We start from the raw sequence: 72,089 nt of genomic DNA on the forward strand, positions 1-72,089 counted from the left end.
ATGAACAACAAAGAGCTAGAATTTTATGAAGAGATCAAAGGACTTGAAAATGGAGAAGTTTATGCCTCGGAGGAGGGGCCTACGGGAAAGGCCCCAAATCACCCAGTGGTGATTATTTCAAGGCCAACGAGTACAGGATCTGGAATACAACTGGCGCCGAGGGTCATAATCCAAAAACCTGTAGCTTTTCCTTACAAGGATAGCAAAAAGGTTCCTTGGAATTACGACTGCAATGTGATGATCACGGGAGAGGAGAACCCGATAAATGCTTCAGAAGAGGGTAATGACGCAGGCTTCTATACGCGTAGTGGAAAACGTTACGACCTGGGAAATACAAAAAGGGAGCCTATAAAAGGAAAAGCCTTGGCGGTTGAACAAGATAAAACGAAGACGACCAGAATTGAACCGCATATTAACACACCGGTGACTGAAAATGAGGCTAGAGAATTCCTAAAATTCTTGAAGCATAGCGAGTATAGCGTGGTGGAACAATTGCATAAGCAACCCGCTCGCATTTCAGTGCTCGAGTTACTTCTAAGTTCAGAGATACATCGTAATGCGTTGGTAAAAGTGCTAAATGAGACTTATGTCGCTAAAGATATCTCAGTGAACAAATTGGATCGCCTGGTTAACAATATAAATGCCGATAACTTCATCTTCTTCAACGATGATGAGATCCCGCCAGGCGGTATGGGATCTACCAAGGCCTTGCACATCACTGCCCGTTGCAAAGGGTGTATACTACCGGCGGTACTTGTTGACAATGGATCAGCCCTGAATGTTTTACCCCTGTCCACATTAAACAAGCTACCTGTGGATAGTTCTCACATGAAATCATGCCAAAATATAGTGAGAGCATTTGATGGCACTGAGAGAAAAGTGATGGGAAGAATCGAGATACCTCTATTGATTGGTCCAAATACATACGAAGTGGACTTTTTGGTAATGGATATTAAACCATCTTACAATTGCCTATTAGGGAGGCCTTGGATCCATTCTGCAGGAGCTGTACCATCGTCACTTCACCAAAAGTTAAAATTGGTGATAGAGGGTCGATTGGTGACCATAGGTGCAGAAGAAGACATCATTGCATCAGTCACCGATGATATGCCATACATAGAGGCTGATAGTGAAGCGATAGAATGTTCATTCCGATCATTGGAATTCGTAAATGCCACATTTGTCATCGAGATGAGCAAAATCCCAGAGCCTAAGATATCCAAAGCTACGTCAATGAGCTTACAGCTAACGATGGGAAAGGGAGCATTGCCTGGAAGAGGATTGGGAAAATACCTCCAGGGAAGGGTTGGAGTACCGATCCTAGTTAACAAACAGGACCGTTATGGTTTGGGATATAAGCCTAATGCGAGGGAAAAGAGGAAAGAGATGGAGAAAAAGCAAGAAAAGAGAAGAGCACATTTGGGCGGGATAGAAGTCAAGTGGGGACCGATAACCTTTCCCCATATATCTAAGACTTTTGTTTCAAGGGGAATTGTCCACCCTGAAGAGAAGGATGAGGTTACAGAAGGAAGGATTGAGAGGTTGGACATCAATGCCATATCCGCGGAAGAAAGGGTGGAAAGGAATTTATCGGGCATTCGTCCTTACGAACCTGGAAGTGTTTTGAATAACTGGACTGCAGAAGAGATCCCTGTAACATTTAGAACTAATTCAGAGTAATATTCAGAACACTTGTTGCCCTAAGCCTGGGGGTGATAAGAATCTTTTGTAAAAGGCACATGTCCAAAATCTAATTTCAGTGAAAACTTATCATTCAGTTTCATCTTGAGCAAATATTCTTTCATTCTTTTCATTCCCTTTATAATCATAGTATGCATACAAGTATTCTTAGATTCTTTTATTTGGGCCTCCATTTGTTCCAATAACAGGTCTTCAGATATCAACGAGATGAGCGATTCTGTTACTAATTCAGAGTCTCTATTTGAGCAAGACATGAGTATAGATAATCCTCAAGATTTTGAAGGTGACCAAGACAGCGTTTTATCTCCGGATTTGTTAAGAATGATGGAAGAAGAAGAAAAAAAATTCTACCCTATAAGGAATCAGTAGAAGTTGTGATCTTAGAAGAAGGCAGAAAGGTAAAAGTTGGCGCTTGCATTGCCAAGGAAACAAGGCGAGACCTTGTTGAGTTGCTTCAAGAGTTTAAAGATGTCTTCGCATGGTCCTACCAAGATATGCCAGGTTTAAGTACTGATATCGTGGTACACCGATTGCCTATAAAGGAAGAATGCAAACCAGTCCAACAAAAGCTTCGAAGGATGAGGCCTGATGTCTTGCTAAAAATAAAGGAAGAAGTCAAGAAGCAATTTGATGCTGGTTTCTTACAGGTGGTCAAGTACTCAGAATGGGTAGCCAATATAGTCCCTGTTCCTAAGAAAGATGGGAAGGTGCGAATGTGTGTGGACTACAGAGACTTGAACAAAGCCAGCCCAAAAGATAATTTCCCACTGCCTCATATCGATACCTTGGTAGACAACACGGCCGGATACTCACTGTTCTCTTTCATGGATGGTTTCTCCGGGTACAACCAAATTAAGATGCTTTCTGAAGACAGGGAGAAGACCACATTCATAACGATGTGGGGGACGTTTTGTTATAAAGTGATGCCTTTTGGATTGAAAAATGCGGGAGCAACGTATCAGAGAGCCATGGTAGCATTATTCCATGATATGATGCATAAAGAGATAGAAGTTTATGTTGATGACATGATCGCAAAATCCAGAACAGAAAGGGAACACGTGCAAGTTCTGAGAAAACTGTTTCTGAGGTTAAGGAAGTTCCAGCTAAAACTTAACCCAGCCAAGTGTACTTTCGGGGCTAGATCAGGAAAACTGCTAGGATTCTTAGTCAGCGAAAAGGGAATTGAAATTGACCCAGACAAAGTTAAGGCCATACAAGAATTACCTCCGCCAAGTACTCAAAAAGAAGTTCGGGGTTTCCTAGGAAGACTAAATTACATCGCTCGATTCATTTCACAATTAACTGAGAAATGTGACCCCATATTCCGTCTTCTTAGGAAACACAATCCAGGTGTATGGGATGAGAAGTGCCAGGAAACTTTCGAAAGAGTTAAACATTACTTGTCCAACGCCCCAGTACTGATGCCACCTTGCCCTGACAAACCACTGATACTATACTTGGCAGTATTTGAGAATTCCATGGGGTGCGTGCTCGGCCAACATGATGAGTCAGGACGAAAAGAAAGAGCGATCTATTATCTCAGTAAGAAGTTCACTGAATGCGAAACGAGATATTCGCCAATTGAAAAATTATGTTGCGCATTGGTTTGGACTACTCGGAGATTGAGACAATACATGTTGTACCATACGACTTGGTTAATCTCAAAGTTAGACCCTCTGAAATACATGATGGAGTCAACTGCTCTAAATGGAAGGATGGCCCGATGGTAAATTCTACTATCTGAATTTGACATAACCTATGTGAATCAAAAGGCTGTAAAAGGGAGCGCGATAGCAGATTTTCTAGCAAGTAGAGCCCTGGACGATTATGAGCCTTTGAACTTTGACTTCCCAAATGAGGATCTGATGTATGTGGCAACTACCGAAGCGAGCACACAAGAAGGCAATACTTGGAAATTAAATTTTGACGGAGCCTCAAATGCCATGGGCAACGGGATTGGGGCAGTCTTGGTATCTCCAAACGGTAATCATTATCCTTTCACCAGTAAACTAGATTTTGATTGCACAAATAACATGGCGGAATATGAAGCATGTATCATGGGAATCCGCGCGGCTATGGAACGCAAAATCAAGGTACTTGAGGTATATGGGGATTCGGCATTGGTAATTTATCAGCTCAAAGGCGAATGGGAAACAAGAGACCCTAAATTGATTAGTTACCGAAAGATAGTCCTAGAATTGATTGAGGAGTTTGACGACATCACTTTTTGTTATCTCCCACGAGACGAGAATCAGATGGCCGACGCTTTAGCTACATTGGCTTCCATGATCAAAGTAAATAGACCAGAGGATGTGAAGCCTATCCAAATGAGCATTTATGATGCTCCAGCCCACTGTTGTAATATTGACGAGGAAGAAGAAAAGGACGACAACCCTTGGTATCAGGACATATTGCGATACGTGAAAAATTGTGAATACCCAAACCAAGCAACTGAGAATGACAAGAGAATGTTGAGGAGGCTGGCCAGTGGTTACGTCTTAGATGGAGAAATCCTGTACAAAAGAGGAAAAGATCAGGTGCTGTTAAGATGTGTAGACGCTGTGGAGGCCAAGCAGATCTTGGAAGAAGTCCATGATGGTGTTTGTGGAACACACGCTAACGGTTTCACAATGGCCAGACAGATCATGAGATTTGGATATTATTGGTCTACCATGGAAGGAGACTGCATCAAGTATGCTAAGAAGTGCCATAAATGCCAGATTTACAGAGACAAAATTCATGTGCCTCCATCACCTCTTCACGTCATGACTTCCCCATGGCCTTTCTCCATGTGGGGCATGGACGTCATTGGGCCGATATCGCCAAAGGCTTCAAACGGACATCGTTTCATTTTTGTAGTGATTGACTACTTTACTAAGTGGGTAGAGGCTACTTCTTACGCCAACGTCACAAAGACAGCTGTCAGCAAGTTTTTAAAGAAGGAAATCATATGTCGGTATGGAATGCCTGAAAGGATCATATCAGACAACGCATTAAATTTGAATAATAGCACGATAGCAGAGGTTTGTAATCAATTCAAGATCAAGCACCACAACTCATCGCCATATCGTCCGAAGATGAATGGTGCGGTGGAGGCAGCCAATAAAAATATTAAGAAGATTGTGGGGAAAATGACTGAGACCTATAGAGATTGGCACGAGAAGTTGCCATTCGCCCTCTATGCTTATCGAACGTCCGTCAGGACTTCTACCGGGGCAACACCATTCTCTTTGGTTTATGGAATGGAGGCAGTGCTACCAATTGAGGTTGAAATTCCCTCTCTCCGAGTTTTTTCAGAACTAAAGTTAGACGAAGCAGAATGGGTCCAAGCCCGATATGATCAGCTGAACTTGATTGAAGAAAGGAGGTTAAGAGCTATCCGTCATGGTCAAATGTACCAGAAACGAATGATGCGAGCTTACAATAAGAAAGTTCGTCCTAGAAACTTCCATGAAGGGGACTTGGTACTGAAGAAGATCCTTCCCATACAAAAGGACTTCAGAGGAAAGTGGATGCCAAACTGGGAAGGACCTTATGTAGTAAAAAAGGCCTTTTCAGGAGGGGCATTAATTTTAACTGGGATGGATGGCAAAAGCTTGCCCAATCCTGTGAATTCGGATTCAGTGAAGAGGTACTTTGCCTAAAAAAAAAAAAAAGGGGAGAGGCCAAGGCGAAAACCCGCAAAGGGCACCTTGAGACCAAATGGGCTTTGAATTGAAAACCCAGGAATGGGCAATTCGAATTTTCGATCAAAGTTGAGGCATAGAGTAGTTTTGTCTTCTCCGAATTAACAAGAAGGAGAGATGCTACATCTTGGGGCATCAACAAAGTCTTTTAGGATTTCTAAACACAGAGTTTGTGCAGAGAAGCTCATGCTGCGATATCTGGGGCACCTTTTTTTTATCTTATTTACATCTTAGCAAAATTTGCTATTTGTTCATTTAGAGCTCTGCTCTCAATAAAATTCCATCTTATTCATTGTGATAATCTTTTTCATCATATCTCAGCAAAGTTTGCTATCTTGATTGATTTATTCATTTCGAGCTTTGCTCTCAGCAAAATTTTATTTCGTCCATTTTGATAATCTTTCAAGCATTTTTCTTTGAAATAACGATTAATGGATTGACAATACACATGCAGAAGGAGTTCTGCATATTACTCTGAAAGTTTCTAAATAACACGAGGACCTGAAACAGGACTATTGTTTAGAGCTGACCAAACTTAAGGGTTAGAAGCATTGGAGGAAGAATAGTCTAAATTGCATCTATTTCTTTAGGTTTTCTGTCAAAGGTACTGGCTGAACAAGAAGGCATCAGTGATAGAACCTTGATGAACAATGAGGAATGACAACCTAAGCATTAAAAATGGATCATTCTCATGACATTCTACAAATATAATACATACACATCTAGTTAGGAGCATTTGATTCATTCTGATCATGTCATCCTAAACACTAGGCGTAAATAGGTCCTATCTTCCTATATTGGTAGGAAGTGGATCAAAGATGCAGATCTTGTCTTCCCATATTGGTGGCGAAGTAGATCGCAGAAAGCAGATCTTGTCTTCATGTATTGGCGTGAAGTAGATCGAAGGTAGCAGATCCTATCTTCCTATATTGGTAGGAAGTGGATCGAAGATGTAGATCTTGTCTTCCTATATTGGTGGCGAAGTAGATCGCAGAAAGTAGATCTTGTCTTCATGTATTGGCGTGAAGTAGATTGAAGGTAGTAGATCCTATCTTCCTATATTGGTAGGAAGTGGATCGACGATGCAGATCTTGTCTTCCCATACTGGTGGCGAAGTAGATCGAAGAAAGCAGATCTTATCTTCATGTATTGGCGTGAAGTAGATCGAAGATTGTAGATCTTGCCTTCCTGTAGTTGGCAGCGAAGCAGATCGAAGATGGCAGATTTTACCTCCCTGACTACAGTGGAGTACATTGAAGCCGATAACTCTATCTCCCTGTATTTGGCAGTGGAATAGATTGAAGATCAAAGATGGCAGATTTTACCTCCCTGTGACTACAGTGGAGTACATTGAAGCTGATAACTCTATCTCCCTGTATTTGACAGTGGAATAGATCGGAGATTACAATCTTATCTCCCTAAATAGTAGTGGAGCAGACTAAAAACACAAATCTCATCCCCATGGAGTCGTAGCAGAGTAGATTGAAGCTACAAGGCGTATCCGAAGTTGCAGTAGAGCAGATCGAAGAATCATAAGACGCAGTGGACTAGAATGAGGTTACTTGAAGAAAGGAAGCACCAAAAGAAGTCAAAACTCGGCGAGCCCGGGCAAAATTGGCCTTTCTTAGTCTTTGCTCTGTTCTCGTTACACGATAACAAGCAAAGAGGGGCAGCTGTAAGGCCCAATTTTATGCCCAGGCCCGAATATTAAAACAAGATAAACAATAGTCCAATTACAAAGGAAAATAACAAGCCCAATGTAGCCCATGGCCCGAAACAAAAATTAAAGACCCAGCCCATACAACATTAACATTTTCGGCAGAAAGATGCCCCAAACCCTAGCGCCGCATGCCTCGCGTGGCCTCCTCGTCTGCCACGCCCAGCTCTCCATGCCACCATGTCGGCCACCTGCTCCTCTGTACCACCATGCCTCTGTCACCTCCATTGTGCCCATCCCATGCAAAGGGACAGAACAGAAACAATAAGAAATAGGATGAAAAGGGGTTATAAAAACCCGAATAAAAAATTGTATCAAGAGGGATTTTTGATTTTTTTGGGATTTTTTTCCTTTCATTTTCGATTGTAACATTACTTAAAAATACGAGAGTAGAAGCAGATTCAAGCAAGAAAAACACCCGAAAACAGAAAAGGCAGTCAGATCTAAGGTTTCTTTTATTTTTTTTATTATTCAAAAACTCATCTATCATATATCTTTACATAGCATAAGTTTATAAAAAAGGAGTCAACAAAAAAAATAAAATTTTTTTACCTTTCCGGCCACCGCGTGCGGTGGCCGGCGCCGGCGCCGGCGAGCCTCCGGTGGCCGTCCGGTGACCCCCCTTGGCCGGAAATCGCTCCGTGCCCTCCCTCTCCCTCTTTCTTTCTTTTTTTTCCCTCACCTGGTCTCAAATGAATTTTTCAAAAAAAACTTAGCTTTTATAGGGGACCAAAACGCACCGTTTTGGTCCCCCCTGTTTAATGATAAAACGACGTCGTTTCGGACGTGGGGCGGGTCGACCCGACCCGCACCAGGGCAGGATCCGCGTGTTTTTGAGCGGAAGGGCTATTTGCGCAATTGGCCCTTCCGCATTTTTATATTTCACAATCAAGTTATTCGTTGTTTATAAATTGACCCTGAAATCCATTACACTTTGCGATTTAGTCCCCCTTCCAACGGTGTCGTTTCAAGTGTTTGGATAAATTACTTATTCGATCCCCCATAGTTTAACGCGCGTTCTGATAAGTCCATTCTCCTTTAATTTCTTTCAAAATTCGCCCCAAAGATTTGGTTTTAATCCAATCTCATCCCTTTTTCATCTTTTTTTTTCCTTAAATTTCATAATATTTTTGCTGTTTAATTCAATTTTAAATATTAATTGTTATATATAATATTATTATCATTGTTGTTTTATTATTATTGTATTATATTTAACTATATATATATTTTGTTTCGTTTCTACTATTATATACATATATTATATATTCTTTAATATTAATATTTGTTCACATATTTCATTACGTATATATATATAGGTATTTTTGTGTATAGGGTATTATTTTCATGTATTCATTTATTTATATCATTTTTTTAAATAATTATATTAAGTATACACTTGTAAATATCGTGCTATTTGTATATTTCCCATTATCTCGTACAAATATCTTTGCATTATTCGTCATATATTTCTTTCATTTTTATGTATATGTTTTTAGATATCACAACATTTATATATTTTCGCATTATGTTACGTATACATTTTTATCTTTACTATTGTGATTATTAGTATATGTTTTTGTATTTATGAATATATCTTTAATACATATAAGTATATATTTATTATTAATAGATGTTTTCAACACTATTATTATGTATATTATGTGAATATTTTAACATTATATTATATATGTATTTATATATATTACGCATATATATATACCCCTTTTTTAATATTATATTTTTTACATATATATGTAGATATACGTACTTATACCTACTTAAATATATTTTTTCACATTTCATAATTCTTATATACTTACATATATCTATGCATATTTTACATCATATACATACTTATATATTTTATACTCTTAAAAATGTTTTTTGTATATTTCACATATTTTATAATTCACATACATATATTTTATATTATCACGATTTGTAAATATATAAATACACATTTACATTTTTTATAATATTTACCGATTTTATATATATGTACATACTTATCTATGTTTTCATATTCTGTAATTTATATATATTTCTTATTTTATGGTTTTAAATTATACATGCATATATATGTACATTTTTTTTTATAATTGTATTTATTGTCATCATTGTTATTTGGTGTTTGTTTATTTATCCATGTACACTTGTGCTTTTTTCTAAAATGTTAGTTCTATTTATTTATTTGTATGCTTTGTTTATGTAATCGCCTCGTCATTTCATTTTGCCTATTGCATTGTTGTTACTCATTTTACTTTGCTCACCTTGTCGCATTCGTTATTGTTTTGTCAAGCATTGACACTAAACACCAAAAGGAAAATTTTTCTAAATAAGGCAATATTTCGCGTTTGGAAACTCGAGAAAACGTGCCCTAACGTGCTGGGTTTCGATTTCTCGTTTGACTAAATAGCCAAATATCCTCTTAAAGCTTCAAAGTATGGTTTCATTAAACTATAAGGTGATCTTGGTTTCGATGGTTTAGAGTATCGTGTCCTAACGTGCTGGATGTGATATTCCTTCGGAACAAGAGAATCTTATGTTTCAATTCACGATATCATATTTTCTTTTAAGGATCGCATTTTTTAAAAACTCTTCAAATTTTCAATTTTCGACACTAAAACACTAACTAATCAACTAGGTACCAATTTTGGGCGTATCGAGGGTGCTAATCCTTCCTCGTGCGTAACCGGCTCCCGCACTCATTTTTCTGAATTTCGTAGACCAAAATCGTTGTTTTAATAAAATTAAATCATTTATTAAAAACAACCACTTTTTGAGGTGACTCGATCACACCTCGTCAAAAAAAGGATTGGTGGCGACTCCCATTTTCATTCTTTTTTTAAATCCAAGTCGACCCCGTTTCCATCCAAAAAATGGTGTCAACATAGGATTTTTACTTTTTGATTTGTTTTTTTCCAGTTTCTCCCCTAATTTTTTTTCTCTTTAACTCTATTAGAAAATTAAGTACAATTATAAATTTAGCCTCTCAACTTTTACAATTTTTGTCAACTTATGAAAAACTATTTTAATACCTTGAAAATGACTTTAACACTATTTTCGAACAATCTCATACCTTCTAGTGGCTAAGCAAAATAATAAGTTATTAATGAAAAACTATGAAATTCTTCCTACTAGTTTTGCTTTAGTCCCTGAAGTAAATGTAGCAGTACATAACAATTAAGAAAAATGAAAATATAGAGATCATGATTGTTGTTGTAATTGAGGATGTAATTGGAGACTGATCATAACAACATGAATAGATAGATTTTGATTTGAAATTCGCGCATGTTTTGCGATGGTGATTATGAAATAAAGAATCAATGGAGGCCTTTAGAAGTCTATCCAACTAGATTTATTGCATTCTCTGAAGTGAATGCAAACATAAAAAAGAAGAAGATATAATTATGAACCACTAAAAGTGAGAATATAGTAATAAATAAGAGAATCATGAGAATTCTGAAGATAACTCTTCAAAGGGTAAAAAAAACTTATGTTATCAATGTGATATGAAAGATTATTGGCCACATATGTCGCATATACCTAAATATTTTATTTCTCTTAATATTCTTTGAGGAATGATGTGAGAATGTAGTAATAAATTCTATCATTATAGATAGAAAGTATTTATCTTATTTGGTACTAAAACAAACAAATATTATTTCAATATTTGACAGTACAAAATTAGTCGAAAGCTATAGAAGAGCTAAAATTTTAATATCTAGTGATGGTTAATCCATTGGTTTTAAAAGATATTTATAATGGATCTTATATTAAGATTGTGAATGGAAAAAATATTGTATTTCATATGAATCACTATTGCTATAAATATCTATTTTGAAAGGATGAAAAAGAGAGGATTGAGTTATTAATTTATATTTATTTTATAATATTTTTGATATTCTTTTGTCATCATCCTCATTAAGGGGTTGGAAGCAAAATATTTGATTGTAAAAGATCTATTTATGAGTAATAAAATATGATAATTATATCTAAAGCTTGTTATGGTTGGATGCACCTGATGTAAAAAATTTTTTTAGGTATTTGAAGATTTTGGCATATTCCCTGAAGCGAATATTGCATATAATTGTTTAGAAATTATATTTATTGACTTAGTCGCATTATAGACTTCACATTGATTTAGACATTTCCAATAGTAAATGTTACAATAGTACTTATATGTGAATACAAATAAAAAGGAATGATAATAAAATTATCAATTTATTACAATTTAGTACAATTGAAACACATGTTAAAGTAAACTAGAAGTTTACTAATACAAATGCAGTTACTACTTGGCGTGACCAGTTAGACCATCCTGGATCATATATAATGCGAAAATTAATTGAGAATTCATATGGACATTCATTAAAGAACTAGAAGATTCTTTAATTTAAAGAATTCTCATTTGTTCCTTGTTCTCAATGAAAATTGATTCTTAGAAACTCATTAGCTAAAGTTGGTAGATGCGTCTACAAAATAATCACATATGTGTTATCAACTTGCAACCTATACGTTTGCAAGATTACTTATTTAAATAATTAATTTCAGATCATGCAATTAAGATAATTCATCTTGCTAATACTGATGAGTTTATATCTCAATCTTTTACTGATTGAGTTTGAAAAACTTTTGTAAAAGTTTGTTATTTATGCGTATAATAGTTTAGAGAAATTATTGATTGAACACCTCCTATTAATGTCTAAACTATTACTTATGAGAACTAAACTTTCTATTTCAACATGAGATTATGTTGATTTACGTGTTGTACGCATCAAGTCAATAATTATAAATACTCCACATTACAATTGGTTTTTGATCAAGAGATAAATATTTCTCATCTTTAAATTTTTGTATGTGTGTATATATTCCAATTGCTCCACCACAACACACAAAGATGAGTGAATCCTTAAAGAAAGTAGGGAATATATATTAATTACAAGTTTATTTATATTATTAGATGTTTTAAATATATACGAGATTCAATTATGACATGATTTGTGATTACAATTTTGATTTGATAGTTTTCCCAACATTAGGAGGAGAGAAATAATGATTTGTAATGAGTTAGGGGGAGAGTAATTTGAACCAAAAGTTCAATAAGGATAACTCGTTACAAGTTAACTGTTAGATGTATTTACTAACTTAATGGGAATAACCAAGTGTTATATACCATCTAATATTTTAATTTGAATCAAAGTCCTAGTAGGGCAATCAGTTAGAATAAATAACAGATTGATTGGTTCCAAAGATAAAAATTCTTCTAGATGGTTATATAGTGGAGGCAGGTGCTCTAGAAGAGACCCAAGACATAACTAATAAATAAAACTTCAGAAGAGATTCAGATACCTGAAATTGAATTTTAAAATAATGAAAATAAGATATCTCGATAAGTTATGTCAATTCAATAAAATGTGGAACCGAATAATAAAAGTGGTCGACAATGACTTTGCATGCAATATTATTATTGAAATAATGAAATAAAAGGAAGATCTTGAACAAATCTGTTGAGAAATATAGATATGGAATAAATTGATCAAAATAGAAAGACGCAACTCAAGTAAAATTAAATTTGTGGAGTTTTTGGACCAATAGTCCAAATATCTAAAGGTATAAAGCCAGTGAGGGTGCAATCGAAGTAGTTTTGCAAAAGCAGAATAAAAATATGAAGTTTTTCACTAAGTCCAGGCATTGATTATTAAAAGATATAATATTATTTTGTGGTGAATGCAATAACCTTTAGATATATTATTAAATTGATAATTCATAAAAGATTTAACTTGCGTCTAATGGTTATTGTTACAACCTTTTATGATTCACTATATAGTAAAGTTTATATTAAAATTCTTGAAGGATTTAGGATGCTAGAAACATATTGAAATTCTTGAGAAATTGTTCATTTATATGGATTGAAATAATTTGAACATATGTGGTAAATTTGACTTAGTGAATAGTAGTTTAAGGAGGATTATAAAACGATCCAAAATACCTATTTGTGTTTTTATAAGAATCATGATTAAAGTTTGTTATGATTATTTTTGAAGCTACTGAGGAGATCAAAATATATTTCCCCAAATTTCCCTCACTAATGACTTTTAAAAGAATGGTAATATAAATGCTTAGCAAATACATTCAAATAGTCATTTGAAAAACTAGTATTCAATATTGAATACGTAAAATATGAGAAAATATGTGATGTTTAAATGAGGGGGAGTAAATACGCGTTGCACTCTTTTTCCCTTAATCGAGGTTTTGTCCCATTGGGTTTTCCTGGTAAGGTTTTTAATGAGACAGCATATTATGCATATTATAGATTGTGTACTCTTTTTCCTTTATTAGATTTTTATCCCATAGAGTTTTTCCTAATAAAGTTTTAACGAGGCACATTATCTACCAATGGAAATCCAAGGGGGGTGCTATGAATATCTTATTAAATGGATGTCCATCATGATCAATATAAAGTTTTAATGTCCTTTAAATTCTAATAGTTATTAGAATTAGATCTCTACTTGTTTAATACTTCTTATGCCTATAAATAGAGACTCTGATGAAGCATTGTAATTACACTTTTTTTTATCAATAAAGTACATCCTCTATTTCTTTCATATTTTCTTTGTTCTTTATTCTCTCCATCTCTCTTTATTTTATAACAATTAATAATTTATAATTTAGTGGTGATTAATATTAAGTGTCAATGTTTTCTTTTATCATTTGTTGACACATTAAAATTTTTTTATAAAATGTTTAATTAGTCAATAATTTTAGGGTGAGTACTATTTGATACACTGGCAGTTTACTTTTTTTTTTGCGCCATAATTAGAGTTATAAATTTGTCTCATGTCTTATTTCTTTTATATATTTATTTCTTTTAAAATTTCCATTATACTTGTAAACGTTATTTTTTACTATTAGGGTCATTTTGACAGAGCATGCAAATATTAGTGGCCAAATTTATCATTAAGCCTTGAAAAAACTAAAATCTAAAATATTTGACCATCTTGAGAGTTTGGAAAATCTATTACTGGAAAATTTATGAGTAGAGCCGAAGAACGTGAACTGTGCAAGTTACCAATTAAATGAAGGAATGAGCTCCAGTGTATAGAGAAAATCTCACCGTTTAAGAAGTAACGATAGAAACGATGGAACCCACTATTTATTTATCCATATCTATTTACTCCTTTATTTTAGTTAATATGCTTTTTTTTATACCTAGTATCAATACAATTTCTTATTTCAGAGCGAAATGAAATGCTTAGAAAAAAGGAAAAATCATGGTCGGGATGGTTAGAGTAGCAAAAGCCATTGGAATTTTTATTTTATATATTGGAAGAATCAATTTTGTTATTAATAGACTAGAAAAGAATTAGTTATTCATCAAAATTTCTTTTATTCAATGACCAAAATTAAGCGGGGATATATAGCTCGTAGATGTTGAACAAAAATTAGTTTATTTACATCAAGCTTTCGAGGGGCCCATTCAAGACTTACTCGAACTATTACTTAATAAAGAATAAGAGCTTTGGTCTCAGTTCATCGGGATAGAGATAGGAAAAAAAAGGGATTTTCGTCGTTTGTGGATCACTTGAATAAATGCAGTAATTAGCGGAGTGGGGGTATCCTATAGTTATAGTAGATTAATACATAATATGTACAAGAAACAGTTGGTTCTGAATCGTAAAATACTTGCACAAATAGCTATCTCAAATAGAAAGTATCTTTATATGATTTTCAACGAGATTAGAAAATAAAGAGTAATGAATCCAACGAAATTGTTTAAATGAAATGGGATTCCCTCGAGAATGAACTCGAGTAAGGTAGAGTAGAAATTAATATGATAAAAAATTCTAATTCTGATAAGGTAACTTACACTAAATCAATTAATTGCTTGTAACGAATACGAATACTTAAACCACCAGATCGATGGTAAATGTCCTTAGATTAGGTAAAAGTTAAGGGACCAATTTTGATATTAACCTTAAATCTTATATAAAGGTAGGGAAATGTTGACATTTAACACTAAATTTTCGCATATCCAGCCGCTTCTACAAAGCAAAGACTTTTCTTTTTCTTTCTTCTACAAAGCCGATCCTGTGTGCCCTCCTCTATTCTCAAGTCTCCAAAGTTTGCTGCGAAGGCAGACATAACAAAACAAAAGCGAAAAACTCTCTGGTTCCTATCGCCTGCCGTCGGACCGGTCTGTAGTTTTCTTATCTTATGGCGATGTGTGTCGAAGACAGGATCAGTAGTTTTCCGGATCCTATTCTTTGTCATATTTTGTCATTCCTTCCCATTAAAGAAGCAGTTCGAACCTCTATTATTTCAACCAAGTGGAGATACCTCTTTGCTTCAATTTCTACCATTAAATTTGATGGTTATTCAATGAGTGGTTTGACTGACAGAAATATTGACAACTTCAAGAACTTTGTTGATAGGTTATTGAAATCCCCCGATCAGGTAAGATTAGATTGCTTTAGGCTAAGTCATGAGATTTGTTCATGGAATGATGGAGATCATGATTTTGATATCTCTGGTTGGATATGTGCTGCATTGTGCCGTGGTGTTAAGGAAATTGATTTGCAGTTAAGTTATCTTGAGGATATTTTACCAGCTGTTTTATTCACTTGCGGCTCACTGGTGACACTGAAATTGGATGCAGTAGGTCATAAGTTTAAGTTCCCATCTGACGTTTGTTTAGGGAATCTGAAGACTTTGCACTTTAGAGACTCATTTTTCGGTGATTATTCCATTCTTAGGTTAATTTCCAATTGCCATGTCTTAGAAGATTTGGCTTTTATTGAATGTGATTTTTATAATACAAGTGTGCTCAATATCCAAACTCCTTCGCTTAAGAGATTTATTTTAGATTTTGATCTCGGAGAATTTGGAGATTTAAAGTATGTGGTAGTGATTAATGCTCCAAATCTTATTTATTTTCAATGTACTGACGCTGTAGCTCAAGGTTATACTTTGAGTACCATGAAGTCTCTAGAAAAAGCCCATATTAGCATCTGCAACTGTGATACCATTGATTCTCAAACAATTGCAACTCATCTTATTCAAGTTTGCAATGTACGGTCTCTACGTTTAACCATTAATGAGGTTAGTAAACTTAGTATTCATGTGTTTTTTTTTTCCTTTTTAACATTATATTACAACTCCAAGTTTGTGTGTGCAGATTTTCCGAACAAGTAAACTTCCTATATTTCACAACCTTATTGAATTCGAATTTCTTGGTCGTGGTTTTAATGGGAGAGAAATTTGGCTCGTGGAGTTTCTACATCGTATGCCTAATCTAAAGACACTTACCCTCAATTTTCCGGTATGAAATCTTTGTATATGTACATGTATTTGTTGCAATTGATTGTTTTAGTGTCAATTACATCCACTATTTCATAAACTTACAAGAAATCAAAAGCATGTTCGGGATCACCTAAATTCATGGTACAAACCAAATAACTTTTTTTTCTTTTTGTCATGATTTTAGGTTGTTGCGGGAACACAATGGAAGGCTTTAGAAGTTCCTTCTTGTTTGTCATTTCACCTTAAGGAGATTGAAATTTCACGCTTCAACACACACATGATTGACATGGTTAGTTATTTCTTGGATAATGCAATAATTCTGGAAAAGCTTATAATAAGTATGGATGCCCTAACTGTGACACAGAAAAAGAAAGCCCGCAATCAACTATTGCAGTTAGTCAAGAGTTCAAAGAAATGTTTAAAATTAGTTGTGATTTTGTAGTACTGTTTTATATTATGATTACAACTTATCAGTGTCTGGTTTGATTTTATATAGATGTGTTGTTTGTAAGAAGTATTTCACTCTTAATATCCGATACATTCACTAATGGCAATAGACTATACCTGATGGTTGGTTTATATATGTATATTGTAGCCAAAAATAGCCTTTGAAATTAATATGTAGTCCCATGATTGGCAAAATAGTAACATATTTAAATTTGTAAGAAAGAATCATATGATATGCATTACACAAGAAGTTGTGATAGGAAGAACATCAGATTGATTTGGAAGCTCTCAAGCTATGGGGATTTGTACGTTCTTAACAGCAAAGAAATTGTTACTAATAAAATATTTTGCTTCATTGCTTTGCATCAAATATGAACTCATTTATTAACAGTGTTTTTAGATGCTATATATATATGTTACTAACTAAGATGTTCACTTTGATCATCTTGAATGCTTGTTATTTCAGGAAGTATCTATTTCAAATCTTTAATACATGAAGAAGGCATAACAAAAGAATCAAAATGAAATGAGTTCATACAGGGATTTGTTCAGAATATTCAAAACTGATAATCAACTATCTAAACCAAATAAGCAAATAGAATAAATAAATTCAGTTATTTTAACTGATATCTTAATCCTCACAAAAACAGTGAGATTGTTAATCTACTATGTGAAAGGTAGAATCGGCAGCTTCATGAATGATGAATCATGTTAATGTTATAAGATATTTTTTTGGAATTACTAGTAAGATAAAAATATGTGGTCAACTTTGGGCTTAAATTTCATTTGTTAATTTAGTACTTGAATTTAATACAAATGATAAACATATTCAAATTTACGAGAGTTGAGAATAAAAACTTGACAAATTAAAAACATGAAAGAAAAAAGCTGCTGAGATGTTGAAAAGAGACAGAAGAAAATAAGATGCTGCATTACTTTCTCTAGACTTTTTATTCCCATCAAAATCTAGTAAGTAAAGAAAAGGGTACTTTGTCCCCAAAGTCCATTAAATGAGTAATGGATAATGTTCCAAGCAATCTTAACAATAATTAGTAATTAAATGAGCCTTCGATATTATTGATAACTGTTAAAATTTTGGGTACTTGAATTTTTAGGTTTGAGTTCTATTAGGTAGATTTATGTATGTGTAGGTTTTTAGTCTAGATTTTATTTTGGTCTAGGTTAGGGTTGAAAATTAGATATTTGTGCTCGTAAGCTACTCAAGTTTGACTCGAAAAAAATTTCAAACTCAATTCGATAATTATTGAGCCAAGCTTAAGCTATCAATTGAGTCGAATTCAAGCTTAATAATACTTTACTCGAACCACTCGTAAACTTTATCAAGTTTTTCATATTTTTATTTTATAAAATTACCTCATTAACCTGTCTCTATATTATTAACCCTAAGTTTAACTATTGAGCCGAGCTCGAGCACAAAAATTGATAAACGAACTTAATCAAGCTCGAGCTTAAAAATAGATGTTCGATCGAGCTCGACGGAGTATTTTAGTTCGGATTGACTTGATTACACCCCTAATTTATGATTTTCAAATATATATGGTTTCAAAATTATGTACTTTAACATGAAATTAGTTATACTGTAATAAGATTTGAATTTGACATGTTTAATTTTTTTTTAATTTAAGTTGAACAATATCACTCAATTCGATTCAACTTGAATTTCATTTCACTTGACTCGATTCAAAAAGAATTTAAATCGAGGTAGATGATAAAATAGGACTCATCAACTTAATTAAATCGAATTTTTTTCAACTCGATTCGATCGAACGCTTACCCCTACTACTAAAACCCATTAAAATCTAGTAATAAAGGTACGTGAGATTTGTGGTATCACTGTTTTGAGCTCCAAATTTGTCCCAACACTTTTACTCAATAGCTTCATCCAGTTAACATCTATAAACTAAAATCTATAGTGGCACAGTTTGGGTTCAAACTATAGTTTCAATTATTTTATTTTTTGCAGATTTGTCCTATAAGCTTCTTTATTCAAACTGGGACCCCCATCCTCTAATAGTTCTAACCTCCTCTCTTCCCTTTTATTTGCATCAAACCCCTTGTCATCTTTGACTTAAAATATTTTCTCTTAGTTCTAAGCAGTAGAGTTGCGAAAGCATTTTGTGATGGATTCAAATAATGGATCACCTGCAACGACGAGTGTTAGCATTGAGGAGAGCTTCAAGTTTAATGGGAAGGGGACACCTTTGGTTCTACTTCTGGTTGTCATGCTTGGGTTGATCATGTTGGGTATGGGTCCCACTATGTGGGAAACCCATATTTTCTGGCACAAATGTTTTGCCTTCCTTTTTCTTTTGGTTTTGTCAAAAGCCAATTTTTTGGCTTATTAACGGGAGTGGGCAGAAATTTTTCTGCAGAGAGCTAAAGAAAAAATAGAGAGAAAGAGAATAGAAAAAATCAGATTTTCAAGCTTGGTGCAGCAGTGATCAACTCTTCGTTCGAAGGTGCATCCGTGGTTCGATTGAGCTGATTTTTGGACAGCAGCTAGGTGATAAGGTGTTCTTGACTTTGTACGGTCGGATTTTTCATCCGAGTCTTGTAGCGTCGGAAATACCCATTTTTCAGCAGCTACGTTTTTGGTGATGTTCTCTCATTTTTCTCTCTTTTGCTAAAGATTACATGTTGTTAGCCTTGTCGGAGTTGAATGCTTGTTGTAGGCTTGTTATTGTGATCTTGTAGTTGAACATTTGATGATAGTGGAGCTCTTTATCGGACTCTAAAGTCCCGTGGTTTTTACCCTTAATTTAGAGGGGTTTTCCACGTAAAAATATCGGTGTCTCTATTTATTTTTGTTGTGGTTGCATTAGTTGATTTGTGGTTGATTAAGGTTGCTAGAGAACATATCTTGTGCTATTGTACTTGCCATAATTTTTACAGGAGTTATAAGGAGAGAAAGAACACCGGTTGTGCTTTCGCTTTGTTTCGGTTGTTCGGTTTCTTCTCAACAAACTGGTACCAGAGCTTGGTTATTGTGTCAGATAATTATGGAAATTAATACGAGCAAGATGATTATGTTGAATGGCACAAATTATCAACTTTGGCGGAATAAAATGAAGGACTTGTTGTTTGTGAAGGCTTTGCATCTTCCGGTCTTTACTACTCAAAAACCCGATTCGAAAAGTGATGAAGAATGGGAATTTGAGCATCAATAAGTGTGTGGCTTTATTCGGCAATTTGTTGAAGAAAATGTTTACAATCACATTGATCAGGAGACACATGCTCGAACATTGTGGGAGAAGCTTGAAAGCTTGTATGCTTCGAGGTCGGGCAATAACAAGTTATTTTTGCTGAAGAAAATGATGGCGCTGAAATATAAAGAAGGAATGTCTATAGCTGACCATGTTAGTGAATTTCAGAGTATGATGAATCAGTTGCTTGGTATGGGTGTCAAATTTGATGACGAGATTTTAGGACTTTGGTTGCTTGCTACTCTACCAGACTCTTGGGAGACCTTTCGAGTCTCACTCATTAATTCTGCCCCACAGGGTATTATTACTTTGGATTTGGCTAAGAGTGGTGTGTTGAATGAAGAGGTTAGAAGAAGATCTCAGGGTTCTACATCACAGTCCGAGGTGTTGGTTATCGAGAACAGGGGGGGAAACAGAGACAAAGATGGAAAGGGTAGAGATAAAAGCCGAAGCAAGTCAAGATCGAGATACAAGAATCTTGAGTGTCATCATTGTGGTAAGAAAGGTCATATCAAGAAATATTGCTTCAAGTGGAAGAAAGAGAACAAAGGTGGTGGTGATAAACACGACCGGAATGACGATGAAAAGTCCGAGCGTGTTGCTACTGTTACTCGTGAAGATTTGTTAGTTATTTGTGATCAGAATTTGGTCAACCTAGCATGCGACGAGACTAGTTGGGTGATTGATACTGGTGCATCACTTCATGTCACGTCGAGGAAGGAATTCTTCACATCTTATACTCCTGGTGATTTTGGGGTATTGAAGATGGGTAATGATGGTTTGGTTTCGGTTATTGGTATGGGAGATGTTAGCTTGGTAAGTAACAAAGGAACAAAGTTAACTCTCAAGGATGTCAGACATGCACCGGATGTCCGTTTGAATTTGATTTCTGCAGGAAAACTTGATGATGAGGGATTCTGTAACACTTTCAGTGAAGGGCAGTGGAAGCTGACTAAAGGCTCCTTGGTTGTGGCTCGAGGAAAGAAGAGCTCAAATTTGTACTTGATGCAAGCTTTGACTTCTCGAGAGACGGTGAATGTGACACTGAATGACAACTCAACTGAGTTGTGGCATAAACGACTCAGTCACATGAGTGAGAAGGGGCTTAGCTGTTTAGCGAAGAAGAATCAACTTTCGGGTTTAAAGAATGCTACACTGAAGAATTGTGCTCATTGTCTAGCAGGAAAGCAGAAAAGAGTTTCATTTAGAAGCCATCCTCCTCATAGGAAATCAGAGTTGCTAGAGTTGGTCCATTCAGATGTTTGTGGTCCGATAAAAGTAAGATCACATGGTGGTGCACTTTACTTTGTGACTTTCATTGATGATTGTTCAAGAAAGCTATGGGTTTACACTTTAAAGTCTAAAAATCAAGTCTTTGAGGTGTTTAAACAGTTTCAAGCATCAGTTGAAAGGGAAACTGGGAAGAAGTTGAAGTGCATTCGTACTGATAATGGTGGCGAGTACACAGGGTCGTTTCATGAGTATTGTCTGCGACAGGGAATCAGACATCAGAGAACACCACCAAAGACTCCACAGTTAAATGGGTTAGCTGAAAGAATGAACCGAACATTGATTGAGAGAGTCAGATGTTTGTTGTCAGATGCAAAGTTACCAAGATCGTTTTGGGCTGAAGCTTTGAATACAGTGACACATGTGATAAATCTGTCTCCTAGTGTTCCTTTGAAAGGTGATGTGCCAGATAGAGTTTGGTTTGGTAAAGACGTGTCATATGATCACCTACGTGTGTTCGGTTGTAAAGCATTTGTTCATGTTCCAAAGGATGAAAGATCCAAGTTGGATGCCAAGGCTCGACAATGCATTTTTATTGGTTATGGTCTAGATGGTGAGTTTGGTTATAGACTCTATGATCCAGTTCAGAAGAAACTCGTGAGAAGTAGAGATGTTGTCTTCATTGAGGATCAGACCATTGATGACATTGATAAGACGGAGAAAGTGGATTCACAAGGTAGTGGTGACTTGATCGATGTGAATCCGGTTCCCCTAGACTCTTCACCAGATCCTATCCAGGATGATGTGCATGGTGATGTTAGTGGTGACCATCAGACTATAGGTGACTTTGATACTCCCATGGATGATGTTGTGAATGATCAACAACAAGCACCTATAGCTCCACCAGCAGTTCCACTTCGAAGGTCTTCTAGAGATCGACGATCTTCTGTCAGGTATCCTCCTGATGAATATGTTCTTTTGACTGACGGGGGAGAACCTGAATGTTATGAAGAGGCTATGGAGAGTGAATGCAAAGATCAGTGGGTTGAAGCGATGAAAGACGAACTTCAATCCTTGCATGAGAACCATACTTTTGAATTGGTGAAACTGCCTAAAGGCAAAAGAGCTTTGAAGAATCGGTGGGTTTACAGGTTGAAGCAAGAAGAGAAGTCTTCATCTCTACAATACAAAGCTAGATTGGTCGTCAAGGGTTATACTCAGAAAAAGGGGGTTGATTTTGAAGAAATATTTTCTCCGGTTGTGAAGATGTCCTCTATCAGAACTATACTGAGTTTGGTAGCTTGTTATGACCTAGAGGTTGAACAAATGGATGTGAAAACTGCTTTTCTTCATGGTGACTTGGAAGAAGAGCTTTACATGGAGCAGCCAGAGGGTTTTGTTGCACAAGGGAAAGAGGACTATGTGTGCAGATTGAAGAAGAGCTTGTATGGTTTGAAGCAAGCTCCAAGGCAATGGTACAAGAAGTTTGAGTCTGTTATGGGGGAGCAAGGCTACAAGAAGACTACTTCTGATCATTGTGTGTTTGTTAAGAGATTCTCTGGTGATGATTTTATTATTCTTTTGCTCTATGTTGATGATATGCTTATTGTTGGTCAGAATGCTTCTAGAATTGAGAAGTTGAAACAAGAGTTGAGTAAATCCTTTGCAATGAAGGATTTGGGGCCAGCAAAGCAAATTCTTGGCATAAGACTGACACGTGATAGAAAGTCCAAGAAATTATGGTTATCACAAGAGAGGTACATTGAGAAAGTACTTCAAAGGTTTAGTATGGACAAAGCTAAAGCGGTGAATACTCCATTTGCTATGCACTTTAGATTGAGTGTTAAGCATAGCCCTTCCACAGAAAAGGAGAAGGAAGAGATGCAGAAAATTCCTTACTCTTCAGCCGTGGGTAGTTTGATGTACGCAATGGTTTGCACGAGACCAGACTTGGCTTATGCCGTTGGTACAGTTAGTCGGTTTCTTTCTAATCCTGGCAGAGAGCATTGGAATGCAGTGAAGTGGATTATGAGATATCTTCGTGGCACTTCCAACATGAAACTTTGTTTCGGCAATGAGAAACCTGTTCTTGTTGGGTATACAGATTCAGACATGGCCGGAGACATTGACTCGAGGAGATCTACTTCAGGTTACTTAATCACTTATGCAGGGGGAGCTGTGGCATGGCAATCGAGACTGCAAAAGTGTGTTGCATTGTCCACCACCGAATCAGAGTTCATTGCAGCAACTGAAGCGTGTAAGGAGATGCTTTGGATGAAGAAGTTTGTGCATGAGCTTGGTTTTACTCAGGAGAAGTATGTCCTGTACTGTGATAGCCAGAGTGCTATTCATCTTGGTAAGAACTCAACTTTTCATGCTAGATCTAAGCATATTGATGTGAGGTACCATTGGATACGAGATGTTCTTGAAGCTAAGCTGTTAGAGCTTGAGAAGATACACACTAATGATAATGGTGCTAATATGTTGACGAAGACCTTACCAAGAGGAAAGTTTGAAGCATGTTGTTTGACCTCCGGCATGGAGGCATTCCCCACATAGTTGGAGGGGGAGATTTGTTGGGTATGGGTCCCACTATGTGGGAAACCCATATTTTCTGGCACAAATGTTTTGCCTTCCTTTTTCTTTTGGTTTTGTCAAAAGCCAATTTTTTGGCTTATTAACGGGAGTGGGCAGAAATTTTTCTGCAGAGAGCTAAAGAAAAAATAGAGAGAAAGAGAATAGAAAAAATCAGATTTTCAAGCTTGGTGCAGTAGTGATCAACTCTTCAATCGAAGGTGCATCCGTGGTTCGATTGAGCTGATTTTTGGACAGCAGCTAGGTGATAAGGTGTTCTTGACTTTGTACGGTCGGATTTTTCATCCGAGTCTTGTAGCGTCAGAAATACCCATTTTTCAGCAGCTACATTTTTGGTGATGTTCTCTCATTTTTCTCTCTTTTGCTAAAGATTACATGTTGTTAGCCTTGTCGGAGTTGAATGCTTGTTGTAGGCTTGATATTGTGATCTTGTAGTTGAACATTTGATGATAGTGGAGCTCTTTATCGGACTCTAAAGTCCCGTGGTTTTTACCCTTAATTTAGAGGGGTTTTCCACGTAAAAATATCGGTGTCTCTATTTATTTTTGTTGTGGTTGCATTAGTTGATTTGTGGTTGATTAAGGTTGCTAGAGAACATATCTTGTGCTATTGTGCTTGCCATAATTTTTACAGGAGTTATAAGGAGAGAAAGAACACCGGTTGTGCTTTCGCTTTGTTTCGGTTGTTCTGTTTCTTCCCAACAGATCATATATGCAACTGTGTCTAAATGTAAGAGAGGCTGTGCAGATCTCAAAGTCGAAGCTGAAGTTGAGCTTGGAGAATGATATTATCCGATGGACGTGTCTCTGCTTCATGGTATGTTGTATCTATCTGTGTTTTCACTTTAATCAACTTTTGGTGCTGCTTACCTTTCCTAATGACATTTGCTTTGTCACAACAAGGAGATCTCCCCATTTCTCTATATAATCCTTCAGCTTAGAGTCTTTTTCAGGAGACCATGGCCCTTTCTTCACATTTGCTTTGTCACAACAAGGAACTCTTCCCATTTCTCTATATAAACCTTCAGCTTAGAGTCTTTTTCAGGAGACCATGGCCCTTTCTTCACATTTGCTTTGTCACAACAAGGAACTCTCCCCATTTCTATCTATGATCCTTCAACTTAGAGTCTTCTTCAGGAGACCATGGCCCTTTCTTCACATTTGCTTTGTCACAACAAGGAGCTCTCCCCATTTCTCTATATAATCTTTCAGCTTAGAGTCTTTTTCAGGAGACCATGGCCCTTTCTTTACATTTGCTTTGTCACAACAAGGAACTCTTCCCATTTCTCTATATAATCCTTCAGCTTAGAGTCTTTTTCAGGAGACCATGGCCCTTTCTTCACATTTGCTTTGTCACAACAAGGAACTCTCCCCATTTCTATCTATGATCCTTCAGCTTAGAGTCTTCTTCAGGAGACCATGGCCCTTTCTTCACATTTGCTTTGTCACAACAAGGAGCTCTCCCCATTTCTCTATATAATCTTTCAGCTTAGAGTCTTTTTCAGGAGACCATGGCCCTTTCTTTACATTTGCTTTGTCACAACAAGGAACTCTTCCCATTTCTCTATATAATCCTTCAGCTTAGAGTCTTTTTCAGGAGACCATGGCCCTTTCTTCACATTTGCTTTGTCACAACAAGGAACTCTTCCCATTTCTCTATATAATCCTTCAGCTTAGAGTCTTCTTCAAGAGACCATGGCCCTTTCTTCACATTTGCTTTGTCACAACAAGGAGCTCTCCCCATTTCTCTATATAATCCTTCAGCTTAGAGTCTTCTTCAGGAGACCATGGCCCTTTCTTCATATTTGCTTTGTCACAACAAGGAGCTCTCCCCATTTCTCTATATAATCCTTCAGCTTAGATTTACTCACTAAGATGTTTACTTTCATTTTCTTGAATGCTAAACAGGTTGTTATTCCAGGAAGCATCCATGCTGGGTTATGTACGGAATCATGAGTCGTTGAATTATATTAACGAGACTTTTGTAGTAATGCGGATTTGAAGTTTATTACATTGAATTATATCAATGAGTTGTTGAATTTGAGTGTGTTTATTTTAAGTACCATGTATTTTCTATGTCATCACGTTTGTATTTGGGGTGGATTTTTAAAAAATAAGTTCTTTAAATATTTGACTAGTTTAAATTGAGTTTTATGTGATGTTACTCAAATTCGGATTAGTAATTATATGAATATAAATAACAGATGGTCCACCCTAGCTAAAAGTTTACCAGGAAGAACAGACGATGGAATAAAGAACTACAGGTACTCTCATCTAAAGAAGCGTACAAAGGGAGATGAGGAAGAAAAGTGTAGTAGTTGGCAAAGTGAAGCCACCCAGAATGAGAATCTTTTTGAAAGTGAAGCTTAAACCAATAGCATCGACGAGATGATGTTAGGAAGTTCACCACCCTCGATCGTCTCCATCACTATCCTCCTATTTTTAATTATTTATTAGATTCAATTGAAAAGAAACAAACTCTTTTCGTTTTCTCCCATTTTTAGATATGGAGTCTTCAACTCCATTATATATGACTTCTTTTTTGATGATTTTTGAGTTTATGAAAATGCAATTTTTGAGTATTATTTCATCTAATAGTGGTTGATTTTTTAGTATTGTTATTATTGTTATAATATGTTGCTATTTAGTAATTGGGAACTTGTTTGTTGATGTTTAAAATAATATTATGGAGGTGTTAGGATGAACATATGATTCCATCTTTCATGGAATTTCATCTTGCACTGTGGGTTTATTTTCATTAAAATTAAAATCCAATGTGATTTGGGTGTCTATTGTTTTGAATTTTTTGAGTAGCTTGTATTTCTGTTTTTCTAATTACAATTTGAGGAGCATTCTTGGGAAAAGAAAAACATGATGACTTTTTATCATGAATCAATCTAATTTGAAAAGAAAAATTGGAAGTTTAAAGGTGAAAGAGTTTTAAGGATGAATTTGAAAATTGGGATATAACTTATGAGCTAATTTATGAATAAAGCCATTGTTAAACAAAATCCATAACCAAGTAGCTCTTTTCCACAAGGTTGGATCTTTCCCACTTTAATCTTACCAAAATATCGCCCAAAAGCAGTCATTGGATTATGTTGTTTTTTCTTAATCACGTGGATTATGAGACTAAACATACAAGTCTTCTCAAATAAATTAGGATTAGGATACACTAATTATATGTTTTAATCATTCTATAATCCAACGTACTCCTTTTTACATTTTTTTAGTGCCCGTATATTCAAAACATGAATATTTACTAAAAAAATTTATTTGCTTGTTTAAATATTAATTAAAAAAGAATTAAATTTTTAAAAGATTTTAAAATTTTAATTTCTTTTCAAATATTTAATAAAATGACACTCAGCACCTATATTTGTATGTTTTGACTGGTACCATTAACACAATTAGTACATCACAAAATTTTCATCTCAAAAGTCGACTGTTTTCCCCCAAGAGTCATTGTCAAAATATCGCCAAAGTGCCGGGAATTGGCACTGGCACTGAAAAGTAACGAGTAATTGTCAAAATATGGCCGCGGTCTCGAGATAGTAGAATTCCCAAAGTGCCAAAGGAGATTTGCCCAAGCTTCTAAATATAAGAGTTGCCCAAGTTTGCCAAGCCATTTTGTGCTAGCTTAGCTGGAAATAGAATGAATTCAAACAAAGGATCATCTTCATCATCAACTGTGAGTGTTACTATCTCTGAAACATTCAAGTTGTATGGGGTGAAATGGGCAACTCCAGCTTTACTCCTGCTTCTCATGTTTGCTTTTACCGTATATAAATGTATGAGAGGCCGTATAACTACAAATGATGCTGAAATCACTGCCCAGGCTGATGTTGAGCTTTCTCCACCATGATATATATAGATATATCCATCTCTCGGTAATTTTAATTCTTTGCTTTTTATTTTTGTTTTGTTAGTGACTTAATTAGTACCACTATTTGTAATATACTAAAGAAAAAGGAGCAAGTTTAACCTGAGTTCTGGCACTTCACTGGATTATGAGTCTAGTTTCCCTCTTCGATTCCTCGCACTCGGATTCGATGATTCCGAATTTCTCTTTCACTTGCCTTTGCCCTTCCCTGATATTATTTTGTTCCTCGCTTATTTCTTCCATCTCAGAATTTCTCGATTCTGAGGGGTTTCCTGTCAACTTTTGGTCTAAGACAAAAACACTACGAGCTCTTCCTCTGTTCCTCAGATGGATGAAATCGAAACCCAGGAACCTTGTTATCACTAACACCTTCCCTTTCTCCCACAACTTTCTTGCTAAACTTCTCCAAAACCAATTTTTGTTAATGTTATTAAGTAGTTCATTTCTACCAAGGCATAGTGAGCACACCAATGAAACACAGTAGAAGAGCCATAGTTGCTTAGTTATTCCTTCATTATCTCACTGATCCAAATTGTTTTTTATCTGTCATCTCGTTATGTTCTTTCATATATTACTGGTCCAAATATGAACACATTTGTTAACAGTCAGTGTTGGATTCTATATGTATTTATTACTCACTAACATGTTTACTTTCATTTTCTTGAATGCCAAACAGGTTGTTAATCCGGGAAGCATCTATTTCATGATGGGCTACGTAGGAAAAATAATAATTCGTTGACTTATATCAATGAGACTTTTGTAGTAATGTGGATTTAAACTTTTTTACGTTGAATTATATCAATAAATGGTTGAATTTCAGTGTGTTTCTTTTGAGTTCCATTTATATGTTTGGGTTGGATTTTTATGACATAAATTATTGAAATATTTGACAAGTTTAAATTGAAGGGTTACTCAAATTCGGATTAATGAATATTATAAAAACTATATTTGATATATTTGGAAATTTATTATGTTAACATTATCTTTTGGTACATAGAAGGGCTTTTTTATTTTGCCTTAATTAACTTTACTTACTTTAATTAAGTTTAAATGCGAAATCCATTATGTAAAAAATTAAATATTTTTATCGATAAATAGAAACTTGAGCTGAATTGAACAAATAAGTATGTTTCATATAAAATAAAAATAAAAAGGAATTAATGTCTGACTGTGAAAGAAAACTAGAGTATAATTAAAAAATGTAAAGAATTATTTTGATATTATTATTCTATTAAATATTATAATGTTTGATATTTTTTTCTCTTATAATCTTAATGATTGCAATTTTATTTTTTCTCTTACAAAGTAATTTAAGTTTTTCTAAAAAAAAAAATTGAGGGGTTAAATATAAATCCTCCTTTTAACAACGCCGCCTCCTCATAAAATATATAAATAAATAAATAACCTGACTTACCATTTTAAGGTGGGGAAGCTGATTTGGGCGTATACCTAAACAAATTATTCCCACTTGATTGAAGTGAATTCACTCCGCTTGACTTCTTAAAATTAAAAGATATTTTTCCAAATTTCATTTAAAAAATTTTAGTAAGTTAATTAATATTCTAAACTTGCAAGTAGCTTCGTTTAATTAACTTTAATAAATTTCACCTTATTCGTGCATACATCAGAATAAATTTGAATCGAAGTCTCAGTAGGACAATCAAGTAGAATAAATAATAAATTGATTGGTTCCAAAGATGAAAAAATTTCTAAATAGTTATATAGTGGAAACGAGTGCTCTATAAGAGACCCAAGACATAACTAATAAATAAGCTTCAGAAGTGATTCAGATACGAATATAATAACGTGGGTTATAAGACCTTTTATTCCCATCAAAACCTAGTGGGTAAAGAAAAGGGTAAAATCTAGTATTGGACTTTGGGGAATAAAAGTCTTACTAGGTTTTACCCTTTTCTTTACTCACTAGATTTTGATGGAATAAAAAGTTCTTTCTTTAATTTCTTCCGTCTCTTTTCAATATCTCAGCAACTTTTTTGTTAATGTTATTAATTTGTCAAGTTTTCATTCTCAACGGATTTGATATTTGAGCTGACTTATATGTTTACTCTTATAACCCACGTGATTATAAAATACAACATAATCCAACGTCTGCTTTGGGACAATAATTTTATAAGATTAAAGAGGGAAATTCAGAGAATATTTGTTCTTTTTTTAAAGATGAGATAAAAAAAATTATCTTGCGTATAATTTAGGGATCATAATCTTAATATATAACTTTTGCACATTAACTCTAATTTCTAATCAACCCATCATCAATTAGAAATTAATTATTAACGTATCTACACATGATAATAACTAAAGCCCAATAAAACTTAACCAAATTAGATCTCTTTTAATTTGGACTAATATTTTATAATAGTAAATAATAACATGTAATTATTTCTATTATATTTGATGATAGTAAAATCGCTTAAAATTGATAGATCGAAGACAACATAACAAAGAGTTTGTGATGGTAAAACACCACACACCTGACTACAACAAGAGTCTCATTCATATATAATTCAACAACTCAATTATTCAATACTAAAATTTGGTAACAAACATAGTCCATATCATGAATGCGTTCTGGAACTGTTAGGATCGTCTCGATTAAGCAACGAACAAGTAAAAATAGTAGAAGAAATTGAGAAGATGAACACACAAATTTAACGTGGAAAAACCCCTCAAAAGAGGATAAAAAACCACGGGCAAAGATAATTTTACTATAATGGCAAAAGAATGAAGAGTACAAAAGATGGAGATAAAAACTAAACCCCGAAAACTCGAAAAACAAAGAACCCTCAAAACGTAAACACAAAATTTTCTGAATGTGTTATGAGTTCTAATCTAATGGGTGTCTCTTAATTCTAAGATTGTAAAGAGCCTATTTATAGGCTAAATTAGTAAGTCAAATAAACTATACTAATAAATGCTAAATATATTATACTAATAAATACTAAATCTTCTAGAAAGAAAATATATTTTTGTTTAACTTGACTTGCAAGCAATCTCTTAGAATTTGGGTCACACAATTCTAACAGTCTCCACCTTGACACGAATTCTTTCAATGCCATCTTTGCCAAAACCCGCCACGGGCCTATCTTGAACTATGCAGGGAATTAACTAAGTCGAATCTATGCTTAGAAGTTGGAAGACTTCTAGCCTTCGACTTGTGCACTGCCAAATCAAAACTAACCCGGGTCTGATTTTCACGAATATAGTGCCCTAACTTTTCAAAACCTGCATCCAAAAGAAAACCTCTCTTCAACGAAATAGTCATACCTTTTTCCCTCCTATGACCAAGTTGCCTCCGCTTCAAATGAGTTGACTTTGACTCCGTAACGGACGAGGGACGTCCGATTTCACCGGTCACTGTAGAACCTTCCAGAATATAAAGACTGCCGGTTCTTTTACCTTTTAACAAAACGAGAGCTCCACGAGATACTTTAATGTCGCTCGACTCGATGTTGATTCTGCATCCTTTCAAGTCTAAAATACTCAAGGAGATGAGATTCTTTCGTAAATCAGGTACATACCTGACATCTGAGAGTGTCCTAATCGTCCCATCGTGTATCCTAATTTTAACAGTACCAATACCGATTATTTTACTAGATGAATCATTTCCCATGTACACAACTCCACCTTCAACTGAACTGTATGTGGAGAACCATTCTCTATTGGGACACATGTGGAAAGAACATCCTGAATCTAGGATCCACTCAGGCGTAAGCTTGGAATTATCGCTCGTTGACACTAACAAGAAATCATCATCGCCTTCATCGACCAAATTAGCACCAGCTACATCTTCCTCGTTACTCTCAGCAGCTATTTTATTTCGCAGTTTATAACAATCTGCTTTGACGTGACCTAACTTTTTACAATAACGACACCTTTTGTCTCATTTCTTTGATGCTACCAAAACGGAAGCTTGCCTATCTGCTTTGCTACTCAAACCAAACTCATTGTCGAGTTTGTCTCTACTCAACAAATAACCCTTCACATCTTCGAACGAGAGTTTGTCTCTGCCATAAATCAGGGTCTCCTTGAAAGACTTGTATGAAGAGGGTAAAGAGCACAATAATAGCATAGCTTGATCTTCATCGTCAATATGAACCTCAACGTTCTTTAAATCATTTAAAAGAGTAATGAATTGACTGATGTGATCTTTAAAAAGCTCACCTTCGTTCATGCGAAATGTAAATAGACGTTGTTTCAACACTAAACGGTTAGCCAGAGACTTAATCGCATAAAGAGTTTCTAACCTTTTCCACAAGGCGAATGAGGTCTTCTCCATCAATACCTCCTGCAATACTGTATTCGCGAGGCACAACTGGATTGCAGACAAGGCCTTTTCATCAAGCTCTTCCCATTCTGTTTGATTTAGATTCTCAGGTTTTTTCCTGTAACAACCTTTTTCAAGCCATTTTGAACTAGAATTGCCATCATCCGAACTTGCCACAGATTGAAATTTGTCTCACCATCGAACTTCTCAATTTCAAACCTTGTTGCTGCCATCTCTGAACGGGCTGATCTATGAAAGTTAAACTAGCTCTGATACCACTTGTTAGGATCGTCCCGGTTAAGCAACGAACAAGTAAAAATAGTAGAAGAAATTGAGAAGATGAACACACAAATTTAATGTGGAAAAATCCTTCAAAAGAGGATAAAAAACCACGAGCAAAGATAATTTTACTATAATGGCAAAAGAATGAAGAGTACAAAAGATGAAGATAAAAACTAAACCCTGAAAACTCGAAAAACAAAGAACCCTCAAAACGTAAACACAACATTTTCTGAATGTGTTATGAGTTCTAATCTAATGGGTGTCTCTTAATTCTAAGATTGTAAAAAGCCTATTTATAGGCTAAATTAGTAAGTCAAATAAACTATACTAATAAATGCTAAATATATTATACTAATAAATACTAAATCTTCTAGAAAGAAAATATATTTTTGTTTAACTTAACTTGCAAGCAATCTCTTAGAATTTGGGTCACACAATTCTAACAGGAACAATAACCTGTTTGAAATTCGAGAAAATGAAAATAAATATGTTAATGAGTAATAAATATATATAGAGTAACTCAAAATTCATTTCGAAGCTACTTATCATTACATATTTTATGAATAAAATGTAATGCAAATGATAGCCGACCAAATTAAGTAATCTATTAAAACAACGCAGAACTTGTGGAACATCAATTTACATTGCTCCAAGTCTTATTATTATATAATTAGGCAATCCAAGTCTTATTATATACTCATGATCTAAGGATTCTTTTTCTTTTAATCATCCTTTAAATGATGTAAAGATTTTTTTTCTTTTAAGATTCCAATCATTTACACATTGTAAGACGTTAAAATACCATACATTTTTTAGGCTTTTTACAATAAAAGTAGGATTCAAGAGACAACGTGGAGGGCTAAGCTAAGAATTTTATGTAAATCATAACAAGTTTTGAGGGATTTGAATTTTAAATAGGACACGTTTACTTTTTTTTGATGTAACATATATGAATTAATTTATTTATTTTTTAAATAAAGAGTTTATTCTCTAGAAAAAAGTTAAAGTAAAAATACCCATGATATCTCTCGAAAATGATCCATAAAAGACACAAATTAAGGTAAAAAAATTAAGATAAAAATTCAAAATGATAATACTCCTAAAATTAGGAAAAAAACAAACATCATGTAATGAAAGGTTAAAACAGCACATAATTTCTTTCCGAAATGATCCACGAAGACACAAATCTCCATTTAATATATACATCTATATCAGGGACTACGCCCAAGTAATATATATATTATCAACAAACTCGGGGCCATGCACCGATTTAAGTTATATATTTTTGAGGAATTGGATCAGTTCTATAGATGAACACATTTTAGGTTTTGTGTTGGAGGAAAGCTGCTTCAGAAAGTTGATAAACACCTTTCTCTGGTTGTCTGAAGCAAAAGTTTAATGAAGGAAAAAAAACCCAAAAAGAAAGAAAATTACCGAGAAGAAGAGAGGCGAATATATCATTGTGGAGAAGTTCCAGGAAGCTCAACATCAGCTTGGACATTTGTTTCTGCATTTATACGGCCTCTCATACAGTTATACACAATTGCAGAAGTTATAAAGGCAGCCAGAAGCAAAGCCAAAGTTGCCCATTTCCCATTAAGCTTGAATGTTTCAGAGACGATAACACTCATTGTTGACGAGCTCTAATGAAATGGAAATGGAAATGGCTAGAGGGTAACGTCTGATCAGAGTAAGGCACCACGTATTTTGTAATTTTTGAAGTGGCTTTGATAAAATGGCAGGGGAATATATCATTGGGGAGAAGTTGGAGCTGCAATTGCAGTTGCAAACTTGCAATTGCCGAAATACTAGCAGTCTAGCCGTTTGTTTCCATGCATTAAAATTTTGGGCCCCACCGTCCAAAGTCTTGCCCATTCATCCCTCATAATCCGTTTATTCCCCTCTCCCCACCCACTCTCTCAACCCTCTTGTGGGAAACGGTTGACTCTTTGGCAATGGCATTTTGGCAATATCTTGAAAAATATTAAGAAAAAGAATCGCAAGGCCTTTCTAGCTCAGGTTTTGAAAAAATTGCAATGGGATCTCCATCATCTCCATTATATATAATTTGAATGTCTTACAAGTTTTAAAGATTAAGATATAGTTTCCTATTTTTATTAGGTTTGCAATGCCTTTGTTAATATTATAAAACAATGACCAAATTTCAATTTTAGCTCTTGAATATAAGATTCAATCTATTAATTTAATTTTTAATATAATTTGGTCTCTCCACTTTTATAACGTACGCCATTAGTTAGCTAGTTAATATTAATAACTATTTCAATCAAAATAAATGTAAAATAACTAAATTCTAAATGTACGAAGTGCTTAAGGACTTAAAGCATATTTTAACCTTCAAAATTTATTTTATAATTTGATACAAATAAATAATTAAACTAATACTAAGCGTGAACCGAAAACTATACTAATTTATTTACAGAAGAACGACCAAACTCAAGGAAGAAAAATTAGGAATTATAGTATGATTTTTGTTTAAAAAAAATGTTAATTATAATATGATTTGTTTTGTTAACCTTTATTAAATCGAAACACTTCAAATGTAGAACAGTAGAAATGTGATTGAGAGTAAGGTTATGGAGAAGATCTAAAACTGTTTCAGATTAATAGAAATGTTAACTTTTGAGGATATTCTTTTTACTTTTTATTTTTATTTTTATTTTTTAAATTAAGATTTTTACTTTTTCATTTGTTTTTTGTTTTTTCCAGTTTCTCCCCTAAAATGGTGTTTCATCGGGTTTCAAGACCCTTGCAATAAAGAAGGTTGCGGGTCTATGAAAAATAGAAGGAAACCATGCAAAAGAAAAATGGATATATGAAGACTTTTTTCCTTTCTGGGTATCGATTTTTAGAGGGAGAATGAAGGTTTTGTTTGTTAGTTTCAGTTATTATGAAAAGTCATGAGAGTTGAGGGAATATAAAAGAAGAAAGTGCGAAAAGTTAAAAGAGAAGGAATTTTTTCAATGTTTATTAATAAGAAAATTAAATTTTCAATTGGTAAGAAGGAACTTATAATTAATTGATTAATATTATGAATATCTTATTAAGTAGATATCCATCATGATCAAGATAAAGTTTTAATGTCCTTTAAATTCTAATAGTTATTAGAATTAGATCTCTACTTCTTTTATACTTCTTATACTTGTAAATAAAGACTCTGATAAAGCATTGTAATTACCCCTTTTTGATCACTAGAGTACATCATCTATTGCTTTCATATTTTCTTTGTTATTTATTCTCTCCATCTCTCTTTATTTTATAACACGTTATCAGCACTATCTTGCTCAAAGTGATAGTTCCTTTTATCGACGATCAAATTTATCCTTCATGATTTTCAATATCTTTGATGACAAGATGTAAAGTTTTTACACGAAGTTTCTTTTATTTAATATTTCATATATGATTATTATTTTTCATTCTTCTTTCATTATATGTTATCATTGTTTTGATTAACTTATTTTATTTTTTGTTCTTAAGGATGGTGAAAGATTTGATAACTGTTATCTATATGAAATCGAGAAATAAGATTCACTCTCAAGGTTTGCTTTTTCATATTTTCTTAGGGATAATCTCTTTTTATTCATTACAAAGGATGTTTATAATCACTACTTCTCATTCATGGTAACATAAGTCAATCTAATCAACTTCTTTTGAAATTTGATTTGATTTCTATTAAAAAAATTCAATTTATATAATTCACTATCCGTATCTCTATGATTTTAGGGCCGTGTGTCACATGTGGTCACAACATACAATCGTGTGTCATTTTGATTTTAAGTGCAAGTTTTTTCACACAACATTAGGTTGTTACACGATCTGGAGACATGGTCGTGTATCCCTATTTCGAATACTCACACGACTTGTGACACAGTCTTGTGACCTTATTTTGATTTGCTGAACACCCTTAACTCGTATCCATCACCGGAATAGGGTTACGGGAATGCTACAACAAGTTAACAGAAATAAACAGGTAAAATCATGATATTTATAATATAATTTCCTAAACACCATAAAGTAATTGAATTACAATAATAAGTTACATTTAGGAGGCTTAATCGAGCTTAAAGGACTATAGAAATAATCTTAAAACCCTTAAAGACTAATTTGAAACAAGTTAAGAAATTACAAGAAAATATGAAAATTTTCAAAAATAGGAGACACATGGCCGTGTGACCAGGCCGTGTGAGTATTTGAAATTGGGACACACAATCGTGCCCTAGCCCGTGTCTTAAACCATGCAACTCACTGACTTGATGCACACGGCCGTGTCACAAACCATGTGACTCACTAACTTGATACACACAATCGTGTCGCAGACCGTCTATGGCACATGGCTGTGTGGCAGTCCGTGTGCACCTAAATGAACCTTAAACATCAAGTTTACCACTTCAAGATTTCTTGGACACTAAGTAATTCATCTACCAGCCATTAGACCTATTCAAAATGTTATTAGACATGCTCAAATCATGCTAAATTAACCATCTTAAGTGCCTAACCAATGTACCCTTAATGGTACCACAAATATACACATTTATACAACAATATAAATCATCAACCATTCATCCGTTCAAAATATATAATCTTATCAATTTTAAGCTAAATACCTAACCTTATAACTTGCTAAGTTAAGATTAAACATGTACCATATTTGTTCCTAACAAAGCTTAGCATCAACTTAACCACAACTTCACAAAATGAACTATATTCATCACCAAACCTTGCAACCATGTAACTATCATCACATTACAAGACAACATCGATCAAAAGATGAACTAATTACATGCTTTATAGATATATATACATATCAGACAAGGTCATCGACATAACGACCTATTACATGCCATATATAAACGCTCAAAAAGTAATTGAATTACAATAATAAGTTACATTTAGGAGGCTTAATCGAGCTTAAAGGACTATAGAAATAATCTTAAAACCCTTAAAGACTAATTTGAAACAAGTTAGGAAATTACAAGAAAATATGAAAATTTTCAAAAATAGGAGACACATGGCCGTGTGACCAGGCCGTGTGAGTATTTGAAATTGGGACACACAATCGTGCCCTAGCCCGTGTCTTAAACCATGCAACTCACTGACTTGATGCACACGGCCGTGTCGCAAACCATGTGACTCACTAACTTGATACACACAATCGTGTCGCAGACCGTCTATGGCACATGGCTGTGTGGCAGTCCGTGTGCACCTAAATGAACCTTAAACATCAAGTTTACCACTTCAAGATTTCTTGGACACTAAGTAATTCATCTACCAGCCATTAGACCTATTCAAAATGTTATTAGACATGCTCAAATCATGCTAAATTAACCATCTTAAGTGCCTAACCAATGTACCCTTAATGGTACCACAAATATACACATTTATACAACAATATAAATCATCAACCATTCATCCGTTCAAAATATATAATCTTATCAATTTTAAGCTAAATACCTAACCTTATAACTTGCTAAGTTAAGATTAAACATGTACCATATTTGTTCCTAACAAAGCTTAGCATCAACTTAACCACAACTTCACAAAATGAACTATATTCATCACCAAACCTTGCAACCATGTAACTATCATCACATTACAAGACAACATCGATCAAAAGATGAACTAATTACATGCTTTATAGATATATATACATATCAGACAAGGTCATCGACATAACGACCTATTACATGCCATATATAAACGCTCAAAAAGTAATTGAATTACAATAATAAGTTACATTTAGGAGGCTTAATCGAGCTTAAAGGACTATAGAAATAATCTTAAAACCCTTAAAGACTAATTTGAAACAAGTTAGGAAATTACAAGAAAATATGAAAATTTTCAAAATAGGAGACACATGGCCGTGTGACCAGGCCGTGTGAGTATTTGAAATTGGGACACACAATCGTGCCCTAGCCCGTGTCTTAAACCATGCAACTCACTGACTTGATGCACACGGCCGTGTCGCAAACCATGTGACTCACTAACTTGATACACACAATCGTGTCGCAGACCGTCTATGGCACATGGCTGTGTGGCAGTCCGTGTGCACCTAAATGAACCTTAAACATCAAGTTTACCACTTCAAGATTTCTTGGACACTAAGTAATTCATCTACCAGCCATTAGACCTATTCAAAATGTTATTAGACATGCTCAAATCATGCTAAATTAACCATCTTAAGTGCCTAACCAATGTACCCTTAATGGTACCACAAATATACACATTTATACAACAATATAAATCATCAACCATTCATCCGTTCAAAATATATAATCTTATCAATTTTAAGCTAAATACCTAACCTTATAACTTGCTAAGTTAAGATTAAACATGTACCATATTTGTTCCTAACAAAGCTTAGCATCAACTTAACCACAACTTCACAAAATGAACTATATTCATCACCAAACCTTGCAACCATGTAACTATCATCACATTACAAGACAACATCGATCAAAAGATGAACTAATTACATGCTTTATAAATATATATACATATCAGACAAGGTCATCGACATAACGACCTATTACATGCCATATATAAACGCTCAAAAAGTAATTGAATTACAATAATAAGTTACATTTAGGAGGCTTAATCGAGCTTAAAGGACTATAGAAATAATCTTAAAACCCTTAAAGACTAATTTGAAACAAGTTAGGAAATTACAAGAAAATATGAAAATTTTCAAAAATAGGAGACACATGGCCGTGTGACCAGGCCGTGTGAGTATTTGAAATTGGGACACACAATCGTGCCCTAGCCCGTGTCTTAAACCATGCAACTCACTGACTTGATGCACACGGCCGTGTCGCAAACCATGTGACTCACTAACTTGATACACACAATCGTGTCGCAGACCGTCTATGGCACATGGCTGTGTGGCAGTCCGTGTGCACCTAAATGAACCTTAAACATCAAGTTTACCACTTCAAGATTTCTTGGACACTAAGTAATTCATCTACCAGCCATTAGACCTATTCAAAATGTTATTAGACATGCTCAAATCATGCTAAATTAACCATCTTAAGTGCCTAACCAATGTACCCTTAATGGTACCACAAATATACACATTTATACAACAATATAAATCATCAACCATTCATCCGTTCAAAATATATAATCTTATCAATTTTAAGCTAAATACCTAACCTTATAACTTGCTAAGTTAAGATTAAACATGTACCATATTTGTTCCTAACAAAGCTTAGCATCAACTTAACCACAACTTCACAAAATGAACTATATTCATCACCAAACCTTGCAACCATGTAACTATCATCACATTACAAGACAACATCGATCAAAAGATGAACTAATTACATGCTTTATAGATATATATACATATCAGACAAGGTCATCGACATAACGACCTATTACATGCCATATATAAACGCTCAAAAAGTAATTGAATTACAATAATAAGTTACATTTAGGAGGCTTAATCGAGCTTAAAGGACTATAGAAATAATCTTAAAACCCTTAAAGACTAATTTGAAACAAGTTAGGAAATTACAAGAAAATATGAAAATTTTCAAAAATAGGAGACACATGGCCGTGTGACCAGGCCGTGTGAGTATTTGAAATTGGGACACACAATCGTGCCCTAGCCCGTGTCTTAAACCATGCAACTCACTGACTTGATGCACACGGCCGTGTCGCAAACCATGTGACTCACTAACTTGATACACACAATCGTGTCGCAGACCGTCTATGGCACATGGCTGTGTGGCAGTCCGTGTGCACCTAAATGAACCTTAAACATCAAGTTTACCACTTCAAGATTTCTTGGACACTAAGTAATTCATCTACCAGCCATTAGACCTATTCAAAATGTTATTAGACATGCTCAAATCATGCTAAATTAACCATCTTAAGTGCCTAACCAATGTACCCTTAATGGTACCACAAATATACACATTTATACAACAATATAAATCATCAACCATTCATCCGTTCAAAATATATAATCTTATCAATTTTAAGCTAAATACCTAACCTTATAACTTGCTAAGTTAAGATTAAACATGTACCATATTTGTTCCTAACAAAGCTTAGCATCAACTTAACCACAACTTCACAAAATGAACTATATTCATCACCAAACCTTGCAACCATGTAACTATCATCACATTACAAGACAACATCGATCAAAAGATGAACTAATTACATGCTTTATAGATATATATACATATCAGACAAGGTCATCGACATAACGACCTATTACATGCCATATATAAACGCTCAAAAAGTAATTGAATTACAATAATAAGTTACATTTAGGAGGCTTAATCGAGCTTAAAGGACTATAGAAATAATCTTAAAACCCTTAAAGACTAATTTGAAACAAGTTAGGAAATTACAAGAAAATATGAAAATTTTCAAAAATAGGAGACACATGGCCGTGTGACCAGGCCGTGTGAGTATTTGAAATTGGGACACACAATCGTGCCCTAGCCCGTGTCTTAAACCATGCAACTCACTGACTTGATGCACACGGCCGTGTCGCAAACCATGTGACTCACTAACTTGATACACACAATCGTGTCGCAGACCGTCTATGGCACATGGCTGTGTGGCAGTCCGTGTGCACCTAAATGAACCTTAAACATCAAGTTTACCACTTCAAGATTTCTTGGACACTAAGTAATTCATCTACCAGCCATTAGACCTATTCAAAATGTTATTAGACATGCTCAAATCATGCTAAATTAACCATCTTAAGTGCCTAACCAATGTACCCTTAATGGTACCACAAATATACACATTTATACAACAATATAAATCATCAACCATTCATCCGTTCAAAATATATAATCTTATCAATTTTAAGCTAAATACCTAACCTTATAACTTGCTAAGTTAAGATTAAACATGTACCATATTTGTTCCTAACAAAGCTTAGCATCAACTTAACCACAACTTCACAAAATGAACTATATTCATCACCAAACCTTGCAACCATGTAACTATCATCACATTACAAGACAACATCGATCAAAAGATGAACTAATTACATGCTTTATAGATATATATACATATCAGACAAGGTCATCGACATAACGACCTATTACATGCCATATATAAACGCTCAAAAAGTAATTGAATTACAATAATAAGTTACATTTAGGAGGCTTAATCGAGCTTAAAGGACTATAGAAATAATCTTAAAACCCTTAAAGACTAATTTGAAACAAGTTAGGAAATTACAAGAAAATATGAAAATTTTCAAAAATAGGAGACACATGGCCGTGTGACCAGGCCGTGTGAGTATTTGAAATTGGGACACACAATCGTGCCCTAGCCCGTGTCTTAAACCATGCAACTCACTGACTTGATGCACACGGCCGTGTCGCAAACCATGTGACTCACTAACTTGATACACACAATCGTGTCGCAGACCGTCTATGGCACATGGCTGTGTGGCAGTCCGTGTGCACCTAAATGAACCTTAAACATCAAGTTTACCACTTCAAGATTTCTTGGACACTAAGTAATTCATCTACCAGCCATTAGACCTATTCAAAATGTTATTAGACATGCTCAAATCATGCTAAATTAACCATCTTAAGTGCCTAACCAATGTACCCTTAATGGTACCACAAATATACACATTTATACAACAATATAAATCATCAACCATTCATCCGTTCAAAATATATAATCTTATCAATTTTAAGCTAAATACCTAACCTTATAACTTGCTAAGTTAAGATTAAACATGTACCATATTTGTTCCTAACAAAGCTTAGCATCAACTTAACCACAACTTCACAAAATGAACTATATTCATCACCAAACCTTGCAACCATGTAACTATCATCACATTACAAGACAACATCGATCAAAAGATGAACTAATTACATGCTTTATAGATATATATACATATCAGACAAGGTCATCGACATAACGACCTATTACATGCCATATATAAACGCTCAAAAAGTAATTGAATTACAATAATAAGTTACATTTAGGAGGCTTAATCGAGCTTAAAGGACTATAGAAATAATCTTAAAACCCTTAAAGACTAATTTGAAACAAGTTAGGAAATTACAAGAAAATATGAAAATTTTCAAAAATAGGAGACACATGGCCGTGTGACCAGGCCGTGTGAGTATTTGAAATTGGGACACACAATCGTGCCCTAGCCCGTGTCTTAAACCATGCAACTCACTGACTTGATGCACACGGCCGTGTCGCAAACCATGTGACTCACTAACTTGATACACACAATCGTGTCGCAGACCGTCTATGGCACATGGCTGTGTGGCAGTCCGTGTGCACCTAAATGAACCTTAAACATCAAGTTTACCACTTCAAGATTTCTTGGACACTAAGTAATTCATCTACCAGCCATTAGACCTATTCAAAATGTTATTAGACATGCTCAAATCATGCTAAATTAACCATCTTAAGTGCCTAACCAATGTACCCTTAATGGTACCACAAATATACACATTTATACAACAATATAAATCATCAACCATTCATCCGTTCAAAATATATAATCTTATCAATTTTAAGCTAAATACCTAACCTTATAACTTGCTAAGTTAAGATTAAACATGTACCATATTTGTTCCTAACAAAGCTTAGCATCAACTTAACCACAACTTCACAAAATGAACTATATTCATCACCAAACCTTGCAACCATGTAACTATCATCACATTACAAGACAACATCGATCAAAAGATGAACTAATTACATGCTTTATAGATATATATACATATCAGACAAGGTCATCGACATAACGACCTATTACATGCCATATATAAACGCTCAAAAAGTAATTGAATTACAATAATAAGTTACATTTAGGAGGCTTAATCGAGCTTAAAGGACTATAGAAATAATCTTAAAACCCTTAAAGACTAATTTGAAACAAGTTAGGAAATTACAAGAAAATATGAAAATTTTCAAAAATAGGAGACACATGGCCGTGTGACCAGGCCGTGTGAGTATTTGAAATTGGGACACACAATCGTGCCCTAGCCCGTGTCTTAAACCATGCAACTCACTGACTTGATGCACACGGCCGTGTCGCAAACCATGTGACTCACTAACTTGATACACACAATCGTGTCGCAGACCGTCTATGGCACATGGCTGTGTGGCAGTCCGTGTGCACCTAAATGAACCTTAAACATCAAGTTTACCACTTCAAGATTTCTTGGACACTAAGTAATTCATCTACCAGCCATTAGACCTATTCAAAATGTTATTAGACATGCTCAAATCATGCTAAATTAACCATCTTAAGTGCCTAACCAATGTACCCTTAATGGTACCACAAATATACACATTTATACAACAATATAAATCATCAACCATTCATCCGTTCAAAATATATAATCTTATCAATTTTAAGCTAAATACCTAACCTTATAACTTGCTAAGTTAAGATTAAACATGTACCATATTTGTTCCTAACAAAGCTTAGCATCAACTTAACCACAACTTCACAAAATGAACTATATTCATCACCAAACCTTGCAACCATGTAACTATCATCACATTACAAGACAACATCGATCAAAAGATGAACTAATTACATGCTTTATAGATATATATACATATCAGACAAGGTCATCGATATAACGACCTATTACATGCCATATATAAATGCTCAAAAACCACCGAAATCGGATGGATAATGTGACTTGAGTGTTGATCCGATTGCCCGTTTCACGAAAAGTTATCTACAAGAAAATGCAAGTAACACAAGTAAGATTATTAAGGCTTAGTAAGTTCGTACGGTTTAATTTTAGTACATTTTTAAATGTATTATATGAACTTAATTGCATAATGTTGGATTATGTTGATGTGTGTAATTGAAAATGAAAATAATGAATTGACACAACGTCGATCACTAATTGAGCTACTTTGGACCATTACTGCAAATCAAATTGGTCCCTGATTGTTTCCAAACTATTTTTAAGGCCCCGTAAGCTCGGTTTAAGGTTCGTAAATGTAATTATTTCTCTGAATGAAATTTAGTTTCGAATGTTTATTTAAATTAATAAATGAATGATTTAATTATGTTAATTATTTTGGTTTTTGTCGTAATACCCTATAACCCTAATCCAATGACAAAGACGAGTTAAGGGTGTTATAAGAACGATGTAGTGATTGTAAGGCCCAATTTTAGCCCGGGCCCAGACAAACAAAAACCAATACAAACCCAACAAGCCCAAAACAAAAATAACCTAGCCCAAATAACCTCAGCCCAACCAAACCCAAACCCATAAAAACTTTAACCCATTTATAAAAAAAAAGGGAAACAAAAAAGAAAACCTAACCATAGGTACGCCGCACCTAGGGTCGTCCACTTGCCCTGCCACCGCCGCTTCTGGCAGCCACCAACTCTGCCACCATCGGCCACCAACCACCTGCAAAACAAGACAACACGCAACAAAGCAGAAAAACAAAAGGAAAAAAGTCAAAAAACAACAAAAAAATCTAAACTAAAAAGTTGTGTAAATCGGCTATAAAAAGCCTAGATCTCGTTCTTGTAAGGGGTTATGAACATTTGAGAAATAAAAAAGGAAAAAGAGATTCAAGAAAACAAAAAGCAGAAAAAGAGAAAAGGTTATTTTTAGTTTTTTTTATTCGTTTTCTATTTTTATTTTTTAGAATATACATAAATATACATATGTACACACACACACATATATATATATGCATATATGAGAAGTAAAAAGAAAAAATAAAAACCTCGAACACGCGATCGACGGCGCCGGCGATTGATGGCTACAGAGGAGCCACGGTGGTCCTCTGATCGGATCCCGGGGAGGTGAAGGCCATTGAGAGGATTCTGTTTTGTGTTTTTAAAGGAGGATGAAGAAAAGGAAGGTTTTTGAAATTTTTTTAGCTTTTATACCCTAAAGAAATATTATTATTATTATTATTATTAGTATTATTATTATTATTATTATTATTATTTTACCCTTTTTACTCATATATCTATTTATTATTATTATATTGTAAAATTAATTAAATTTTCATTATTATTTTCTATTTTTATTTTAATTATTATATCATTAAACTAATTAATTTATTATTAATCTTATTACTATTACTATTTCCTTTTTTTTCTTTACTTGTTCTTTTACAATATTATTAAATCAAAGAGTTTTGCATTATTATTTCCATTATTATTTTTATATATTTATATACCTAAATACAGTAAATATGCTTATTTTATTATATCATTTTTATCCTTGTATAATTTTAAAACTTTAAATTATTATTACCATTAGCATTATTATTAATATTATTCGTAGATTGTATCATATAATATTTATTTTATAATATTAAGTTTTAAACTTTTTATTTATTTATTGTCCTTATTATTTTTCTCGTACGTTTATTATTTTTTTGGCCTATTTCCTGTATTTTATTCTTCATATTGCTATTCATTTATTATTATTTGCTATGCATATCGATATCAAAATTCATTTCACATTTTATCACAAAATTGTGGTACATTTTACCGGACATTAAAATTTTGTTTTCAAAAAAGAAAAATTAAACTTTGTGTTTTGAGATTTGAAAAGTTGTACCTTAACTTACGGAGTTTCAATTTTTTCGATAAATCTAAATACACGAATCCTTCTTTAAAAGCATAAATTTTTTATAATCTCGGGAATTAATAAAAGATCGTGTTCTAACTTACGGAATATGGTCTTTTCTAAAACCGAGATAATCGAATATCTTTCGAATAAATAAATTTTTTGGCATGTATTCTCGTATCGAGAGTTCAAGACATTGTGTCCTAACTTACGGGACGTAATTCTCCTTCTCGATTAACGTGAAAAATGCCCCTTATCTCGAAAATTTTTAGCATTTTAATAAAGGATCGTATTTTAAATCTCTTCAAAGTTTTCAATTTTCAACACTAGGACACTAATTAATCAACTAGGTACCAATTTTGGGCGTTACGAGGGTGATAATCCTTTCTCGTACGTAACCGACTCCCAAACTCGTTTTTCTGAATTTCGTGGACCAAAATCGTTGTTTTAATAAAATCAAATCGTTTATTAAAAAAAACTACTTTTCGAGGTGACCCGATTACACGTAATCAAAAAAGATTAGTGGCGACTCTCATATTCATTTTCGTTTTCAAAATCTAAGTCTACCGCTTTTTTTCAAAAAATAGTTTCGACAGTGATGTAACACCCTGAACGTTCAACAGGTCAACCCGTAAAACGGAAACGTTATAATTCCCACTAAATTCGTGCTAAAAACATTAATACATAATTCAATGATGGTTACTAAAATAATTTTATTAATTTATGACCTTCGACCCACGTTGAATGAATTACCTTGTTCTTAAAATTCAATTACAATATTTTTTTATCCTGAGGCTTAGCCTACTGATTTCCCCATTATGCATGCTATGACTTAGAAGAACTGACATTGGCTTAGTCCCTCCCCAACATCTTGTATAGCCCATCTCATCTGAGAAACATAAAAAGAAACTAGATAAGTACTTGGAATGGACCTCATAAGTTATTAAAATAACATACTCGATCTTGATATTATTGCAATATAATATATCTTGTAGGATGATTCTACTTACACATATGCACTGATTTCCTACAAGACAAGTCCTTATCAAAATTTCTCTCCTAAGAATTGAAGGTCTTCTTTGACTAATTAAGGGATCGATTGTCATATTTTTTTTTTAATTTCTGAAAAGTTTATTTTCTCAAAAAGAAAAAAACATTTGATGATTTTTAGAAAAGAATGGCAAAGTATTGACAAAATATATTTTTATTAGACAAAAGATTATCTGAAAATCAAAGAAAACAAATAGTAGGAATATGATGCCAGCTGCTGGTATATTTTTATTCGACATCAAATTCAATTTTTTTTTCCTAATAAAACATCATATACATTTTTAAGTAAAAGTATAGATTTAAATATACATATTTATTTCTGTACATCATATTCACTAATTGGTTTATAATTATTAGTCTGAAAAAGAACTAGTTTTTAGAAATAAAATTGTTAACAACTTCTTGATTTGCTGGTAAGAGTATTAAGTTGTCGGCACGAGCATTTAAGTATAATATCAAGCAATCCCAATCTTACCACCAATTATAAAAAAAGAAAAAAGAAAGATATAAACTCAATTGGGAAAATGAAAAAAAATATTTTTTTACAAAATAAATTATATTATTATAAAGATATTTTTATAATTTTATAAATCAATAAAAATTTATCCATAATTAAATAACTTGTCAATCTCAATCAAAACTTTTATATATATATAAAATTTTAATAAATGTATTCATTACAAAAAAATTTTAAACATTAACAATACACCAAATATTTAAATCCATAAAAAATAAAAATTATACAAATATTCAAAAATTCATAAAAATTCAAAAATTTAATATAAAATATATGTGAATTGCTATGCAATTAAAAATACGATTCAAATTTAATATTCCCTGTACGGACATTAAAAATGTAAAAAAGAGTACGTGGGAATTATCAATTTGGTGTTGTGGGATTAACTGATGATTAAAACATATGATTAGTGTAACTGATTGGTATCCTAATCCAAATTTATTTGAGAAGGGAATTAACTCTCAATTTTTATTTGTCAATTTAGTTCTAATTTTAGAAATTTCAGTAAATTTGGTCTTAAATATTTATAAAATCTATCAATTTAATCATAACTCTAAAAATTAAAAAGCATTTTAAAAAAACATCATTTTTAGCCCTTTATAATCCATATGCTAACTCGAGTGAGATATTTGAAAAAAAAGAAAAGTAAAAAAAGAAAATGAATAAGAGTACCCTCTTTTAAGTCACTTGCAGCAATTTCTTTTATTATAATTTAGGCTTCACATTGGACCAAACCAATTGATTTAGAACCTATCTGAGATAATTGGTTACATTACTACCCGAACAAATAATGTTTTTAATGTTTCTTTTTTCATTTGGATCTTAATTTTTTTATATTTTAACTCATATACTAAAATATGTGTAAAAAATAATAGTCCTGCCAAACATAGCACAGATTTTTTTATTTAAAACAATTAAAATTGTTTTGTTGACAATGGTTATTTAATTTTATTAAAAGAGATTAAATGAAAAAAAAAACTTTTTATTTAATATGTTTAAAGAAAAAGAATTGTCTACAAGTTTGCATTAAAAATAACGCATAATGTCAAATTTAATATTTAATATTTATAATTTTTTCGTCAATTTGATCATTATTCTTTTTTTAGTTAAATTTAGTTATTAACGATTCAAAATGAGTCAAATCGTTTTTTTAACGAAAATACGGACTAAAACATTAATTTTTAAACGATGTTGACGTGATCATTAGCGAATTCTAAGACTAAGTTTTGGGAGCCTAGTAAAATTTTCAAAAAAATTAAGACTTTAATAAGAATTTTTTAAAATTGGGGGTCTAATTGAAATTTTTGTGAGATTGATGAGATTTTTCAAAGAATTTAAGATAGACTAATTAAAATTTTCAAGAAAATTAAAAAAAAGTATAATTGAGAATTTTTAAAAAATTTGGAGGGAAAAATTCAAGATATGTCAAAATTATGGGGTGGCACTCAAAAGGATCTGGAAATAAAAATTCATGTGTAATTCATACTAAACTAATACTAATTATCTTATACAACACATCAACAAATAATATAAGACTACACAAATATTCAAAAATTAAAAGAAAAAACATATATCAATTTGTAAACTTTTAAAAAATTAGCATAAAATACATGTGAATTGTTATACAATTTACTATATTTAAAAATTTGATGTGTTAGTCTCAAACCTATATTCTCCTACAATAGTAATAATCTCGATATCAATTAAATTAAGAACCAATAAACAATAAATACTCATGTTTTGAATATTCTCACAACCATAAATTAAAAAATGCCATCTTAAATGCCATGAAAAAAACTCATTGCCCAACGTTGGTCAGTATAACTAACATATAGGTTTGTCCAACACTCCTCGACTCGTAGTCGCAATAACCCTGAACTTTTCCTATCCCAGGACATGTCAACTATATCCGACTCTACCTAAAGAGTTAATAGGGTAACAGTTTCTCAATTTCATTTCATAATTTTATCAACCCATCATCAATTCTCAAATATGATAGCATATTTCATAACAATACTAATTCAATATCACACTTATAACAATATATAATATTTTTTACATGTATTTAATATGGTTCTTATCACTACCCATCGATCCAAATCGAGTCAATTCAACTCATTTTATCAAATCATCAGTTTATCACATAATATATCCTATTTCAGTCCAATTCAAGGTCAATTCCTTAATTTATCGAATTACACTGTTTTCAATTCTATTCAATTTAATAATCTATCTCGATAATCTATTAAATTCACACCAATATGATTCAATCAATCATAACCAGTTATCAATTCATTAATTATCTCAAATTGCAATTCATCATATTTAATTTATCAAGTAATTGATCATTTCCTTATAATTTAGTTCATACCTCACATTTTTGCACCAAATTGCAAACAGTTTAATTTACTATCAAACATTCGCAAATTTATAATTTAAATATATAGAAAATTAAGTACAATAATACCATATGAACTTACCTAGTAAAAATAACAAATAAACAACTCTCTAAGGACTATTCAACAAATTTGTCATTTCCCCGATTATCTTTGATTTGGTCCAATTTCTAATCTATTCAATAATTCAATTCATTTTATCAATTCCAAACATCTTATATCATCCTATTATAAGAATATATCAGTTTAATTTTCTTATTTTAATACCCCTAGATTTTTTATATTTTATTCAATTTAGTTCCTAAAATCAAAATAGCAGTAACTTTCAAATTTGAGCTCAATTTCAAAACCAATCTCAATTTCATTATTCTACAGCCCACTACTATCCATAATTACAGAAATTTCATACCAATTTAAAAATATTTACACATTAGCCCGTATGTCCAAAACTAACCATTTTTATTTTACAAAATAGTCCCTTTTTATATTTAAGCTTAAAATCTAACTAAATAACACCAATAACTTCAAGCATTCATCATTAGAAATATTTTGAAACTTTTCCAACTTCAAAAATTTAAACACGAGTAAACTAAATCGAGCTAGCAAGATCTAAAAAGGATAAAATTTACAAAAAAAAAAAACCTAAAGACACTGACCATGCAAGACTCTTTTGTGCTTCGGTTGGAGAAAGAAAGATGATGACCATCTTTTCCTTCTTTCCACTTGTATTAGTTATTTATTTTTATAAATATATTATAGTCATTTAATTATAACTTTATTATTATGTTAAGAAACCATGCTACGAACCGTCCACTAAATTATAAGGTGGAATTATCCTCATTTTAATCCTTAGTTTAATTATTATTTTAGTTTATTAGCAATTAAATATATCTATTGATTAATTGTTGCAACATTTATGATTTAGTTTTTATATCTTAATTAGTTATTAAATTGATAAAATTACTCATTTAAAATCCAATTCATCTTAATAATAATTTTGTAAATATTTAATAAAATTATAAAATATTAACGGGCTTAGTTTACAAAAATAAAATCTCAGTGTCTCATTTTCCAATACCACTGACTTTGAGATCGAAATACTTGTACCTTGACTAAGTTTCTAATTAACAAATTCGTCAAATCAAATTGTAATTAGCTAATTAATCCATCATAATCCATTGATTCCAATCCCTTACTTTTAGGAAGTGGGAGGAAGTTAATATATAGCATTTAATATGTAAGGTTGGGATATATTTAATGATATTTAACATATAAATTTTTGATAATGTCATGCTATATATGGACGAACAGTTTCATAAAAGAAGTCAAAAGTCAATAAAGCAACATGATCGTCAATCAACACTAGAAATAAAGCAAAAGCCAAATCTAAGTTTTCATATTAAACAAATCCTTTGGATCTCCACCAAATTAAGACATGCACAACTCTATGGGGGTTCAAATGCTAATCCGACTATCCACGATTATTATTATATATCCCAACCTTACATATTAAATGCTATATATTAAGCTGATTAAAGTTGATTAAAGTGAAAAATACAACATACCATGAAGCAGACACACGTCCATCGGATGGGGTTCAAATGCTAATCCGACTATCCATTATTATTATTATATATCCCAACCTAATATATTAACTTCCTCCCACTTCCTAAGAATAAGGCAGTAGGTGTGGTGAGAGAGAGCGTGTGGGGGCAGTGGGATCTTTCTTTTCTTTTACTCCAATCCCGGTGTAAATATTGTAGAAAGGAGGAAGAAACTTCTGGAGCTTTCAAAATTTTCCATGCTAGAAAGGCCTTGTGATTCTTTTTTTAATATTTTTCAAAATATTGCCAAAGAGTCAACTGTTTCCCCGCAAGAGTCATAGTTAAAATATTGCCAAAGTGCCGGGCCATTGGCACTAAAACCGATATTGTCACGCAACCGCGTCAAAAAATATTTATTCATTTCTCTTTTTCTTGTTTTCGTTTATCATTGACAGAAAATAAAATAGAGATGCCAGTTTTATTTGATAATAAGAGGTGAGTGGTACTAATTAAGTCACTAACAAAATAAAAATAAAAAGTAAAGAATCAAAATTATCGAAAGATGAATATATCTATATGTATCATAATATAAAACAATACAACAAAATCACAACTAGTTTTAAACATTTCTTTAAACTCTTCACTAACTGCAATAACTGGTTGCGGGTTTTCTTTTTCTATGTCACAGTTAGGGTATCCATAGTTATTATAAGCTTTTCCAAAATCATTGCATTATCCAAAAAATATATAACTATTTCAATTATGTGTGTGTTGAAATATGAAATTTCAATCTCCTTGAGGTGAAATGACAAACAAAAAGGAACTTCTAAAACTTTCCATTGAGTTCCCGCAACAACCTAAATTCATGACAAAAAGAATAAAAAAGTTATTTGGTTTGTACCACGAATTTAGGTGATCTCGAACATGCTTTTGATTTCTTGTAAGTTTATCGCAATTGTGGATGTAATTGACACAAACAATCAATTAATTGCAACAAATACACGTACATAGACAAAGATTTCATACCGAAAAATTGACGATAAGTGTCTTTAGATTAAGCACACAATGTAGAAACTCCACAAGCCAAGTTTCTCTCCCATTAAAACCACGACCGAGAAATTTGAATTCAATAAGGTTGTAAAATATAGGAAGTCGACTTGTTTGGAAAATCTGTACACACAAAAACTTGGAGTTATTATATAATGTTAAAAAGGAAAAAAAAAACACATGAATACTAAGTTTACTAACCACTTCGTCAATGGTTAAACGTAGAGACCGTACATTGCAAATTCCCTGAATAAGATGAGTTGCAATTGTTTGAGAATCAATGGTATCACAACCGCAGATGCTAATATGAGCTTTTTCTAGAGACTTCATGGTACTCAAAGTATAACCTTGAGCTACAACGTCAGTATATTGAAAATAAACAAGATTTGGAGCATTAATCACCACCACATAATTTATATCTCCGAATCCTCCGAGATCAAAATCTAAAATAAATCTCTTAAGCGAAGGAGTTTGGATATTGATCACACTTGTATTATAAAAATCACACTCAATAAAAGCCAAATCTTCTGACATGGCAATTGGAAATTAACCTAAAAATGGAATCACCGAAAAATGAGTCTCTAATGTGCAAAGTCTTCAGATTCCCTAAACAAACGTCAGATGGGAACTTAAACTTATGACCTACTGCATCCAATTTCAGTGTCACCAGTGAGCCGCAAGTGAATAAAACAGCTGGTAAAATATCCTCAAGATAACCTAACTGCAAATCAATTTCCTTAACACCACGGCACAATGCAGCACATATCCAACCAGAGATATCAAAATCATGATCTCCATCATTCCAGGAACAAATCTCATGACTTAGCCTAAAGCAATCTAAATTTACCTGATCGGGGGATTTCAATAACCTATCAACAAAGTTCTTGAAGCTGTCAATATTTCTGTCAGTCAAGCCACTCATTGAATAACCATCAAATTTAATGGTAGAAATTGAAGCAAAGAGGTATCTCCACTTGGTTGAAATAATAGAGGTTCGAACTGCTTCTTTAATGGGAAGGAATGACAAAATATGACAAAGAATAGGATCCGGAAAACTACTGATCCTGTCTTCGACACACATCGCCATAAGATAAGAAAACCACAGACTGGTCCGATGGCAAGCGATAGGAACCAGAGAGTTTTTCGCTTTTGTTTTGTTATGTCTGCCTTCGGAGCAAACTTTGGAGACTTGAGAATAGAGGAGGCCACACAGGATCGGCTTTGTAGAAGAAAGAAAAAGAAAAGTCTTTGCTTTGTAGAAGCGGCTGGATATGCGAAAATTTAGTGTTAAATGTCAATATTTCCCTACCTTTATATAAGATTTAAGGTTAATATCAAAATTGGCCCCTTAACTTTTACCTAATCTAAGGACATTTACCATGGATCTGGTGGTTTAAGTATTCGTATTTTTTACAAGCAATTAATTGATTTAGTGCAAGTTACATTCACAATTACGATAAATTTAAAAAGAAATGGAAAAACATGTTCGAGATCACCTAAATTCATGTTACAAACTAGATAACATTTCTCTTCTTTTTTTCTCGTGAGCTTAGGCTGTTACGAAAACTCGGTTCAAGGCTTTACCAAGAGAAGTTCCTTCTTGTTTATCATTTCAATTCAAGGAGATATGCATATGATTGAAATGATAGACATTACACAAGAAGCTACGAGAGAAAAGGAACATCAAGCTATGTAGATTTGTACATTCTTATAAGCAACAAAGAAGGCTTCCGTTACAAAATATAATCTTCAGCCACAAAATTGCACGTATGTTTAATTTGGATTAATGATAAAGATGGGCAGTTTACAGTGAAGAAATTATCTTCTTTACTGATTAATGAAGGGATGGAAGATAATGATTTCCCTTTCGACAGAATATGGAAGCTGAAGGCGCCCCAAGATTACGAAATTTCTTGTGGATGTTGGCTATAGATCATATTCCAACCAAGGAGTTTCTAATTAATCATATGGTGTGAGGGTGGATCAAACAAAAAGTGGATGCCCTTGGTGTGATAAAGAGACGGAGTGCACGGATCACCTTTTCTTTAAATGCAAATTTATTGATGGATTTTGGTTGAGGATTTTCCATTGGTGGGGTGTTAAGTGGAAATTTGTTGCTTGCTTTGTTAAATTTTTTTCGCTATGCTTTAATGTGAAATTGACAGGTTTTCAGAAAAACTTATGGTTGATATCGGTTTCAGCGGCATATTGGACAGTGTGGTTGGCTCGCAACGATAAAATATATGACAGAACATCGACAACTCTTAATACATTGCTATTCCATTCCAAAATGAGATCTCTCATGTGGGCGGGGGCGGTTCATGACGACATTCAATTTATGGAGAGATCTTGGTGGTATTGCCTTGTGAAATGTAGGTCTTCGAAAAGTAAAGCCAATGATGTTGTTTACAGTGGGATCAACCTTCCTCGAGGGGATGAAGTTCAATGTGGTAGGCGTAGCTATGGAGGATGAAGCTTGATGTGGTGGGGGTGTTGAGAGATGAGAAAGGAGTGGCCTGTTCATTGTTTTCTAGACCGATTAAAGCTATGGGATCATAAATGGCAGAGGTAATGGCTATTTCTTAAATTTAGATTCATTACAATATCATTGTTTTAATTACATTACAACCAAATGAGTATTATTTTTTATTTTAAAATGTCACATTGGCCAATTTAACAAAAAGATAATGTTAATAATTGGACTTGAAATTTAAAATATGGAAACTAAACTAGTAAAGTAGTTAAATTCCTAAAAATAAACACTAAATTTAAAATTTATGAAGAGTATGATATGAGACTCATATTTTATCTTCGTTACCCTTTATTAATAATGAGAAACAATTTGAAAGAAGTGAGTCAACCACTAGAATTACTGCTCTTAGAACCAGAAATAAATAGGCTTACCTTTCAATTGATTCAAAATTATTAAACATAGATTGATGCTTTAGTCAAAAAATCTGATAATCAAAATTGTCGTGTTGAAAGAAAAAATAAATAAAACAATCGAACCCAGTTGGGGGAGAAAAAATATTTTTTTTATTGAGCGTCTTTACTCATCTTGTTTTGATGACCTTATCAGAATTAGAATTTTTTATCATATTAATTTCTACTCTACCTTTCTCGAGTTCATTCTCGAGGGAACCCCATTTAATTTAAAGCATTTCATTGGATTCCTTCTGATCTCCTTATTTTCTAATTTCGTTGGAAATTATATAAAGACAATTTCTATTTGAGATAGCTATTTGTGCAAGTATTTTACGATTCAGAAGCAATTGTTTCTTGTACAGATTATGTATTAATCTACTATAACTATAGGATACCCCCACTCCGCAAATTATTGCATTTATTCAAGTGATCCACAAACGACGAAAATCCCTTTTTTTCCCATCTCTATCTTGATGAGCCGAAACCAAAGCTATTATTATTTATTAAGTAATAGTTTGAGTAACTCTTGAATAAGCCCCTCGAAAGCTTGATGCAAATAAACTAATTTTTGTTCGACATCTACGAGCTATATATCCCCGTTTAATTTTAGTCATTGAATAAAAGAAATTTTGATGAATAACTAATTCTTTCTTTCAGTTATTCTTTTCTAGTCTATAAATAACAAAATTGATTCTTCCAATATATAAAATAAAAATTCCAATGGCTTTTCCAATGAATAACCATGATTTTTTTTTCTAGGCATTTCATTTCGCCCTGAAATAAGAAATTGTATTGATACTAGGTATATAAAAAAATAATATTAACTAAAATAAAGGAGTAAATAGAAATGGATAAATAAATAGTGGGTTCCATAATTTCTATGGTTACTTCTTAAACGGTGAGGTTCTCTCTATATACCGGAGCTCATTCCTTCATTTAATTGGTAATTTGTACAGTTCACACTCTTCGGCTCTACTTATAAATTTTCCAGTAATAGATTTTCCAAACTCTCAAGATGATTAGATACTTTAGATTTTAGTTTTTTCAAGGCTTAATGATAAGTTTGGCCACTAACATTTGCATGTTCTGTCGAAATGACCCTAATGGTAAAAAATAACGTTTGCAGGTATAATGGAAATTTTAAAAGAAATAAATATATAAAAGAAATAAGACATGTGACAAATTTATAACTCTAATTATGGAGTAAAAAAAAGTGTACTGCCAATGTATCAAACAGTACTCACCCTAAAATTATTGGTAGATAATGTACCTCGTGAAAACTTTATTAGGAAAAACTCAGTGGGATAAAAACCTAATGAAGAAAAAAGAGTACACAATCTATAATATGCATAATATGTTGCCTCATTAAAAACCATATATATTTGAAAACCATAAATTAGGGGTATAATCAAGTCGATCCGAACCAAAATACTCGGTCGAGCTAGATTGAACATCTATTTTTAAGCTCGAGCTTGATTAAGCTCGTTTATCAATTTTTGTGCTCAAGCTTGGCTCAATAATTAAACTTAGGGTTAATAATGTAGAGAGAGGTTAATGGCGTAATTTTATAAAATAATAATATGAAAAGCTCGATAAGGTTCATGAGTGGTTCGAGTAAAGTATTATTAAGCTTGAATTCGACTCGATTGATAGCTCAAGCTTGGCTCAATAATTATCGAATCGAGTTCGAATTTTTTTCGAGTCAAACCTGAGTAGTTTACGAGCACCAATATCTAATTTTCAACCCTAACCTAAACCAAAATAAAATCTAGACTAAAAATCTACACATACATAAATCTACTTAATAGAACTCAAACCTAGAAATTCAAGTACCCAAAATTTTAACAGTTATCAATAACGTCGAAGGCTCATTTAATTACTAATTATTGTTTAGATTGCTTGGAACATTACCATGCATATTATCTAATTTTAACTACAATAATTCTTGAATTCTTGATTTTTTTCTTTCCTCTCTTTTCCTTCCTTTTTTTCTCTCCCTTTTCTTCTCTATTCCCTCACCTCACGTCCCAAACCCCCTAAAGAAGCAATAGAAAATAGGTGTAAGTGTCACAATCTAAACCCAAACTGTGCCACTATGGAATTTAGTTTATAGGACAAATCTCACATACCTTCATTACTAGATTTTAGTGGACTTTGGGGACAAAGCACCCTTTTCTTTTCTTACTAGATTTTGATGGGAATAAAAAAGTCTAGAGAAAGTAATGCAGCATCTTCTTTTCTTCCGTCTCTTTTCAACATCTCAGCAACTTTTTTCTTTCACGTTTTTAATTTGTCAAGTTTTCATTCTCAACTCTCGTAAATTTGAATATGTTTATCATTTGTATTAAATTCAAGTACTAGATTAACAAATGAAATTTAAGTCCAAAGTTGACCACATATTTTTATCTTACTAGTAATTCCAAAAATATATCTTATAACAGTAACATGATTCATCATTCATGAAGCTGCCCATTCTACCTTTCACATGGTAGACTAACAATCTCACTGTTATTGTGAGGATTAAGATATCAGTTAAATCCAATAAATTAAAATAACTGAATTTATTTATTTATTTATTCTATTTGCTTATTTGGTTTAGATAGCTGATTATCAGTTTTGAATATTCTGAACAAATCCCTGTATGAACTCATTTCATTTTGATTCTTTTGTTATGCCTTCTTCATGTATTTTGCGACTTTTTTCACATAGATACTTCCTGAGTTTAGTTTTATTAAAGATTTGAAATAGATACTTCCTGAAATAACAAGCATTCAAGATGGTCAAAGTGAACATCTTAGTTGGTAACATATATATATAGCATCTAAAAACACTGTTAATAAATGTGTTCATATTTAATGCAAAGCAATGAAGCAAAATATTTTATTAGTAACAATTTCTTTGCTGTTAAGAATGTACAAATCCCCATAGCTTGAGAGCTTCCAAATCAATCTGATGTTCTTCCTATCACAACTTCTTGTGTAATGCATATCATATGATTCTTTCTTACAAATTTAAATATGTTTCTATTTTGCCAATCATGGGACTACATATTAATTTCAAAGGCTATTTTTGGCTACTTTATACATATATTAACCAATAACCATCAGGTATAGTCTATTGCCATTAGTGAATGCATCGGATATTACAAACAACACATCTATATAAAATCAAACCAGACATGATAAGTTGTAGTCATATAATATAAAACAGTACTACAAAATTACAACTAGTTTTAAACATTTCTTCGAACTCTTTACTAACTGCAATAATTGGTTGCGGGCTTTCTTTTTCTGTGTCACAGTCAGGGCATCCATACTTATTATGAGCTTTTCCAGAATCATTGCATTATCCAATAAATAACTAACCATTTCAATTATATGTGTGCTGAAGCATGAAACTTCAATCTCTTTAAGGTGAAATGACAAACAAGAAGGAACTTCAAAAGCCTTCCATTGAGTTCCCGCAACAACCTAACTCATGACAAAAAAAAAAAAGTTATTTGGTTTGTACCATGAATTTAGGTGATCTCGAACATGCTTTTGTTTTTTTGATACTAAAACAATCAATTGCAACAAATACAAGTACATATACAAAGATTTCATACCGGAAAATTGATGGTAAGTGTCTTTAGATTAGGCATACGATGTAGAAACTCCACAAGCCAAATTTCTCTCCCATTAAAACCACGACCAAGAAATTCGAATTCAATAAGATTGTGAAATATAGGAAGTTGACTTGTTCGGAAAACCTGCACACACAAACTTGGAGTTGTAATATAATGTTAAAAAGGAAAAAAAAAACACATGAATACAAAGTTTACTAACCCCTTCATTAATGGTTAAACGTAGAGACCGTACATTGCAAATTCCTTGAATAAAATGAGTTGCAATTGTTTGAGAATCAATGGTACCACAGCCGCTGATGCTAATATGAGCTTTTTCTAGAGACTTCATGGTACTCAAAGTATAACCTTGAGCTACAACGTCAGTATATTGAAAATAAACAAGATTTGGAGCATTAATCAACACCACATACTTTAAATCTCCGAATTCTCCGAGATCAAAATCTAAAATAAATCTCTTAAGCAAAGGAGTTTGGATATTGATCACACTTGTATTATAAAAATCACATTCAATAAAAGCCAAATCTTCTAAGACATGGCAATTGGAAATGAACCTAAGAATGCAATCACCGAAAAATGAGTCTCTAAAGTGCAAAGTCTTCAGATTCCCTAAACAAACGTCAGATGGGAACTTAAACTTATGACCTACTGCATCCAATTTCAGTGTCACCAGTGAGCCGCAAGTGAATAAAACAGCTGGTAAAATATCCTCAAGATAACCTAACTGCAAATCAATTTCCTTAACACCACGGCACAATGCAGCACATATCCAACCAGAGATATCAAAATCATGATCTCCATCATTCCATAAACAAATCTCATGACTTAGCCTAAAGCAATCTAATCTTACCTGATCGGGGGATTTCAATAACCTATCAACAAAGTTCTTGAAGCTGTCAATATTTCTGTCAGTCAAGCCACTCATTGAATAACCATCAAATTTAATGGTAGAAATTGAAGCAAAGAGGTATCTCCACTTGGTTGAAATAATAGAGGTTTGAACTGCTTCTTTAATGGGAAGGAATGACAAAATATGACAAAGAATAGGATCCGGAAAACTACTGATCCTGTCTTCGACACACATCGCCATAAGATAAGAAAACTACAGACGGGTCCGAAGGCAGGCGATAGGAACCAGAGAGTTTTTCACTTTTGTTTTGTTATGTTGCCTTGGGAGCAAACTTTGGAGACTTGAGAATAGAGGAGGCCACACAGGATCGGCTTTGTAGAAGAAAGAAAAAGAAAAGTCTTTGCTTTGTAGAAGCGGCTGGATATGCGAAAATTTAGTGTTAAATGTCAATATTTCCCTACCTTTATATAGGATTTAAGGTTAATATCAAAATTGGCCCCTTAACTTTTACATAATCTAAGGACATTTACCATCGATATGGTGGTTTAAGTATTCGTATTCGTTACAAACAATTAATTGATTTAGTGTAAGTTACCTTATCAGAATTAGAATTTTTTATCATATTAATTTCTACTCTACCTTACTCGAGTTCATTCTCGAGGGAACCCCATTTCATTTAAAGCATTTAGTTAGATTCCTTACTCTTTATTTTCTAATATCGTTGGAAATCATATAAAGACACTTTCTATTTGAGATAGCTATTTGTGCAAGTCTTTTACGATTCAAAACCAACTGTTTCTTGTACATATTATGTATTAATATACTATAACTATAGGATACCCTACTCCGCTAATTACTGCATTTATTCAAGTGATCCACAAACGACGAAAATTCATGTTTTTTCCTATCTCTATCCCGATGAACCGAAACCAAAGCTCTTATTCTTTATTAAGTAATAGTTCGAGTAAGTCTTGAATGAGCCCCTCGAAAGCTTGATGCAAATAAACTAATTTTTATTCGACATCTACGAGCTATATATCCCCGTTTAATTTTGGTCATTGAATAAAAGAAATTTTGACGAATAACTAATTCTTTCTTTTAGTTATCTTTCTTTTAGTTATTCTTTTCTAGTCTATTAAAAACAAAACTGATTCTTCCAATATATAAAATAAAAATTCCAATGGCTTTTGCTACTCTAACCATCTCGACCATGATTTTTCCTTTTTTCTAAGCATTTCATTTCGCTTTGAAATAAGAAATAGTACTGATACTAGGTATAATAAAAGCATATATTAACTAAAAAAGGAGTAAATAGATATGAATAAATAAATAGTGGGTTCCATCGTTTCTATGGTTACTTCTTAAATGGTGAGGTTCTCTCCATACATTGGAGTTCACTCCTTCATTTAATTGGTAACTTTTACAGTTCACACTCTTTGGCTCTACTCATAAATTTTCCAGTAATAGATTTTCTAAACTCTCAAGATGTTCAAATATTTTGGATTTTAGGCCACTAATATTTGCATGCTCTGTCAAAATGACCCTAATGGTAAAAAAATAACTTTTGCAGGTATAATGGAAATTTTAAAAGAAATAAATATATAAAAGAAATATGACATGTGACAAATTTATAAGTCTAATTATGGCGGAAAAAAAGTGTACTGCAAGTGTATCAAATAGTACTCACCCTAAAATTATTGACTAATTAAACATTTTATTAAAAATTTTAATGTGTCAACAAATGATAAAAAAACACTGACACTTAATATTAATCACCACTAAATTATAAATTATTAATTATAAAATAAAGAGAGATGGAGAGAATAAAGAACAAAGAAAATATGAAAGCAATAGATGATGTACTTTATTGATAAAAAAAGAGTAATTCAATGCTTCATCAAAGTCTCTATTTATAGGCATAAGAAGTATTAAATTGATCATGATGGACATCCACTTAATAAGATATTCATAGCAACCCCCTTGGATGTCTATTGGTAGATAATGTGCCTCATTAAAACTTTATTAGGAAAAGTCCTGTGGGATAAAAACCTAATAAAGGAAAAAGAGTACACAATCTATAATATGCTGCCTCATTAAAAACCTTATCAGGAAAACTCAATGGGACAAAATCTCGATTAAGGGAAAAAGAGTGCAACGCGTATTTACTCCCCCTCATGAAAACATCACATATTTTCTCATATTTTACGTATTCAATCTTGAATACTAGTTTTCCAAATGACTATTTGAATGTATTTGCTAAGCATTTATATTACCATTCTTTTAAAAGTTATTAGTGAGGGAAATTTGGGGAAATATATTTTGATCTCCTCAGGAGCTTCAACAATAATCATAATAAACTTTAATCATGATTCTTTTTTATAAAAACACAAATAGGTATTTTGGATCATTTTATAATCCTCCTTCAACTACTATTCACTAAGTCAAATTTACCACATGTTCAAATTATTTCAATTCATATAAATGAACAATTTCTCGAGAATTTCAATATGCTTCTAGCATCCTAAATCCTTCAAGGATTTTAATATAAACTTTACTATATAGTGATTCATAAAAGGTTGTAACAATAACCATTAGACGCAAGTTAAATCTTTTATGAATTATCAATTTAATAATATATCTAAAGGTTATTGCATTCACCACAAAAGAATATTATATCTTTTCATAATCAATGCCAGGACTTAGTGAAAAACTTCATATCTTTATTCCGCTTTTGTAAAACTACTTCAATTGCACACTCACTGGCTTTATACCTTTAGATATTTGGACTACCGGTCCAAAAACTCCACGAATTTAATTTTACTTGAGTTGCGTCTTTCTATTTTGATCAATTTATTCCATATCTATATTTCTCAATAGATTTATTCAAGATCCTCCTTTTATTTCATTATTTCAATAATAATATTGCATGCAAAATCATTGTCGACCACTTTTATTATTCGGTTCCATATTTTCTCGAATTGACATAACTTATCGAGATCTCTTATTTTCATTATTTTAAAACTCATTTTTAGGTATCTGAATCTCTTCTGAAGTTTTATTTATTAGTTATGTCTTGGGTCTCTTCTAGAGCACCCGCCTCCACTATATGACCATCTAGAAGAATTTTTAGCTTTCGAACCAATCAATCTATTATTTATTCTAATTGATTGTCCTACTGGGACTTTAATTCAAATTAAAATATTAGATGGTATATAACATTTGGTTATTTTCATTAAGTTTGTAAATACATCTAACAGTTAAATTGTAATGAGTTATCCTTATTGAACTTCTAGTTCAAATTATCCTCCCCCTAACTCATTACAAGTTATTATTTCTCTCCTCCTAATGTCTGGAAAACCATCGAATCAAAATTGTAATCACAAATCATGTCATAATTGAATCTTGTATACATTTAAAACAGCTAATAATATAAAGAAACTTGTAATTAATATATATATTCCCTACTTTTTTGAGGATTCACTCATCTTTGTGTATGGCGGTGGAGCAATTGGAACATATACACACATACAAAAATTCAAAGACGAGAAATATTTATCTTTTGATCAAAAACCAATTGTAATGGGGAGTATTTATAACTTATTGACTTGATGCGTACAACACGTAAATCAACATAACCTCATGTTGAAATAGGAAGTTTAGTTCTCAAAAGTAATGGTTTAGACATTAATAGGAGGTGTTCAATCAATAATTTCTCTAAACTATTATGCGCATAAATAACAAACTTTTACAAAAAAATTTCAAACTCAATCAATAAAAGATTGAGATATAATCTCATCAGTATTAGCAAGATGAATTATCTTAACTGCATGATCTGAAATTAATTATTTAAATAAGTAATCTTACAAACGATAGGTTGCAAGTTGATAACACAAACGTGATTATTTTGTAGATGCATCTACCAAAATCATATAATATCAAAACCATTCACGTGGTGGATGAATGGGCTCATATTAATTTCAAAAATGCAAGACATTAAATCTCAACTTTAGCTAATGAGTTTCTAAGAATCACTTTTCATTGAAAACAAGCAACAAATAAGAATCCTTTAAATTAAAGAATCTTCTGGTTCTTTAATGAATGTCTATATGAATTCTCAATTAATTTTCACATTATATATGATCCAGGATGGTCTAACTGGTCACGCCAAGTAGTAACTTCATTTGTATTAGTAAACTTCTAGTTTACTTTAACACATGTTTCAATTGTACTAAGTTGTAATAAATTGATAATTTTATTATCATTCATTTTAATTTGTATTCACATATAAGTACTATTGTGACATTTACCACTGGAAATGTCTAAATCAATGTGAAGCCTATAATGCCACTAAGTCAATAAATATAATTTCTAAAAAATTATATGCAATATTCGCTTCAGAAAATATGCCAAAATCTTCAAATATCTAAAAAAAAATACAACTTCAGGTGCATCCAACCATAACGAGCTTTAGATAGAATTATAATATTTTATTGCTCATAAATAGATCTTTTACAATCAAATATTTTGCTTCCAGCCCCTTAATGGGGATGATGACAAAAGAATATCACAAATATTATAAAATAAATATAAATTAATAACTCAATCCTCTCGTTTTCATCCTTTCAAAATAGATATTTATAGCAACAGTGATTCATATGAAATATAATATTTTCCTCATTCACAATCTTAATATAAGATCTATTATAAATATCTTTTAAAACTAATGGATTAGCTATCACAAGATATTAAAATATTAGCTCTTCTATAGCTTTTAACTAATTTTGTACTATCAAATATTGAAATAATATTTGTTTGTTTTAGTACCAAATAAGATAAATACTTTCTATCTATAATGATAGAATTTATTACTACATTCTCATATCCTTCCTCAAAGAATATTAATAGAAAAAAAATATTTAGGCATATGCCACATATGTGGCCAATAATCTTTCATATCACATTGATAACATAAGTTATCTTTACCCTATGAAGAGTTATCTTGAGAACTCTCATTGTTCTCTTATTTATTACTATATTCCCACTTTTAGTGGTTCATGATTATATCCTTTTTTTTATGTTTGCATTCACTTCAGGGAATACAATAAATCTAGTAGGATAGACTTCTAAATGCCTCCATTGATTCTTTATTTTGTAATCACCATCGCAAAACATGCGTGAATTTCAAATCAAAATCTATCTATTCATGTTGTCATGATTAGTCTCCAATTACATCCTCAATTACAACAACGATCATGATCTCTATATTTTCATTTTTCTTAATTGTTATGTACTGCTACGTTTAGTTCAGGGAATGAAGCAAAACTAGTAGGAAGAATTTCATAGTTTTTCATTAGTAACTTATTATTTTGCTTAGTCACTAGAAGGTATGAGATCGTTCGAAAATAGTGTTAAAGTCATTTTCACAATATTGCTACTGTAGGAGCACATTAGATATTTCAATCATATAGTGTAATGGATTCCCTCGGGGAATATATATAATACAAATATATGAATATCTCATGTTATTTATATATATGATTTTAATGTAAAACACATGAAGGTTTTATTCAACATATATCTTCTTGATCTAAAAAATAATATTATATTTTATAAAATTTTACATCACAAGGAGCTAAAATATAAGCTCTTAAAGAGTTTTTTACAGTTTGATGCAATATTAGCTCTTCAGGAGCATATAATCATTTTATTGTATAACCTTAATGAATGCTTAATTTATTTTAAATAAAATTTTATTTATTCATATAAAAATAAAATGAATAGGTATAAATAAAACATATATTAAACATAACAAATAATAAATTCATGTCACTAATAAATCACTGTAGTTAGATAATATATATTTTATATATCATACCACAACAAAATACAAAATATTATAACGTCAAATTAAAATAACTTTACAGCTATAAAAGTTTAAACATAAACATTTTCTACTCTCCACCTCTTATGACATAATTTCATCTAAAATTTTACAATGATATGAAATTATCACAGACAGGATGAATATCCCAAAATTCATTATAAGTAAGTATTTTTTCTTACATTCCGCAATAATCATATATCTTAATTAAAATCAAAATTAAACCAATCAATTCTATTAAAAATGAAAAAAAAATATATTTATATACACATAAAAATCTCAATAACTAAATGTGTGAAGGGTTTTATAAATTCATAAAGATACGGATAGTGAATTATATAAATTGAACATTTTTAATAGAAATCAAATCAAATTTCAAAAGAAGTTGATTAGATTGACTTACATTACCATGGATGAGAAGTAGTGATTATAAGCATCCTTTGTAATGAATAAAAAGAGATTATCCCTAAGCAAATATCAAAAAGTAAACTTTGAGAGTGAATCTTACTTCTTGATTTTATATAGATAAAAGTTATCAAATCTTTCACCATCCTTAAGAACAAAAAATAAAATAAGTTAATCAAAACAATGATAACATATAATAAAAGAAAAATGAAAATTAATAATCAGATATGAAATGTTAAATAAAAGAAATTTCGTGTAAAAACTTTACATTTTGCCATCAAAGATATTGAAAATCGTGAAGGATAAATTTGATCGTCGATAAAAGGAACTATCATTTTGAGCAAGATAGTGCTGAAACGTGTTATAAAATAAAGAAATATGGGCCTAAAATTTTTCCCAAACCCGTCCATTTTTGTAAACGACTAATCCAAGCCCATTTTGGGCTTGCCCATATTAGTTTTTTTAAATATATATTTATATTGTTTTATTTTAATATTTAATAATTTTATATATTTTTTATTTATTAAAAGTTTTATATAGTCATCTTAACATTTTTTTAATATTTACATTAGAGTAGTATTATATATTTAGTATAAGTTTATTTTTTAATGCGTGATAAACTTGGCCTTGAATGTTCAAACTCAGGCTCAACCCATATTTTAAACAGGCTTAATTTTTTGCTCAAACCCTCTTTAATTTTTGAAGGGCATCCGGATCTAGATAGATAATTCGGTCCATGAACAGGTCGGGCCTTGAATGTTCAAACTCAAGCTTAACCCTTAAATAAGCTTAATTTTTTGCTCAAACCCTCTTCAAATTTTGACGGGCCTCCTGATCTAAATAGATAATCCAACCCATGAACAGGTCTAAAAGAAACTAAGTAATTTTATTATTATAATATTTGAATTTATATGAGTTAATATATTTTAATTATGTTTGAGCATTTGAATAATGTATATTATTTCACACTAATTATAATAATAATAATAAACATATTGTTTTTGATATTTTTATAATAAAATTGATATATGGTAAATTTGTGAAAGAAATAAATTTCGAACTATATTTAATAAACGTTTATAAATGAAATATAATTAATTGTTTAAATAAGGATAAGACTATTTTTTCCCTTTCCATATTAACTCCAATAATTTTAGAAGAATATTTGATAAATAATCAATGAAGTTTTAGAACTCCATAAATAAATAATTGTATGGTATAGTAAGCAATTAAAACAAATATATATACATGATAATTTGTTAATTTTGTTTGTGAAATTAAATTTTAAAAAAACACTAATGATATATAAAATATTGATATTAGTTTTAATTAAGAAATATTAAAAAGTAAATGTAATAGAAAAACCATCCAATGAGAAGATGATGAAGTTGGATGGAATATTTATGGAATCGTATGATGATTCAGTCCTCCTTCAGCAATCATAGTGGACCATGTTGGGTGTCAAATAAAGGGACATTGGGAAATCGAAACAAAGATTCAAACTTAGATTGTTTAGAATATGTACTTTATTCCATCCCAATCCCAAACCTTTTTGGAAGTTGTCTCTACATTTGGCAACAAAACATGTTTTTCAACAGTATGGTTCTGAGCTAACTTAGTAAAATATATCGAAAATAAAAGTTAATCGGTTAAATGCGTCCGTTTTTTTTAAATTAAAGAAATAAGCCGTTTTTTAAGAGAGTGTAAAAACGCGCCTACTTTCTTGTCAATTGGATCGAAAGTGTGTCCAGTTGGACGCGCTTTCACACATTCTCTCTAAAAACGACATATTTTCCTAAATTTAAACCCCCTAACTTATTTGGCCAATTAACTTTTTTTTCGATATATTCAGGTAATTTAACTTGGTTTTTGTTTATTTATTTAATTATTTATTAAATTATAGAGTAAAATTTTAAATGTTAGAATTTATTTAGATTTTCGTATTTTTCATATGTTTGGAATTTAAACTTTATATTTTTATTTTCAAGAATTTAGTATCTCTATTTTTGAATTTAAAAATTTATGTCCATTTAGTAACACTATTAACATTCTTTTGTTGAATTTGTTGGTGTGTCATTTTGAAATAATAATAAAAAACACACTTGGCATCCATGTAACAAAAAACTAACATTGTGAGATCTAAATTTAATAAAAAAAATTAATAGTACTAACAATTCTAAAAAATTCACATAATCATTTTAATTAGAATAAAGTATATTTAAACTAACTAATGACATTAAATAAAAGTTGATGTGCCAAATCATATTAAAATTAAGTATATAGATTAAATCTCAAATTTGAGAAAAATATAAAGATCAAATAGAAATTTAACCATTATTATAATCTTAAAAAATATATAAAGGGATTGGAATTAAAATTTACCAATTATGTTCTCATGTCAATAAAAAAGAAAAGAAAAAAGCAATGGACTAGGTGTCCATTGTGGAAGGACTTGGGTACTTCCTTTTATATATGGCGGTATAAATGTGCCAAAAATGAAAAAAAAAAAAAGAAAAGAAAAGAAAAGAGGATGTTCACGGTACACCAACATCTTAAAAAAATTAATCAGAAGGGGTGCCATGAAATGTAGAGGAGATTGTCAAATGCGTGCATAGTTGGGCTAGCCAATGATCATCTCCGTTTGCAGGGGAGGGATCTCATTGAGACCTAACTCGAATACGGAGATGGTGGAAACCAAAAGGTGGATTCGTGTCAAATTCGATGGAGCCGTTAAAATCAATACAAGTTATTTTGCGGCAAGAGGTGTTTTGAGAAATCATAATGGCAAATGAATACTTGGTTTCCATCACAGATTGGGGAAGTGTACTATTTTTGAAGCTGAATTATGGGGTATTTTTGATGGTGTGACATTGGCACAAGAAATACAATACGATAAAGTTGTAGTGTAGACAGACAACATAGAAGTCATTGGAGCTATCAAGGAGTTGTTGACACCATTTTTTTGAAAAAATGGAGTCGACTTGGGTTTTGAAAAATGAAAACGAAAACGGGAGTCGCCACCAATTCTTTTTGATAAGGTGTGATTGGATCACCTTGAAAAGTAGTTGTTTTCAATAAATGGTTCAATTTTATTAAAACAACAATTTTGGTCCACGAAATTCAAAAAAATAGGTTCGGGAGTTGGTTACATACGAGGAAGGATTAGCACCCTCGTAACGCCCAAAATTGGTACCTAGTCGATTTTTTAATGTCTTAATGTCAAAGATTGAAAACTTTGAAGAGTTAAAAAAATACGATCCTTGTATTAAAAACTTGTTTAAATCAAATTACCCATTAAGACCCTCTCATTTCGAAGAGAGAAAAGTCACACCCAATAAGTTAGGGTATGATATTTCACCTTCTCAAAAATGAGTTTGTCCAAAAAACTCGTGCAATAAAGTTTAAAAGGATATTCAATTGCTTAAGTCAGATGATGAAATTGCAATCCAATACGTTAGGGCACAGTTTCTCAAAATTATAAACATTGAATATTGCCTTTATTATTTTTTTAGAAAAATTCTCATCTCGAGAAAACGACGTGTCATATCCAATGCGTTAGGGCACAACGTATTGAATTCCCGATACGAGAATAAATGCCAAAAATTTACTTATTTAAAAAGATATTTAATTATCTCGAGTTTAGAAAAGGGATCATGCACAGTAAGTTAGGACATGATCTTTTCTTAATTCCCAAGATTGTTTAAAAACTTGAGTTTGAAAATATTTGCGCATTTAGATTTATTGTGAAGATCGAAACCCAGTAAGTTAGGGTACGACTTTTTGAATCTAAATACGAGAATTTGTTTATTCAAAAATCGTAATTTATGCATTGAATAAAATTAATCTAACATGAGATATTAGAAATAAAACTAGGTGTTAATATGCGTAACAAAATAAAAATGAATACAATGATGCGAGCATAAAATACAGGCAACAACGACACAAATAAGATACATAGATAAAGAAGACAAATCAATAAAAAAAAACAAGTAAATAAACAAATGAAATTAAAACATTTTTTAAAATAATAATGCACACATAAATAAATATTAAATGAAACAATAAATACAATAAAGGAAATAAATAAATATAAATAAAAGATGTGATAAAGATCTGCTATTTCAGTCTGCTCCGCTGTCAGTATAGGGAGGCAAGGCTGGTGTCTTCGATCTACTTCGCTACCAGTACAGGAAGGCAAGATCTGCTATCTTCAGTCTGCTCCGCTGTCAGTACAGGAAGGTAAGGCTGGTGTCTTCGATCTGCTCCGCTGCCAATACAGGAAGGCATGATCTGCTATCTTCAGTCTGCTCCGCTGTCAGTACAGAAAGGCAAGGCTGGTGTCTTTGATCTGCTTCGCTGCCAGTACAGGAAGGCATGATCTGTAACTTTATTGATATGTTCTCTGGGGAACATGACCTATATATTCTATTTTATGAACCTATTTGTACCTAGTGATTAGGATGACATGATCAGAATGAATCAAATGCTCCTAACTAGACGCGTATGAATGACATTTGAATGAATGCAGAATGCCATGGAAATGATTCCTTAATGTTTGAGTTGTTATTGCTCGTTCTTCATCAAGGCTTCATTATCAATTCAGGATGCTATCTTACTCGGCAGGTAACACTTATCTCTTACTTAACCGGATTGCCCCCACTGTAATATTCAAACTTTAATCCATTGCAATCTTCAAGGTTAAGTCCACTATAATTTTGGGACATAAAATTTGAACTATTTTCCTCCCACTGTAATTTAGGAGTATAAGATCTGGATCCTTCTCAAATCTCTCATATTGCAATTCGGGGATACAGGATCTAAAACTATTTGGTCTTTTACACCATTCTCAGGGTGTCCTACCAAATGCCTATGCATCAATGCATAATTTTCTTTTCCCAAGAAACATCTTCTCATTGCTTGGTGAACATCGCTTGTTTGTTCATTGAAGATTTGTCATCAACACGACATCTTGTCATTTTGTTTAATTAATGTTTGGACAACAAAATTCGAAAGGAAGGTCGTAACTTAGACTCTTCCTTCTTAGATATTTTACCCTTTAAACTTTTTGTTTTCTAAACAATAGTCCTATTTCAGGTTCTTATATTATTTAAAAACTTCTAGAGTAATATGCAAAACCTCCCTTATAAAAGTATTATTAGCCCATTAATCATTATTCCAATGCAACATGCTTGCAAAAGAATATAACAATGGATAACATAGAATTGATTTGAGAGTATAGCTTGAAATGAATAAATTATCAAGGATAATAAGAATAAAGAGGAATTGATTGGGAACACGTATCTTGAAAAAGAAAGAAGTATTACAAGAACAATAAATTCAATAGTATAAAGATTAGGTGCCCCAGATATCGCAGCTTGAACTTCTCTGTACAAACTTTCTAAAGACCTCTCTGAGTTTGACATGTGTTTAGGAGATATACAGTTCTCCGTCGATGCCCCAAGATGTCGCCTATACTTTCCTGTTGATTCAGGTATAGCAAGATCACCACATGCCCCAATCTGATCAAAATTTGAGTTGCTCTAATCACCTTATGCCCCATTTTGATCCAAAATTTGAGCCGCCCTTTTCGGGTTTTCAACTCAAATCCCATTTGGTCTCAATGCGCCCTTTGCGGGTTTTTGCCTTGGCCTCTCCTTTTTCTTTCCTTTTCTTTTTTCTCTTTTTTTTTGAAATATTTTTATTGACTCTGAACTCATAGGATTAGGCATGTCCTTGTTATCCCTTCCGATCAAGATCGACGCTTTTCTAGATAAGGTCTTCCAAATAAGGTATTTCCTAGCTTGGCATGAAGTTCTTTTTGTATGGGAAGAATCTTCTTCAATACCATGTCCCTTTTCATGAAATTCTCTAGGGCGAACTTTTTTGTGAGCTCGCATCATTTGCTTTT

At 32.6% G+C, this 72,089-nt stretch overlaps 3 protein-coding genes and 2 long non-coding RNA genes across 5 annotated transcripts; 1 reads left to right on the top strand and 4 right to left on the bottom strand.

Moving 5' to 3' along the window:
* Positions 1–7,063: 7,063 nt before the first annotated feature.
* LOC121214477 (uncharacterized) lies at positions 7,064–7,716 on the bottom strand. Its single transcript, XR_005910089.1, has 2 exons — positions 7,657–7,716; positions 7,064–7,319 (listed from the first exon to the last, which is right to left on the bottom strand). It is a non-coding gene; the product is annotated as an uncharacterized lncRNA (long non-coding RNA).
* Positions 7,717–15,242: 7,526 nt separating this feature from the next.
* Positions 15,243–17,344, top strand: LOC107943978 (F-box/LRR-repeat protein At4g14103). The gene is made up of 4 exons (XM_041088266.1): positions 15,243–16,206; positions 16,283–16,426; positions 16,592–16,696; positions 17,321–17,344. The coding sequence occupies exons 1-4, from the start codon at positions 15,322–15,324 to the stop codon at positions 17,342–17,344; spliced, it is 1,158 nt and encodes a 385-aa protein (XP_040944200.1). The 5' UTR covers positions 15,243–15,321.
* A 26,487-nt stretch (positions 17,345–43,831) lies between these two features.
* Positions 43,832–45,217, bottom strand: LOC121214478 (uncharacterized). Its single transcript, XR_005910090.1, has 3 exons — positions 45,088–45,217; positions 44,673–44,762; positions 43,832–44,072 (listed from the first exon to the last, which is right to left on the bottom strand). It is a non-coding gene; the product is annotated as an uncharacterized lncRNA (long non-coding RNA).
* A 7,789-nt stretch (positions 45,218–53,006) lies between these two features.
* LOC107932133 (F-box/LRR-repeat protein At3g59200) lies at positions 53,007–53,579 on the bottom strand. The gene has a single exon (XM_016864085.2). The coding sequence runs from the start codon at positions 53,577–53,579 to the stop codon at positions 53,007–53,009; it is 573 nt and encodes a 190-aa protein (XP_016719574.2).
* Positions 53,580–58,154: 4,575 nt separating this feature from the next.
* Positions 58,155–60,129, bottom strand: LOC107932134 (F-box/LRR-repeat protein At4g14103). The gene is made up of 4 exons (XM_041088267.1): positions 59,248–60,129; positions 59,028–59,171; positions 58,789–58,893; positions 58,155–58,178 (listed from the first exon to the last, which is right to left on the bottom strand). Exons 1-4 carry the CDS (start codon positions 60,127–60,129, stop codon positions 58,155–58,157), a joined length of 1,155 nt encoding a protein of 384 aa, XP_040944201.1.
* Positions 60,130–72,089: the final 11,960 nt, after the last annotated feature.

This window comes from Gossypium hirsutum, chromosome D02 (assembly GCF_007990345.1).
Source record: "Gossypium hirsutum isolate 1008001.06 chromosome D02, Gossypium_hirsutum_v2.1, whole genome shotgun sequence".
In the NCBI taxonomy this organism is placed as follows: Eukaryota; Viridiplantae; Streptophyta; class Magnoliopsida; order Malvales; family Malvaceae; genus Gossypium; species Gossypium hirsutum.

Excerpts from the sequence above, each read along its gene's own strand:
- LOC107943978 (XM_041088266.1), top strand. The coding sequence starts at position 15,322 with ATGGCGATGTGTGTCGAAGACAGGATCAGTAGTTTTCCGGATCCTATT. Across the intron at positions 16,427-16,591 it reads CACTTACCCTCAATTTTCCG|GTTGTTGCGGGAACACAATG; the intron begins GTATGAAATCTT and ends TCATGATTTTAG. Across the intron at positions 16,697-17,320 it reads ACACACACATGATTGACATG|GAAGTATCTATTTCAAATCT; the intron begins GTTAGTTATTTC and ends TTGTTATTTCAG.
- LOC107932133 (XM_016864085.2), bottom strand. The coding sequence starts at position 53,579 with ATGTGTGTCGAAGACAGGATCAGTAGTTTTCCGGATCCTATTCTTTGT.
- LOC107932134 (XM_041088267.1), bottom strand. The coding sequence starts at position 60,129 with ATGTGTGTCGAAGACAGGATCAGTAGTTTTCCGGATCCTATTCTTTGT. Across the intron at positions 59,172-59,247 it reads GTTTAACCATTAATGAAGGG|GTTTTCCGAACAAGTCAACT; the intron begins GTTAGTAAACTT and ends TTGTGTGTGCAG. Across the intron at positions 58,894-59,027 it reads CACTTACCATCAATTTTCCG|GTTGTTGCGGGAACTCAATG; the intron begins GTATGAAATCTT and ends GTCATGAGTTAG.